This window comes from Haliotis asinina, chromosome 12 (assembly GCF_037392515.1).
Source record: "Haliotis asinina isolate JCU_RB_2024 chromosome 12, JCU_Hal_asi_v2, whole genome shotgun sequence".
Classification (NCBI taxonomy): Eukaryota; Metazoa; Mollusca; class Gastropoda; order Lepetellida; family Haliotidae; genus Haliotis; species Haliotis asinina.
In genome coordinates this window covers 40,029,439-40,092,500 of record NC_090291.1, presented here as the reverse complement: position 1 = coordinate 40,092,500, position 63,062 = coordinate 40,029,439, and the positions used below count along the sequence as shown (strand labels likewise).

Genomic DNA, 63,062 nt, shown 5'->3' with positions numbered 1-63,062 from the left:
AGAATACAGATGATAAGGTACTACTAGACGTCGATTTCTGAGGACATATATCTTTGTTTGTTAGCTTGTTGCTTAATATACGGTAGCGCAGTAAAATATAGCAGTGCCTTATCACCCACTGTTTGATCGGAGCCACCAGGAAACAATAGTTAGGGCCAATTAGGGCCATAATTCGGAAAATACTACAGACTGATTGTTGGTTAACGCCTCACACAGCAGTATTGTTTCTGGAGGCGGTCGGTAAATACTAGAGTCTTGACCAGGAAATCAAGTAATCAACAGCAAGAGCATCGATCGACACAACTTGGATACGATGACACGTGTCAAGCAAGTCAGAGAGCCTGACCACAAGATCCTGTTAGTCGCCTTTTACAACGAGCAAGGGTTTCTGAAGATCAGTTCTAACCCGGATCTTCACTGATAATATAAACGACTATGTAAGGTTTGTAAAGGAATATAGACCTCAGATCATTACTAATTGAGCGGAAGGAGAACCTAAACCGAGCAGCGTGGAAAAATGTTTCATTCCGACGACCTTTTTAACAGAGTGCTTCCTTTTTAGAATTATTGGTCACACAGTACCTGAACAGCCAAACAAACGCGACCTCACATTCGTCAGAAGCTAGCTTTCCGGAAGTGCTCAAACATCTCTGGATCTCAATACGCACGCTCCTTGTGCTTAGATGTTAACACAGTCATTGTCATGTCATACGGTGTTCGTTGTGTATTGTTTTCAACGATGCTACGACAATCTTCCCCACCTGTTGTACCTAAAGCTGTCCTAAATACCGTATTTGTGACATGTTAGGTAGAGAGAAGGAGTCGGATCTGATCATCACCATCACCATCATCGCCACCATCACCACCACCATCATCATCATCATCATCATCATCATCATCATCATCATCATCATCATCATCACCACCACCACCATCATCATCATCATCATCATCATCGTCGTCGTCGTCATCAACAACAATAATTACAACTTCCAACAGAAATTGCCATCACATGACCTCCCTCCTTTGCTACTTCGGTAAAATGTCAATATAATTTTGAAGATTCTTATCACTGCTGATAGCAACACAATATATAGCCATAAACTCCTTACATACTGAATATCTGCCTCTCAGTTTTTGGAGCATGAAACTTCGACAGGCCATCCCCCTGCTTGATACTTCAAGATGATGTCAGTTTTATTTCCAAACTACAGCTGCACATGATCTTAAAAGCGGTTAGTTTCTTGTCACTGTAGAGATTAGTGTTGTTTACCTCACACATACATGTCAAATGCATGTATAAAATGGTTGCTGCAACAAAATTATTACCATGTCTTCCATTAAGAAACAGAATATGTAGCTTTAAACCTCTGTGATCTCTTGTTTAATTGTTAAAACTTATAGGCTAGATAAAACCTCAGAAGTTTTTGAAATGTACATTCCAAGGTCTAGAATTCGAATCCTGGGAACATTGCAAGACATGAAGGATGAATTCACTTGGGGGAAGTTGAATTCACAGCACAGGGCCTCAAAACACGTGCCTTAAAACACGTGCCTTAAAACGGGGAGAATAGAAGATTATCTTTATTCAAAGCGAGCATTCTTAAAGGAGTTCTATAGCCCTGGCAAATTTACAGTCCTTGTATGTGACTTACGATCTGCGCTATTGGGAACCGATGATGTGTCAACCAAGTCAGTGAGCCTGACAAAACGATCTCGTTAGTCGCCTCTTACGAGAAGCATAGTCGCCTTTTATGGCAAGCATGGGTTGCTGAAGGCCCATTCTACCCCGTGACCTTCACGGGTCTAATGGTGTTTGGAGGATGATCTCTGCAGTTGACGTTTTACGCTACTGTTGTACGTGTTTCTATGACCTTTATCAACTCTGCTGTCAAAGAGTGAACTTGCTGAAATATTTAATTCACACTTCAGTGCGTCACAAGTTGGCTCTGCAGTGTGTATTGGGGTCAGACATAGTACCTTGGGGACAGAGACATAAAACGCCGGGGACAGGGACATAGTACCCCAGTTCTAGAGATATAGCACAGCTGGAGCTGAGATGTCAATCACAGAGACATAGCATCCATGGGAAAGGGACATAACACCCCGGGGACAGAGACATAACAGCCCAGTTACAGACATAGCACCCCGTGAACAGAGACATAACATCCCGTGGACAGGGACATAACACCCCGGGGACAGAGACATAACACCACGTGGATAGAGATATAACACCCTGGGGACAGAGACATAACACCCTGGGGACAGACACATAACACCACGTGGACAGAGATATAACACCCTGGGGACAGAGACATAACACCCCGGGGACAGAGACATAACACCACGGGGACCGGGACATAACACCCCTGGGACAGGGACATAACACCACATGGACAGAGACATAACACCCTGGGGACAGGGACATAACACCCCGGGGAAAGGGACATCACACCCCTGGGATAGAGACCTAACACCCCGGGGACAGAGACCTAACACCCCGGGGACAGGGACATAACACCTCGGGGATAGAGACATAACACCACGTGAACAGAGACATAACAGCCCAGTTACAGAGACATAACACCCCTAGGATAGAGACATAACACCCTGGGGACAGAGACATAACACCCCGGAGACAGGGACATAACACCCCAGGGACAGGGACATAACACCACATGGACAGAGACATAACACCCTGGGGACAGGGACATAACACCCCGGGGAAAGGGACATCACACCCCTGGGATAGAGACCTAACACCCCGGGGACAGAGACCTAACACCCCGGGGACAGGGACATAACACCTCGGGGATAGAGACATAACACCACGTGAACAGAGACATAACAGCCCAGTTACAGAGACATAACACCCCTGGGATAGAGACATAACACCACGTGGACAGAGACATAACACCCTGGGGACAGAGACATAACACCCCGGAGACAGGGACATAACACCCCAAGGAAAGGGACATCACACTCCTGGGATAGAGACATAACACCCCAGGGACAAAGACATAACACCTCGGGGATAGAGACATAACACCACATGAACAGAGACATAACAGCCCAGTTACAGAGACATAACACCCCTAGGATAGAGACATAACACCCCGGGGATAAAGACATAATACCAGGCAACAGGCCACAGGCAACTTAGAGTACTTATAACATCACGGAGACAAAGATACAGCACCCCGGGAACAGAGACATATGACCCCGGGGAAAGAGACATAGCACCTCAGGGACAGAAACATAGCACCCCAGGGACGGAGTACCCTTTTAGCACTGGACACTCCAGAGCCCACTTGCACAAAGTAAATCTTAGCGCTATAATTATTGTAACTCCCATTCTGCAACATTTCAAGTTGTGCTATGCCTCTCGTAACTGGGCTGTTATGTCCCTGTCCCAAGGATGCTATGTCTCTGTGATTGGGGTACTATGTCCCTGTCCCCGGGGTGTTATGTCTCTTAAGATAGTTGTAGCACTTAGGTCGCTTTGTGCAAGTGGGCCCAGGTGCGACATGTGCTTGCCCTGCTTCAAAACGCAGACCAGTATATGTTTCTAATGGCTAACCTTGGCCCTCGCATGGTGCTCAAGTCATGTCAGTTTTTGTCATCGAAGTATCCCATTACAGAAGTGAGGGAATGTACAAACAACGCTCAGTCCCCTTCAGTGCAGAAACTCACACTTTGTCCTCTGTGTTGGGGAACCGTGTAAACTGAGGAGGTCGATGTGGGTCAAAGTTGAGGGTTAGGTCACTTAAAACTGATAGTCAGTCTCCTGTTTGTAAGGGAAAGAACGTTGTTATTTGATATGAGACCTAATTCGCGTTTTTTTCCTTTTGTCAAAAGCATACAACTTCGTTACATATGTGCTACTGCACATTTTCATAAACTGTGTATGAGTGAGCGCATATTGTTAGACGTCGCAGTCAGGATTACATGAACTTATCACTGGACCGTGGGTTTCACACGGCTTGTAATACTATACTAAGCATAACCCGACATAGCAGAGGTAGTCTTTAAACGGTATAATTCACTGAGCAAATTTTCCGTCTGCTAGGCACGCCAGATTACCTAAGACCGTGGGTTCGAATCCCAATTCGTTTCTATGTTCCCAGGTTGTTCTGCGCAACAAACAGCCTGTCATTGTGGGTTTCGCCGAAGTGGTGACCGTCCAAAACTTGGATTACTTCAATGAGGTGAGGAGAATGGGATTTAAGGTCGTACTTGAGGACATTTCGCTTATAGGACGACGCGCAGACGTGTGTATGTGTTGCTGCTTGTACAAGCCTAGACTTAGCTGGTTTTGCAGTGATTTGTTTGAGTGACATTGTATGAACTGGTAGTATAGAGATTGCAAGACTTTATGGATGACAAACTTCTTCCTTTTCTCAACAGTTATGTTTAGGTATGGCTTCTTATACCGTTTTAAAGCATCTGGTTTCACAGGGCAAACTAGGTGAGATATCATGGCACATATAAGCATGAATACCCCATTCAGACACATCATACAGTCCATTTTGTACCCGTTACTGAGCACCAGGCAGAAACAAACATTAACGCTAGAACAAACATCTTTCTCAAAACAGATTTATCTTAACATAGAAAGGAAATTAGTCGAGAGAACGATATAAAATATGAATGGGTCTCTGAACATCAGTGATAACTCCAGGTCAACTGAAAACATACATTTAAGCAAATTTTACTTTCAAGTGGATTTTTTAGATAAAAAATGGTATTCTTTTTCCGAATGTCTAAATCATGTTTAAAACAGGACATAAAAGAATATTTTTCAATCTACAGTCTTTAGTTGCAGACAGAGTAATAAGAGTTGGTCTTGAGCCCAGAATTAGAGTTGGTCTTGAGCCCAGAATTAGAGTTGGTCTTGAGCCCAGAATTAGAGTTGGTCTTGAGCCCAGAATTAGAGTTGGTCTTGGTTACGTATCCAGAGGAGAGAACTGTTCTATACTGCTTCTCTCCAGTTTCAGCAGTTAAATATATATCTGATAACGTAAATAATTAAAACATAGATACCTAATAAATGCTATTTAAATCCTCAAACACATACATTTCACCTGCTAATGTGTCCTTGAAGCTCTAGAGTAACTGTTCACCCTGTAATGCAGTTATTTTCGTAATAAATACTAATTTTAAACACTGTTAACCATATCATGTTTCTCTTTAAACCCATGGGTCTCAATACAAACGAAATGAAATGACTGAAAATACGAGGAACATGCGTGGTATTTTCACACTTCGTAAACGGAAAGATCAACACGACATTTCGCGCATAACCTAGATATTACCAGAAACATTGCAGAGCCTATCATCCATTCGTCTGGACCGAGCTCCGTCTAGTCGACCCCATCAGCACATCCGCAAACAGCGGTATCTGTAATGTCCAGCGCGCATGTTTGCCTTTGCATGTTTGGTCGCCGTGTTGGAATTTAACCATTCGTATGACCAGATTAAATGGATTAACACAATTGTGAATGGCCGAGGCGACTTAGAGTTCATGTTTCCAACACAGACTGGGCATACCTGTTTGCTATTTCATATGCTGACGGACAAAAGAAAGTGTACATTATTGTGAGATGGTAGCTAAATCATGTTATTCAACGATGATGTTTTAAATACGTAGTGTTTTGGATCTCATGTAAGTTGCGATTAGGCGACTGTTTTCTGGAATAACGTGTTCATGGACGATCAACTCCTTAATGTATAATAACAACGTGTCGCCATAGATACATATGCCGTTTTCAAGCATGAAAATATAATTTAAAAAATAATCGTTGAAAAAATTATATGTATCGATACCGAAACGTCGCTGACGTTGATCATCCATAATCACTTGTCATTCCTACTGCGTGTTTCTAGAATCATGTCAAACAGTTCGACTGTCTCTCTGCCTGGTAGTGTTTTCATAGCATTTGAAACGTTTTGGTCCTTTTCAGCTGCATTCCTTAACTCTGTTATAACTTCGTTGCATCTCTGTTATAACTCTGTTATATCGACGTATTTTCCTGAGCTTGTCTGGATCTGTACTCTACATGCTATATCATTTAGTTTTAGGATTTACTGCAGTCAACCGGATATCTCTAAGAAACAAACAATATGTTGTTACTATGTTACCTTCAAGCTGAGCACAATCCTTGTTCGGAGGCTGTACTGAACGCTGAGCCCCTCGATGTGCAGTACTTGTATCCTTCCATGAGGCAAGTCTCGATGAGCAGACTGTAAGGAGCCCAATCAACTATTTATTATGTTTTGTTTTATAAATTATCATTTAAACTACTGCCTTTTACCTTACGCAAGTCTACTTGAACGCCAAGTACAAGTAAAAAAGATTACTCATGAAATGGGAAAGTGTTTGTTGCTTGTATTATATTGTCCTCATTTTGAAAGAGCCTTAACATTTTCGTTGATATATTGGAAAGAACTGTATGGAACTGTTCAAACCATATAAGAAACCGTATTATGACAGCTGCATTCAATTCCATGAATAGAGACGCAACAAAGCAGCGTAAAGTCAGTTTCTCTGTCTGAACATTGACGTGTTACTTCGAAAACGAAACCCATGTTTTCGTCCCGAACATCACAGATCAAATTCAACAAGAGTGGTGGTTAAGGTTAGTCGTTATATGTACATAAGTATTGTATGTTGCAGTCACAGCTTGATTAAAAAAACTACTTGGAATTTGAGATGTCGGATTAACCACGAGTTCAGAACGGGCTGAAAAGTACATTACAAGTGCTGCACATATATTACAAGTGCTGCATGTGCATTACACGAGCAGCATGTATATTACAAGTGCTACGTGTACAATACACGTGCTGCATGTATATTACAAGTGCTGCACATATATTACAAGTACTGTATGTATATTACAAGTGCTGCACATATATTACAAGTACTGTATGTATATTACAAGTGCTACACATATAAGTGTTACATGTGCATTACACGTGCTGCACTTAATTACATGTACTACACGTATTTTACAAATGTCGCGTTACCTGTATACTCTACTTGCACAGCGGTACAATAGTATGACAGGCCCTCGAGCTGACCTACATACTAGCTAAGGCAAATCTTCCAACTAATGCAGATCACTTTGCTCAAGTTTAGATTTACAGCATGTATTTTACAAACGCTGCATGTATATTGCACGTGCTTCACGTATATTTCAAATGCTGCGTGTGCGTTACACGTGCTGCACGTATGTTAAAAGTGCTTCAAAAGTACTACACGTACATTACACGTGTCGCGTTGCATGTTCTACGGTCTGCATGGCGGTACAATACTACGGCGGACCCTCCAGTTGACCTACATTCTGCATCCCAACTAATGCTTTGAATGAACGAGCTGTTTTGATACCCAAACCTTCACCTCATGTCATTTCACACGGGAGCAAGCCCTAACGCAAACATGCCCTAGTAAGGAACATAAAAGACACAAATCCACCGTTATGACAAAGATGATATCCATTTCGAAACGTGTCGCTTAAATCAGATCAATCATCCTTTGTCCCACTACTTTATGAGACCCCTGCTGGATAAGTTCAGCTTTGCGGGGTTTGCAGAAGCAACATATTGCACTCGACAGCGTGCGGTGATGCAGTTGACGTAGTTCTGCATATGGCTTTAAAGAAACATTCATTCGCCCACTGTCTATATGGGAGCGGTGGGGTAGCCCAGTGGTTAAAGCGCTCGCCAGTCATGCCGAAGTCCCGGGTTCTATTCACCCCTTGGGTATACTGTGTGATATCTCACCCACTTCTGGTGTCCCCCCGCCGTGATATTAGGGCTAAAAGTGGGGTAAGCAGCAATTCACTCAGCCGTGTCATAGTTACTCGCAGCTAACGATCATACCGAAAAGTATAACTTGTTCAAGTTGTGACTTACCAGTTTCATTGAAATGAATACGTCCATCAAACTCTACATACTGACAGTTGTGAGTATTGTGGGTACAGCGAGAGGTATGGTTGAGAATGTTTACAAATGTTCAGAGGGTCAGTTCGGTAGCCTACTGGATACAGTGTACGCTCAAAAAACACTGATTCCCTACATGGGTACTGTTGAAGCCCATTTCTATTGTCCCCCTGTGTGATATTGCTGGACTATTGCTACAAGCGGCGTAAAATCATCCTCACTCACAAATTCTCAGTGCAATCAGGTCACAATAGCGGTTAACCACTGTCATAGCTTTCAGAATGCACGGACGAAATATACGTGCACGTGCATTACGTGAATTACACAGCCGTGTGGCGAGACATTTTTATGAACAGATTTAGGGGTTACTAATCGGATGGAGAACGATATGCAATCCGACAAATGTGCGGAGGTAAACTACACCAAGGCTGAGGTTCTCAACGGCTTCATCATTAACAGGTCGTCCCTGACGAGATCACGCAATCTGGGTTGAATTTAACATCTTGCTCTGTGGTGTCAAGCCATTTGGTGGCATGTGAATGTTATGCACACGTTTTCACTTTGTTGTTTGTGGTTTGAGGCCACACTTACCTAATGCAGCTGCATGACGGCGGCCAAAAAACCCGGTCTAGTCTGATCCAGAAAACCAGTGATTGACACCATGAGCACCGATCTAAGAAATTTACGATGACACTCAATAACGAGGTCAACGTCGATAGCCGATATGTTAGTAAAAGTAAGCAGAGATCACCGAAGACTAATATTCTCGCCTGAATCTCAAAGTGAGTGATTTTGGTTTAAAGTCTTGTCGTGGCAAATGGCCGTTACATCAAAACCAGACAGATTGCTATGGGAGGAAATGTTCGCAGTCAAAAGGATCCTCGACGATTATCGCTTTAATGAAACTCATGACCACTGACTGGTACTGAAACAAAAATACAATTAGGGCGACTTTGGGATACGAACCTACGATTATCGGTTTCTGGAACGCAAACATCCAACTCTGCCCGTCGCGTTACTCTTTGTTAGTGTTGATAATTCAGTTGATACAGTCATCACCGAAATGTCTCTAAAATCGTGAAGAAATGTACACCGTTCTGTTATGTATATATCAGAAAATACACGGAAACTTATTTTCAGGTCGAAGCCGTATAGACCCGTGAAGGTATCGGGGTAGATTAGGCCTTCTGTTCAGCAACCCATGCTCGCCATAACAGGGATCTGGGGGTCAGGCTCGCTGTCTTGGGTGACACATGTCATCGATGCTCAGTTGCGCAGTTCGATGCTCATGCTGTTGATCACTGGAATGTCTGGTCCAGGCTCGATTATTTACAGACCGCCGCCACATAGCTGGAATATTGCAGAGTGCGGCGTAAAACAAAGCTCCCTCCCTCCCTTGAGGTCGTATACTTGTCGAAAAGTGAGTGAGTTATTCCAACTATATCACGGCGGGGGGCACGAAATATAAACTTCACTCCCTGCACCCAGAATCGAAACCGGGTTTTCCACGTGACGAGCGACCGCGTTAACCATTGCCAAAGTCGCACAAAGGCGACTGGTGGGTTTATACTTGGACATTAATTGCACGTTTCTGTACAGAAAGCAATTAATTTCGTTTGCGTTTGTGTTTATGCATTTTGTAATTTCATTAACTTACCAGACTTACTTTTCTGTTGCAGGAATCGTAGGAACGTCCAAATATGATTTGAGGAAAATTTGGAAATTATTTCAGCATAGAATAAAGACTATCTGCTTCTAGTGAAACAGTTGCATTCACTTTAACGGACACCTGCCACATTTGTGATATTACAATGCGTCACGTATGTGTACTCCTGCTAGTTATGTCCCTTTACCTAGCACGTGACTGCGTTCATGGCGGGAAATACAAATGGATGAAGTATGACAATTTCGACCAACTGGTCGCCCAATTCATCTCTGTGAACGGCCAGAACTGCAAGTCCAAATCCAAAGACGCCTTGTACTTCAGAGAAGACGCCGTATCCCAGCTGCCGATATACAACCAGCTTCTAACCCAGGCGTGGTATGTCAACCGAACTGCCTTAATCCACCTCCACAACATGGCGCTCAATCGCGCCTTCTTCTTCAGCTACATCCTGCAGAAGATGAACGACACGACCAACTTCAGAATCATGCCAAACTGGTTATACATGTACATGTCTGTGACGGCAGATGTCAACGCCAACCCGTTCGGTCTGAACGGAAGCGCTATATACTTCGACACCAACTGTTCCTACCCAAACTGGTACACGACCGTCAGCTTCAACAGCACCTTGCCGAGGTTCGCGCCCAAAGCATGGAGATGGGATGACTATAATGATCAAGACAATTTTCTCCGAGAGGCGACCCGAAGGGTGGTCATGATTTCGGACATCGGTGCTGGTCGAGGGTCGGATTATACTGACCCCGGTTTCAAGATGAATCCCTGGTATGACAAATGGTTACCTGACATTACTGGAGATATGGACTCTCTAACAAAGTTCACCTACAACGTGGGAATCAGGTTAGACATGTTGTGTTGCTTTTCAACACTTTGAGACCATTGACTGTTTGTAAACAAATGAGTGATAGATTTCCCATGGAATTTGATTAAATACCTTCGATATTTTTCCAAGTTACTGGAAAGTTAAAACGCCATTGTATGTATTGTAAACTCATTGGCGACATCATTACATATGGAGATATTTGACAAATTAGCTTTGAGATATAAAACAGCAGCTTGATTAGCATTTTAAAGTTGATGAATAATAAGAAAAGTATATTTGATGGACAACTTCTTTATTTATTATTTTACGACGTTTCGGTATAGCTGCACATACCGTTGTCAAAATCTCACTCTTGCTTGAGAACGGTATTATACTTTTCTTAAAGTCTTAAAGTATTATACTTTTCTTAGATGTAAACAGATGAGTGCTATCAATATCATCACTGGGATTTATTTCATCAGTGTTAATTGCCCCACAGTGTGTTTGCAGTGTGATCATGCAGCTGAATAAAATATAATCAAATTCATAAATTTAGTGGGATTGCCTAGTGATTAAAGCGTTCGCACGTCACGCGTAAGATACGGGTTCGATTGCCGGGGATGGGGACATTGTGTGAACCCCTTTTCTGTTGTCTCCTGCAGTGATATTGCTGGAATATTGCTAAAAGCTGCATAAAAACTATCCCCACTCACTCACTGCAATTAAAACGGACGGTGTTATACTTAGAAGATCCGTTTTCAGCAGCTCACGCTTGTCATAAAATGCGATTAATATGATCGGGTGGTCAGGCTCGCGAACTTAATGGATGCATGTGTCGTTACATGAAGGGCAATGTCTGGGAATATTTCTCTTGTCAAAATTAAATGTCAAAATGACAAAATGGAGTCTCCATTCTTGAAATGTAACGGAGCGTGCAGACAATGGAATTGGCGTCACAAATGTAATTCAAACTGCGTTCATGATGATACGAATCACTGGACTGTTTTGCTTAAACCTTATTATCTACATACCGCCTCCAAAAAGGTGGAATATAGCTGGGTATGGCGTTACATAAAAACAAAACGAAACGAAACAAAACAAAACAAAAACAAAGAAACAAACAAACAAACAAAAAACCCAACAAAAACACAAAACAAATGGAACCCCAACAAATATACTCGCGCTATAACTGCTCCATCCAATCAGGTACTCCAACGGCACAGGCAGCTTCACCCACGAAGAGTTCTTAGCCAGCAATTTCTTCGGCCCGTCCTCCCCCAGCCAGAACGAGAAGGATGAGCGGATGCTGCCGGTCGTGTGGACCAAACCCTACTATGACTGTGGACGATCCAACAAGTGGATTCTCAGTGCAACTTCTCCCGTGGTAGACTACATGCCCAGGTACTCCAACTGGACACATCTCCGGCGGCAGAGGTGAGTTGGCTTTACGGTTTAGAGATATGATGCAGTTTCAATTTTTTTATTCATTATATACATAATATTCAGTCACTCACTTGGTCTGGGGAGGTGGGGATGTTATCAATTTAGGACGTGAAGGTATTACAAATTAGACCTGAACTGAACATTAAGTGGTGACGTGTGTGCGTGTCTGCGTGAGACCTGCATGGCAATCCTGTTAAAACCGACGTTAAACCTAAATCACTCACTCACAAATGCTGGATCCTACAAAACCTGTGTTAAAACAGATCTTCAGTGACCTTTGCCTGTCGGAAGAGGCGATTAAAGGGACTAACCGCTTACTGGGTTAAAGTATGTCTTCGTGTCCCAATTGTGTAGATCGATGCTCATGCTGTTGATCCCTGGATTACCGATTATTTTCGGACCGCCGCCACATAGCTGGAGTATTGCTGAGTGCGGCGTATAAGTACACCCACTCACTCATAAAGACAAACAAGGAACGTTGAACTCCGTACCGAAGTGTCCTTCGCTTCACGGACTATGTGTTTTGGTTGCAGGTTTGTTGGCGTAATATCAATGGATATCGACTTCAACCAGATAGATTTCAACTCATGTCCAGTCAGTATTGGCAATCCTGGTCCAAGCTTTCTCTCTGGAGTGGCGCGCTGCAAGACTAAGACAACTGGCGTAAGTAGCTATTTCGAATAGGTGAAGGAGGCCACGGGATAGTACGGAAGCGTGGTAGGGCCACGGTGAAAATATTTTTGGTGTCAGTATCTCCCATGTAGGGCATACTGTCTTACTATCTTGGAGACACTATCTCCCACGTAGGGCATACTGTCTTACTATCTTGGAGTCACTATCTCCCATGTAGGGCATACTGTCTTACTATCTTGGTGTCACTATCTCCCACGTAGGGCATACTGTCTCACTATCTTGGTGTCACTATCTCCCACGTAGGGGATACTGTCTTACTATCTTGGAGTCACTATCTCTCACGTAGGGCATACTGTCTTACTATCTTGGTGTCACTATCTCCCACGTAGGGCATACTGTCTTACTATTTTGGTGTCACTATCTCCCATGTAGGGCATACTGTCTTACTATGTTGGTGTCACTATCTCCCACGTAGGGCATACTGTCTTACTATCTTGGTGTCACTATCTCCCACGTAGGGCATACTGTCTTACTATCTTGGAGTCACTATCTCCCACGTAGGGCATACTGTCTTACTATGTTGGTGTCACTATCTCCCACGTAGGGCATACTGTCTTACTATCATGGTGTCATTATCTCCCACGTAGGGGATACTGTCTTACTATCTTGGTGTCACTATCTCTCACGTAGGGCATACTGTCTTACTATCTTGTTGTCACTATCTCCCACGTAGGGCATACTGTCTTACTATCTTGGTGTCACTATCTCCCACGTAGGGCATACTGTCTTACTATCTTGGAGTCATTATCTCCCACGTAGGGCATACTGTCTTACTATCTTGGAGGCACTATCTCCCACGTAGGGCATACTGTCTTACTATCTTGGTGTCACTATCTCTCACGTAGGGCTTACTATCTTGGTGTCACTATCTCCGACATAGGGCATACTGTCTTACTATGTTGGTGTCACTATCTCCCACGTAGGGCATACTGTCTTACTATCATGGTGTCATTATCTCCCACGTAGGGGATACTGTCTTACTATCTTGGTGTCACTATCTCTCACGTAGGGCATACTGTCTTACTATCTTGTTGTCACTATCTCCCACGTAGGGCATACTGTCTTACTATCTTGGAGACACTATCTCCCACGTAGGGCATACTGTCTTACTATCTTGGAGTCATTATCTCCCACGTAGGGCATACTGTCTTACTATCTTGGAGGCACTATCTCCCACGTAGGGCATACTGTCTTACTATCTTGGTGTCACTATCTCTCACGTAGGGCTTACTATCTTGGTGTCACTATCTCCGACATAGGGCATACTGTCTTTCTATCTTGGTGTCACTATCTCCTACGTAGGAGATAGTAAGTCCTACGTAGAACATTTTTTTGCGCATACTTAGATACTTAGTGCAAACAAACATGACATGGAACTCCTCCTCTATAGCGCCTGTATAAAAAATAGAACAGATCAAATCATCTCTACATTCAGTCGGGGTCACAAACACATGAACAGAGTTGGGCTCATTATCAAGATAAGATCATAGGACGCAGCATTTATAGGGTGTGTGAGTGAGTTTAGTCTTACGCCGCCTTCAGCAACATTTCATCAACATTACAAGAAATGGGCCCCACACACTGTGCCCATGTGGAGAATTTAACTCAGGTCTTCGGTTTGACGAGTGAACGTTTTCATTGGTGTCTCAGCAGTCATTGATTTTCTAAAACCCTAAATGAAACAATCAAGCTCTCTTCACGGTGAATCTCCCAAATCACTGGGGTCCCTTTTCATATGTCATGGAACATTTTGTTCTTATCATAATTATTTATATTAAGAGACTAAACATTGGTCAGGGTTTGAATCGTTACCCCAAGCATCGACCTCACATTACCCCTCTCGACGTTCTCACTCACTCACAGGCAAATTGTGGGGCAACAAGAAGGTTCTACAGAGCTCACTCAAAACTCTCTATAGCTCTGAGGATGGGGAGTGCTTGAGACTTGATTGTGTGTCATAGTAACATCTTATGACAAAAGTCACCGATGTTTCTACAGACAAACAAACAAACAAATCGAACGAAACAAAACAAAACAAAACAAAACCCAGACCGTTTGAAAATGAAAATCAGCGAACTTCAGGCAAGGCAATCATTTTGGGATCTTCTCATCGTCCTGATTCATTGCTTTACTCCCACAGTCATTTCGTCGTCCTCTATCAAACGAGCAAGTATACTGAACAGCAAAAGAAACATAATTTTCGAAAACAATATAGTCTCATTAAAATAAAGTTAACGTTTATGTCTATTTAAAAAACGTGACAAAAAGTTGCGTTTCTTTTGCCGTTCAGAATATCAATTATTTCTTGTAATTACACTGTATTTGTTGTGAACATGGCTGTTGTTCATTTTATTGCTTACAATATCACCCTACCCACAGTGCAAACACAGACCTGGTTTTAAGTTCAGGCGTGGGGGTTACGTGTGCGTGTGCCGCCCTGGTTACAGCTACCCAAAGTGGATAGACCCCCCGTTCCAGGGCTCGGACATCGAACAGGCGACCGAAGAGGAATACAATAATGGCTTCCAATGCACGCCCACAGACTGTAAGCGAACATTTATTAATCTAGTGATTGCTCGTAGCTCCGAAGGACCAGTTTGTCGCATGGCCTCGAATCCCCGCAAAGAACAACTTGTGATACACGTCTGCACAACTCGTGTTTTTATTTGTTGGAATATTGCCAAATAAAGTAAAACCAGACTTATTAATATTTATGTCCAGAGTTTAAATCATCTAACCACGTTTCTGTTATTGCCATGCTGTTTCAAGAGCCATGGTGCTCATGGAACGTCTGACATTATTCACCTATGCGTTCCTTTCCTTCCAGTCCGACAGGTACTTCCGGTTGTTGATACGCTAGAGGGCGTGACCATCGAAGGAGGGTCCAACACACTGACCAGTGGCGGCGTTGACCTTGGCACCAGCAGTTTGACTTCACGGTTCAAGTAAATCACCATAAGTTTTCTTACATATATGGCCAATAGGATACATACCGTGGGCTGGGTTCAATACCACTTTGAACAGTTCTACAGCTATTTCTAGGCGTTTATGTAATTATAGGCAATGTTTAAATGACTTGGAGTGTGATAGTAGACATTGACTGTGTGTGTTTAGTTTTAAGACGCACGTCAGCGCTGAACACCTTGGTTCGATTCCCCACATGGGCACAATGTGAGGTTACACTTTTGGTGTCACCCGCCGCGATGTTGCTCGTCTATTGCCAAAATAAAGGCGTAAAGCTAAACTCACTCACTATTCATATCTTGAAATAATATCTCCAGTTTACATTTGAAAATATTTGTCTTCGTCAGTATCCGAACCTACTTGACAATTATGTGGATTCACTTTTTTTGTTTCAGATCACGCCGCCTACGATCAATTAATGAATCTTACGAGGAGGAAGTGTTTGTGAAGTCAGAGCAAGAGGAGACCAACAGCAACATCAACAGCAACAGCAACATAGATTACGGCTATTACAACATCCCCAACATCTACCCTCAACCCGAGCACCTGACTGTCAGGAAACTGACCCCAAAACACGTTTTCAAGATCCGAAAAGGACTGCAAAACGGGCGTCGGAAGTACATCAGTAAACATACAATGAGAGAACTGAGGGAATACTGGCAAGACAATTTCAACATAACAAAAAAGAGAAGAAAAAGATCGACAACATATGATCCCAAAGCTTTCGACAGGATGATGAGGATCTTCCGCCACAAGGAAAGCGTAACACGGGAAAACTGTCACACAAAAGAATCATCCTTGCTTTCAATGGCGGGAGATGTCGGGTATGGCGTTGACACACAGTTTGAGATGGAGGCGAGGACTGCATTAAGACTAGCTCATTTTCTCAGCAATTACCTCCAAAACACCGACCCTAATGAAAACTTTGGCAATCTACAAGGTGGTGGACGGCTCCATATTGAACACCTCTTCGGTGAAGTCATCGCCAACGTGATGGGCAATTTCAAAATCCGTTCCAGTGGGGTGTTCTTTGACAGGAACCAGTTTGTGAATCAGGACGAGACAGTCAGAGAGTTCTTCGGACCTTTAGCATATAAGAAGGAAGGGAGCTTCTATTCAGTGGATACAGCGGGTCTGAAGAAACAATACGTGGATGAAGACTGGTTCAGGAAACAGAAATCGAGATGGGGGACGAACACCAATGGGTTGAAGACCTACAAGATGCGATCCTTTATCAGGTCAGATCCCGCGGGAACTAGTACAGTCAGACATGAATACTTTCCGCTGCGATACAAGGCTCCGGCCTATACTGACGGGACATGGAGCACGCCTAGGTTCAAGTGTGATGGCAGGGTGGACGAATGGGTGATGACGTATACGGTTCCGTTCTTTGGACTTGACCAGCTGAAGAAGAAGTTGAAGTTTAAGTGAGTGTTGTGTGTGTTTTGTTTCTCGGAATTCAGACTAAGGCAGGATTAAAAAAAACCGCCAATAAATAAGGACGTTTCAGAAACATGTTTTACTGCACGTCAACACTTCCATGCGAGAGATGATTGAATGGATGGATGATGAATGAATGGGTGGATGGATGATGGATGGATGAATGGATGAATCTTTTAACTCTTTGAACGTTTCAGCTACAAGATGAATCAGTTCTGTTGTGGAGGAAGGCCTTTATTGAGTCAGGTCTAAAATGACATCGTCTTTGATGATCACCCAAAAACAAACTAAGGCGACCCTGGGATTGGAACCCGTTGATCCTATCTTTCGGGCACATTCAAGGCACGATACTCCTGTCATCGAATTCGACGACTGGGCCACCCGAACCTACTCAGAGTTCGATGTAATTTATTAGCGTGCTTGTAGAAAATACCTTACTCTTAGTAAATCAACAGTACTGTGACATACTCTAAGTGCAATGTGTCGAGGAGTACCAGACGCGTCTAGACAATGTTTACACTCCCACAAGTTAACCGTAAATATACAGCAGGGTTGCAGTGAAAACGCGGAAACAACCTTTTTTAGAGTAAATACGTCGAGTGATCAATAATTCTCACTACTGGCTACACTAGTGCCTGCCCACCTTCTGATCGGTGAAGGTCGGTGCCCCGTTATCAGGACAAAATGGCAACAATGAACAACTATGTAGATATTCCAGATTGATTATTTCCATATCCAGTCTGTGATTGTGATTGTGTGAGTGATGAACAATGTGCCGGTCCGGTACATGAAAATCTGTACAAACCATGTTTAAATATTTTGGTGGTGGTGGTGGTGGTGGTGGTGGTGGAGGTGGAGTAGTGACATAACACGAGAGGGTGTGTATTGATTCTGCACATAACATGAGAAGGTGTGGGTGCTGGGATGGGAGGTCTTGTGTGTGTGTTTGTGTGAGTGAGTGAGTGAGTGAGTGAGTGTGTGTCTGTGTGTGTTTAATCATTGAGTCTGCACGACACGAGAGAGTGTGGGTACAGTGAGGGGGAGGGGTGTTGCGGGAGGGGGAGGTGGTGGCGGCTGTGTGTCATGCTAACGCAGCAGTGTCGCCATATCGGCGTTGTCTTCTCCTAGCACTATTGTGTACATATTCCTCATTCCAGGGGTGTTGTAACCGTGGATGTTCCCCTCAACCTTCTGGAAATCAACCAGTGCCCACAGAACTTCTATATCGCCAACGCATTCAAGAACACAGCTAGGTGCGACCAACTGTCAACTAAGGTAATGCCAGGTTAATTCATATTCTTGCTACTACTATTTCTTCTTTTACTACTACTACTACTACTACTACTACTACTACTACTACTACTACTACTACTACTACTACTACTACTACTACTACTACTACTACTGCTGCTGCTGCTGCTGTTGCTGCTGCTGCTACTATTACTACTACTACTACTACTACTACTACCACTACTAGATGCGTGAAGGTCACGGGGTAGAATAGGCCTTCAGCAACCCATACTTGCCATAAAACGCGACAATGCTTGTCGCAAGAGGCGACTAACGGGATCGGGTGGTCAGGCTCGCTGACTTGGTTGACACATGTCATCGGTTCCCAATAGCGCAGAGCGATGCTGTTGTTGTCGATCACTGGACTGTATGGTACAGACTCGCTTATTTACAGACCGCCGCCATATAGCTGGAATATTGCTGAGTGCGGCGTGAAACTAAACTTTGCATTTGTCTGGGATCTCTGGTCCAGACGTGATTACTAACATACCATCGCCACATAGCTGAGATATAGCTGAGTGTGGCGTAAAGCTAAATTCACTCACTACTACTATCACTATTGCTACTACAAAGTCAGCTTATTAGTAAGGTAGGGGTGGTTTGAATGTGTATTCACAGTCAGAGTTGTCTCCTATAGTGCGGCCGACTGGCGGGTTTCAAGTTCCTCCGTGGCTCCTATCGATGCACGTGCAGAGAGGGATATGAGTACGGCCACATGGATGGGAAGTTCTGGATAGAGGGGTCACTTCTTGAACTCGAGTGGGAAAAGAAGATCAGAGGTATTTTCAGCAGGTGAGACTTTGTGTATCACTCCTCAAGCACTGAATGTACGACAGACACTTTATGTATGACTGACCCTTTATGCATGACAGACACTTCATGTATGATAGACGCTTCATGTATGACAAACACTTCTTGTATCATAGATACTTCGTGCATGAGAAATATTTCATGTATGACAGACACTTCATGCATGACAGACACTTCATGCATGACAGACACTCCATGTATGACAGACACTTCATGTATGACAGACATTTATGCATGACATACACTTCATGTATGACGGACACTTCATGCATGGCAGACACTTCATGCATGACAGACACTTCATGTATGACAGACACTTCATGCATGACATACACTTCATGTATGACGGACACTTCATGCATGGCAGACACTTCATGCATGACAGACACTTTATGTATGACGTACACTCCATGTATGACACACACTTCATGTATGACAGACACTTCATGCATGACACACACTTCATGTATGACAAACACCTCATGCGTGAGAAACATTTCATGTATGACAGACACTTCATGTATGACAGACACTTCATGTATGACAGACACTTTTTGCATGAGACACTGCACGTATGACAGACACTTCATGTATGACAGACACTTCATGCATAACAAAGATTTCATGTATGACACACACTTCATGTATGACAGACACTTCATATATGACGTACACTCCATGTAAGACACACACTTCATGTATGACACACACTTCATGTATGACAGACACTTCATGTATGACGTACACTCCATGTATGACGTACACTCCATGTAAGACAAGCACGATATGCTAGACAAAGACTTTATGTAGGCCATACAGTTTATGTACGTCAAACATGTTATCACGATATTTCAAGCATTCTTTGTAGTATGCATGTCAACTACTTAATGTATGTAAGCACTTAAGTGACAAACGCCTGTACTTTCATAAAGGTGTACTGCAGTACTTAAAGGACTTATTTATTGCATCTCTGATGCGTTCAAAACCTTACTCGGTGACTCTAAAAGCCATTCTGAGTATAGTAACAACAGTTAATATAAAGGAATATCTGTACTGATAATTACTCCTCCATAAAATGATAAGATCAGGGTAAGAGTATATGTCCCGCATCATGTATGTTGTAGGAGTAAAACAGTGTGGATTGGATGGTTATGCTTGCTGATTGAGTTGCTTGTAATCGCATCAAAATTATCAGTGTCAATGCTCATGCTGTCAGTCACTCGATTATTTACAGAACCAGTGATACGGAGTCTTTGTGATTTTTGCGAAGGAAACTTTATGATTTGTAAAAGCGTCAAATGCAGAGAAAGGTGCAGTACATTTCCGGTAGACGTTCAAAATCAATTTTATAAGGAACTTATTGTCGCGTTTACCTCATTTCTACGTTCCATCAGGAACGAATATAGTTATATTATCATTGATAATCATGTAAAGTCATATGTTGTTAAGGCTTTAATACTTTTTTTAAAAAAATGATTGAATAAATTATTATAGCATGCCAAGTCAGCATTCTCATTGGATTTATCACCGCATATAAATAATGATGTGCTGTTTTATCAGCGAGAAGAAGACACATATCTGAAACACTCAATTGCTCAATTTTGGCAGAAAATTTATGAGTATAAAATTGATGTAATGGAAAATCCATGGTCACGGATAAATCACAATCACAAAAATAGAACTGATAATTACTTAACTCTTGTTCATGAATCGGAATTGAACGTTTCTGTTAATGTATCTGTTGTGTCTAAAGATCATATGAATATTTGAAGGTATAATTCGAGGTGATTTATACTCCTTGCATTATTTACATATTTGTAAATATCTCAGCTGTCAGCTAATTTTTTTTAAAAAAATGACTGATTTGACATGTTCACTGTAACACACACAACAGAACAACTTACTGCCTCATCGTAACTGAACACAAAGGAAGTTATTTTTCCCTTTCCATCATGTTCTAACGACATATTCTAGTGTTAAAGACTCTGACACTTCTAGACTATTATTTTTGTGAAATTGATGTGGAATATAGACATATATCACATAATTTCATATTAGACGATTGTTAATCTTGATGCTTTCCTCATAAATATCCATAACATGATTTTCATTGAAAATTATGATACAGGTGATATCTATAATGTAAGTAAATTATAAAGTTGCAAGATAATATTATGTGTTGATTAGAAAAATCGTAGTCATTAATACCACAAACTAAAGCTATAATTACCATTTCATCTTATAACACTTATCATTGCAAAGAGACCCGTGAAGGTCCCGGGGTAGAATACGCCTTCGTCAACCCATGCTTGCCATAAGAGGCGACTAACGGCTCGCTGACTTGGTTGACAAATTTCATCGGTTCCTAATTGCGCAGATCGGTGCTCTTGTTGCTGGTCACTGGATTGTCTGGTCCAGTCTCGATTATCTACAGCCCGTCGCCATATAGCTAGAATATTGCTGAGTGCGTCGTAAAACTAAACTCACTCAATCATTGCAAAGACTCTGTGACAAATCACAAAGACTGTCAAAAATCATGAAGTTTCTGTCTCAAAAATCACAAAGACTCCACTGTCACTGTAAGCAAGTTCATACCAGTGAGAACGACGTTATGTAGCGGGAATATTGCTGAGTGCGGCGTAAAACTAAACTCACTCACTCTCTACCAGTTAGAATGCCGCTATACATCCGAAGTGCGGAAGTGGGGAAGTGCGGAAGTGGGGAAGTGCGGAAGTGGGGAAGTGGGGAAGTGCGGAAGTGGGGAAGTGCGGAAGTGGGGAAGTGGGGAAGTGCGGAAGTGCGGAAGTGCAGAAGTGCGGAAGTGGGGAAGTGGGGAAGTGCGGAAGTGGGGAAGTGCGGAAGTGGGGAAGTGGGGAAGTGCGGAAGTGCGGAAGTGGGGAAGTGCGGCTTTAAACAAACAAAATATAAAAGTGAAGTGCTCCTAGACGTTAAAGCGTCCTAAAAATCATCCCCCACTTCAGTGGCACATAAGGGCGCGAACGGTAATGTTTGGATTATTTCTGTCGACATTGTAGATTAAGATGATGTTACAGGTAAATCTGACTGACAGATCGTATTGACGTTTGATGTTATCAGTTTGTTATGGCAAATGTTTACTCTTCAGATTTGACGCCTTGAAATGTCGGATATCCGCGTCACCAGCGTCCTCGTTTAACGGAATTCTTCTGGGGCTCAGTGCACTTATCTCTCTTGTGTTGACAAGATCCGACGAATGCCTTTTCTAGACGTTTGGCGTCGATCAGCTGGAGTGAGGAAGAAAAGAACACTTTTGAGATAATATTAATCGTTTTCCCAAACGTAAAACTATTCTGAAATCATATCCTCAAAGGATACATGTTCAGAACAATTTAATAAGGTGTTAATTGCTACGCACCAGCGTAAAGCACAGGGCAAGTTACACCTCCTTTGAAGGGACCAAATTGTGGAGATTGTAAAAATGTTAAGTCATAACCTCCGCCTAAATGACCGAAAACTTGTTATTGCATATATGTTTAGAACTAAATTGTCATGGTGCTCTGCACGTGTTGTATATGCTCGATGTTGTGTTTCGCGTCTTGTATTGTTTTGTTAAACGGAAAGGTGAAATGTGGCACTTGTTTAAGAATGAAAGGGCGAGATATCCACGCATCAAAGTAATTACTCACAAACGCTTTGCAGTTTCGCCATTATGCACCCGTTTCATTCCATATTGTCAATACTGTGCCATTTCAATGACCGACCATGATGTTTTAGTGCTTTGTTCATTGGCATGCTCTTCCTATTTAAATCTAGCATTCAATGAAACCTCGGTTACACATGTGACTTGTGTTGAAACTTCATGCCTGGTGGGCCGTGGGTGGCCAAGCTGCTAAAGATTTCGCTCGTCACGCCGCACACAGGTTCGATTCCTCATAGGAGTGTGTGAATCCCATTTCTGGTGTCCCACGCTGTTATATTGCTGGGATATTGCTAAAAGCCGCCTCAGAACATATCAAACATGTAATTAACGCTCGTTGTCCTGCAAGTGACTTAGCACAGTACAGAATGGTACTTGGAATGGCATCTAGTTTGTTGTTTATAGTGAGTATTACCGTGTTCACAATCATAAATGGTACTTGTGCTTGCATTTGTTATTAATTTATCTTCAGTACACTGATATTAGATACCTTTGGCGTTACCAGTTGTGTTTCTTTGTTATAGAGTTTGTACATTATTAATTAACATGTGGCTTCTCATTTACAACAGATGATGCGCTATCATATTCAGAATATCTTTATAACGCTTTCAGTTGTGTTTATACCCATAACATATTGCCATGATAGTCGACGATGCTTGTCGTAAGAGGCGACTAACGGGGTCGGGTGGTCAGGCTCGCTGACTTGGTTGACACATGTCATCGGTTCCCAATTGCTCATGTTGTTGATCACTGAATTGTCTGGTCCAGACTCGATTATTTACAGACCGCCGCCATATAGCTGGAATATTGCTGAGTGCGGCGTAAAACTAATCTTACCTACTCACTCACTCATAACATACATGTGTAAAATAACTAAAGCAGAGTGTACATTAGAGATGGGGCGGGTATCCCACCCCCTATTACCCTACCCGGATATCAATTCCTGAATTGCAACAGAGGGCAATATATTCTGCAGCTCAGTGGCTAACATTTCGAGTTTTTCAATATTACCACGTGTTATATCCAAAGGAGTGACTGTACATTATGTCGAAATCTACAAAGACAATATAACATTTCAATCATGAAAGAATAACATATTACATTGTTTAATGTATTAGTCACATGATCATAACGGGTCTGGGTACTGAGACGGGTACCCGGGTCCAACTTACTTTCCACCCGGTGTCCGGGTTACCCCCCTTATAGTACTGTCGGAAATAGAAAAAGAACTGTTTTTCCACGTTTATCTCAACAATTTATGTTGTTGATATTTGCAAGTGTGAAATACCTGTTAAAGTAAGTTCGGTCTAATTACAGTCCCAGTGGTAGGGAGATAGGAAACGTGAAAAAAGGACTTTACTGAGGAGAGATTAGTGCAGAAACGAGCAATGCGGATTATTTCAGTCCAAAGCAACTTATTTGGAACAGAACATGGCTTTATGCAAATTAGTGTGCGGTGATGGTGCATTATATAGGGCACTTGTTAAATGCCATTTGATGGCTTAGCTTCATAATAAACGATAGCTGTCGTAAAACGTTCATATTGAAAGTATTAAGGATGAAGCTACCGTGGGGACTCACTATTACTATGAAAAGAAACAGGTAGGAGGGATCGTCTAAAAAGCAAAACCAGGACGGTTGTTGCAGACGATGGTTAGGGTTGGGCTGAGGGATTGAGATATCAGCTAAGATGTGGTAATCCTTTAGGGGAATTAACCTGGGGAAATACACGGCGTTTCATAACAATTTACAAATATTGTCGATCACGGGTGGTCATGCCACCTATATATACTGGGACATTTAATACGATACTTTTTCTATGGGCATCAGGTACCATACGACCCATAAGGCCCCGGTGTAGAATAGGCCTTCAGCAACCCATGCTTGCTATAAAAGGCGACTATGCTAAGAGGGAACTAACGGGATCGGGTTGTCAGGCTTGGTTGACACATGTCACCGGTTCCAATTGCTCAGATCGATGCTCATGCTGTTGATCATTGGATTGACTGGCCCAGACTCGATTATTAACAGACCGCCGTCATATAGCAGGAATATTGGTGAGTGCGGCGTAAACCTAAACTCACTCAATCACAAAGGTATCATACTCTTTTAACATAAACTTCATGAAAGAAATAACGTAAATTGTTCGTCAATAGATGAGACATATTTAGCACACATGGAAAAGCACAAAATATATTTGGAGATGATCCATTACACCAGTCGGCAGCGCATGCATTTCATGCCAGGTGAGTCCACTTTCTACGTCATACCTGGCTGAGCGACCTGATTGCCATCTATAGTCTGATCTATTGTTTTCAGCAGCTAGTACTTTTGCCCGATTTTACGAGTAAATATGCTTTTCTGGATACTCTCTTACGCATCCCACTGAATGCCCAGTTATTTCGACATATCCTATTCGTAGTTGTGTAAATTTGAGGGATACAGAGTAACAGCCTAAAAACACCTTTTTTTCTATTTCCGCCATTACTTTCACCCGAGTATACATCCCTGCAGAGGCTCCCAGCAAAGGATTGAACAAAATGCAAAATAAATATTTATGTCATTTTATTACTGAACCATGATTTGAAGTGATAGCTGGTGGTACGGTTATCAGTCTCACAAATATTTACAATCATTTGACGGGTGGCGAAATGTCCATATGAAATAGGTCAATATAAACAATTTGGACTGATAAAATAATAGCGGGAGTGAAAGCTGGGAATGTTTGTAAGATTGACTCGTCAGACTCGGGGTAATATTTAGCTTTCAACAGTAGAATAAAGATATTTCTGAAACAATGTGACTTTGATTCTTTACAAACCAAAACTTGAGTCTCAGTAACCAGTTCAGACAAAGATCTGCTTTTCAGCCGATCCGAATTTCTCGCGTTAAAGTAAAAAGAAACACTACAAACAACTATGGTTGCACAAAATTCCATTTCCTTGTTCATAAGAAAATAGTCATCACAAATGAGAAAAAACCCCATTGTATTACCTTATTTTATGACGAGGTTTAGTCAGCACCTCGTTAACCAAGGCACCACAGTTTGTCCATGCATAAAACGGTCGTGCAATGCTTCACAATTCATCTGGTTTACTGATTTCACCCGCCCTGTGTTTTTTACGATTAATAAGCGTGTATCTGTAACGTACAATGAGATTGATATAATATAAATTCCGCTTAACATTTCTAGAGGCCGCACCTCATTTTGAGATTTCCACGACTTCCGTTTGTCAGATCGGTTCAGAGAACGCTGCTCGACGTGTTTGCTAGGATTAGAAGGAGCGTAGTGTTGCAATATACAAGTGATTAGATGCATCAAATAATACTGACTAATATCTATACATGTCTATATATCCAGTTGAATGAGTTGGTCTAAAAATTCTAGACTGGTTATTTTACTAAGCTCGGCAATAGGACGGAACCCAGTCAGCAGGAAACAAAACAGTGTAATCAATATCTTAACTTGCGATGATAACTCATCCGAAAAACTTTGTTCGATTCTACTCAACGATCCTACCACGCAAAAGTCTCCTTAATGTCCCCGACAGTGACAATGACAGTGAGCATTATGTCTTTTTTTAAACACAAAAACCCAAACAAAACAAACAAACCCAAAAACCCCTGAACAAACAAACCTTCCCCAACCTACTCCCCACCCCGAAAATTACAAGATACAAGAGACACTTCGACGATTTCAAATTTTATTTCCAAATTAACACCAAAATCAAATGTTATTACCTAATTTGCAAAGATATCATTTTTACATACGAGTAGTACTGGTCAAAAACCACTCTGGAGTGATACAAATCACTCTTCAATTAAACATCACTTCTGGGTTAGTACATACAAAAACATCCGTATCTGTAAATTCAAACAAACCAAGACATGTATAACATAAATAGTAACGTATTACTAAACTACTGATGTTTACAGACATGAAAAGTCTTATGCGCAGATATACAAAACAGTAGATTTCAGTAAATGTTAATCACATGTCCTAAGTTTTATTACGAAATATATTTTTTTTGAAAACCAGAGGTTAATTTGATTTGAACTAGCCCGAGTATGTCATGTATTCAGTATGCAATACCGCCATGTAGCTGTAATACTGTTGTTGGTGGCGTTTAACAAACACAAAGAAAGAAAGAAACAAACACAAAGAAAGCAAGAAACACAAAGAAAGAAAGAAACAAACACAAAGAAAGCAAGAAACAAACACAAAGAAAGCAAGAAACACAAAGAAAGAAAGAAACAAACACAAAGAAAGCAAGAAACAAACACAAAGAAAGCAAGAAACACAAAGAAAGCAAGAAACAAACACAAAGAAAGCAAGAAACAAACAGTGGGCGTGTGGTTTTAGGGTACATGATGTTTTTAGCCTTTACGTCATGAGTCCAACGTACCATTGTCGATACGTATTTAGAGCTGTAGTACCGTGTAACACACCCAGTGCCTCATCTACGTACAAATACAGTGTACATGTACTTTGAAACGTGTACCATGTGTACCACGAAGGCAACGCCAACACGTGCCGTGCCGTTTGTCAACAGCGTTCCGAATACGTCATGAGTAGTGTACACGTAATTCCTTATATATGTACTATATACAATGTACGTCATGTTCACAGAGTGCACGTTAGTGCAGTGTGTGTCACGTCCACATGTATTCGACATATCCACAGGTTTCCACGAACGCCATGTTTAAAGTCCTACGTCATAGCCATAGAGTACGTCATGACTACAATGTACTACATGACCTATTATCATACATCACATATAAATGTCGTTTTCTGGCTAACGGTCTTCAGTTAATTTCAGTGTACCCCACTTACAAGCTAGGTACATTTTAATGTACCCCGCTGAAAATGGCAACTCATTCGGTACTCATTAATTCTTCTTTATCGCGAGTAACATTGAATCACCCATGATGCACGGAAATTACCGATGTTTTGCGAATGTAAATCGATGGAAGGGAGATAACCTTAAATCTGGTTTTCTTGTGTTGTCTGCAAAATCTAGGGATAGCTACGAAGGGATTTGCCTCGCATTCAAATAAATAGCTTTTGGCAAAACGTTCGAATGTAATTAGTCCCTGTGAATATCAACAAGGAAATGTACGCCGCGGCGACAATACCTGCGGGAAAAAAAACAAGATGCAAGAATCGAATGGTTTGATTCACACGGATTAGCTGAGGTGTACGATCCGGTACCCATGCTTCAGACAGTTCAAAATTAACATTGAGGTGTTCGGTAAGGTAGATACGCTGTTGACTGGTCCCTCGGGGCCCTTGGGTTGATAATATCTTCTTGCTCAGGGAACATAAAAATCATCGATTGTACGTCAACCCTTGGGGCTGAGGGAATATAAACAAACATGGAGGGCACATCAACCCATGTTCCCCACGTGCTCAGTGAACAACTTATAGTGCAGCACTAGATTAACAAGTACAGTGTATGCCTGATTTACAGAATACTTCATCTCCACCTTGTAGCCGGTACAATTATACTTAATCATCATATTGAATAAACAAGCGCATGAACACTTGAACCAGTCTTAACATGTCACAAAGAAGAGATTTTAATGAAGCTAGGAAAGTTTAAAAATAAAATAAACTTTGATATCATTGAAATACAACTTTTGGGGTATATGTTTGGGATAGTCTTACCCTCGTTAATATACACTGAATACAACAACAATGGTAGTGATTAATGGCTCATTTTGAAACCACATGAGCTTCAGTGTGATGATGGTATGATACAAATTTTGATCTTTGCAATACATAATATACATATGGAAATTAATTAAGCAACACCAAATTCAAAGACACATAAAAACTTAACAAAGTTTAACGAAGTAATTTTGATGATTGATTATTCAATTTTGATGTATTGACATACAGCATGAGCTTTTCATGGGTTGATATGACGCGCGTGAAGCTTGCACAGCGCACGTGCATTGCTTTAACCTCAACTTTCGAAAAATGCACTTTTTCCCTGGGGTGTTTACAAGCGCAGGTTGTCGATTGCATTCGGTTTTTCATTCATTTCAATGTCATGGCACGTAGGAAATTATCAGAGGCCACTCGTTGGCAAATAATCGGCATGAGGAATGCTGGTATGTCTCTAAGACAAATCGGGACTCAAATCGGACGACATCATTCCATAATTTCAAAACTTTTGAAAAAATACCGGGCCACTAATGAAGTTAAAGACCTGCCTAGACCAGGAAGACCCAGGAAGACCACAGTCCGGGAGGACAGAGCTTTACTGAGACTTGTACGGCGCAGGTCCTTCGACTCGAGCTCTCGGTTGAGACAGGAGTGGCTTCCAGGGAGACCCATCTCGAACAGGACTGTTCGGAATCGTCTGAAAGCTGCAGGATACCGGGCAAGGAGGCCAATCAAGCGACCCAGACTGTCTCCAGCCCATAAGGCAGCCCGACTGGCCTGGTGTAATGACCGTTTGCACTGGAACATTGCCTCTTGGAGGAAGGTCCATTTCTCAGATGAGAGCCGGTTCTTGCTGCACATGGTGGACGGTCGTACTCGGGTCTGGAGGCAGAGGAACACAGCAATGGCTCCACGGAACATCCAGGAGACTGTGGCCTTTGGGGGAGGTTCCGTTATGGTATGGGGGTGCATTTCCATGAACTGCAAGTTGGATATCATTACCATCCGTGGCAACCTTAACGGTGTTCGTTACCAACAGGAGGTTCTTGACAGGGCTGTGGTACCTCATTTTGAGAACCATCCTCTGGCAACGAGACCCATATTTATGGACGACAATGCTAGACCTCACAGGGCGCATGCTGTAAATGATTTTTGCGGCAAAATGCAATTGACAGAATTCCATGGCCTGCCATGAGCCCTGACCTCAACCCCATTGAACATTTGTGGGACTTTATTGGCCGTCGTGTGAGGCAGAGAGACCCACCAGTCCATAATCTCAACGAATTGACGGCTGCCCTGCATGAGGAGTGGAACAGGATCCCCCAGAATCAGATCCGGAGACTCATCCAAGGAATGAGGAGGCGTCTGGAATCGGTGGTGCGTGCGCAGGGAGGACACACTAGATATTGATGAAAGTCGGTGTGCAGACTCTCAGATGACTGTTCTTTCTTTCCATGTGACATTTGTGTTAATACACCTGACAACAACGTCTGTGGATGAATAGTAAATTGTGTCCATTTTTTCATGAATTTAAGACAGTTTTAAGAATTTGGATTTCGTTGCAATAAAGCAAAGTCTTGATACTTTTTCCCTTTAAGTTGTTTGTCAGAGATCGTCTGTTGAATAAAAAAGTGTCAAACTATATCAACCCGGCATATTTTGATTGTCAGAACACTTCAAAGTTGCTCCAATAGAAAAAATTGGGGTGTTGCTTGATTAATTTCCAGGTGTATACATCTTAGATAGATTATCATTTTTACGAGATCGTTCCTAAACAAAGCAAAGCCTGAACAGACATGCTACATAAATAAGAGATTGATAATGAAATGTAGAATAAACCAAAACATTACATACAGCATGCACATCCAAATACTTCCTTCGTATTCATTCTCTTGGGTCCACACTAAAGAATGTCATTTCTCTAAGGTTAGCAATTAGGTAAATATGTTTCACCCCTTTTCTTCATCGGGACTGATGCTGCTCCTTTTCATTTTGGAAATCCAAAATTATATAAGGTAGTCCATAATTATCCATTTGCTTTGCATATTCTTTTGTAGTTTCATAACCTTTTTAATGACAGAAGGTACTGCTGAGTTAGAGATTTAATGTATCGAAAAAAACCCAGGAAAGAGTTAATTTGAGTTTTGAAATGGTTTGAATACAACTTGTGATGATTATATACAACCAGCATTCTGCAAAGCTTTGCACTATGTCATCCTACACAATACTGTCACTACAAAAACTAACATCAAGTTCAGTGCCGAATGATTTTGAAAGCATACGAGTATCAGTCTATCGGAACAATTTATACCTGGCATTACACTGTAAATGGATTATGAGAATAAAAAGGAATACAAGGACAATCCTGTGTTTGTGACACATAGAAAAAAGACTGAAAATGTACAGTAAGCTACAATGTGCAGCTTCATATCATCAATGTTTCATGAGCAAAACGTCTCATTAATATTTCGATCCACCATTAAAACCACAGACAGATATTCAGTTGCTAAATATAAACTGCACAGTAAAGATTAGTCCACATAAAGGTCAAAGAAAATAGTGTACATTATTTTAGTAAATACACATATAAGTAAATGTTTTCTTATACTAAGGGAAATCAAGTAAAAACAAATATACTTCAATTTCAATTATGACTGAAAGTGCATCATTCTCTACAGAAAATCAACGCTCAGTCAACAGTTATGAGTGACTTGTTACCTAATCTGTTAAAATCCTTCAACCGAAAAATGTCTTTATTCTTTTGAGTTGGCCAGATAAACAAGCACGTGCGAAAATGACTACCATAAACAACAAACACTGACAATATAGAAAGACACAGTCAAAGATAAACACAAGTATCGTGAAATAATTCTCTTACCAAGAATAAATTCTCCTTAGCACAACGTGCTGTCTTTCATGTATACTGGCATTTATCTGCAGGCACAGGCTAATTTTAACGCCGATATCCTCTTTGACTGCACGGACTACAACACACTGGACATCCATTCTATTGTGACCGATCGGTGAAGGGACACGCAAGAACGCACACTTGTGTGTGTCACCATTGTCTTGTAATAGAAAATGGGTTTTAACTGTCACCTAAAACACCTGTTTCTTGGGTAAAGTTCTTCACTTAATTACATCATGATGAATCACAGGCATTGTCAGGACTGTGAGGAAGCCTAGTGACTAATAAGCTCGCTCGTCACACCGAAGAGTTCACTCACTCTCTCAGTGACATTGTCCATAATAGACACTAAACCGATGTACCCTGATCAACTGGTGTATTCCGAGTAGGAGCCATTGAACGAATCAGTAGTATCTTGCTCGAAAGTCTCTTGATCTCAGCCCTATATTCTTTGATCATCTGAGGGCTCATGAAATCTTTCTTCTGAAGAAGATGTTTCAGAAGGGCATCAACATCCTTTGCTTCTTGGGATTCTTTAAGGTGGGAGCTGGACAGGTCCTGCTGAACCTCATACAGATCGACGGACATTGAGAACAGCACTGACGGTGTTAATGTTACTGTGTTGGTTTGTGAGGAAACCCTCTAGAGTCCTGATCACATCCATTGGTAAAGGGGACTTGGCAATAGAAGCTTTAAGGCTAGTGAGTTTGCTTGCTGGTGAAGATGCGATCACAAGCTCTCTCTTCACATCTTGTATTTCTGAGAAACATTTCTTGATGATATTGGCATATCTGGTACTTCCCTTCACAGTTTTCTGACATTTTGGGCAAACTGGCAATTTTGCAGAAATGGATGAAGCAGCTTTCATCCAGACATCCATATACGTCTTGGTGAACACGTGATCACAAGATCTGAATCTGATGAACGTTTCTGACTCCTCAGACGAGGTTGGAAGTTTCCTCTTGTAACATTCTCTGCATAGGCACATTTCTCCACAAAGCCCAATACACTTATGTCCACACGGCAAGATCTTGTCACATGGTATCTCGCACGGCTCGTTGTTACATTCAGCAAAACATAGCTTTGTGCAAGGAGAATGTTTGCACCCGCCATGGCAGACCTCCATGCATCGGACACAGGCTTGACCGCAGGGTTTGCTGCATACACTATGGGAACAAGCGGTAGTACAAACTTCACTGCAGGGAGTACAGGTGGCTCCACACGGTTGTTGACAATTATGGGAACACGGGAGCTTTTTTCGACACTTCTCTTTGCAAGACATGTGAATACGCCCAGAGAAGCACTCTCCACAGGTTCCCTTACACCTGTGTCCACAGTCAAGAAAAGTGTGACAAGGATGGTTGCATTGCATTGCAAGGTTGGCTTCATGACAGTTTGTCTGGAGGATGTGTTTACACGGCCAGATTTTCTTCACCAACTCTGTACAGAAAACTTTATGTCCTCCTTTCCGACAGGTTCCACACTTTCCCTTGCATTGGTGACCACATGGTAGTTTGTCTTTACATGGCTTGGTGCAGGTCCAGGAATGCGGATCTTTGAAACAGGGAACTGTGTCTTCATGACCGCACATTGGAATTGTCTTTTTGACGGGACTAAAGCAGTTGTCACATTTCTCAAAACACATCTTCGGACAATCATGACTGCATTGAGGAAATCCTTTGGTACAAGGTTTTCTGCATCTGAAATCTTTGTGTTCTCGGTCAACGTTGTGACAAATTCGTTCACACACATGACCACATGGTAGTCTGATATCACATGGTTTAGTACATCCTCCCTCTGGTGCTTTTTCAAAGTCGCTAGCTTCAGATGCATCTATTGTTACCTCAGGGTGATTCTGGCACTTCAACCGAAGGGAAGGACCAAGGAATTTCTTTTCCTTCAATGTCTCTGTGATCAGATTCCACAGGGAACACCTTTTCGCGAGTAGTTGGAAATTACCTATAGCATAGAGTCCTTCTTTTGCTCGAGACAAGGCGACACACACTCTGTTCTCAATCCCAAGGAACCCTACTGATCCTTCATAATTACTGCGGACAAAGGACAGCAAGATGATTTTACACTCTTCACCTTGGTAGTTGTCAACAGATGTGACCCGAACACCTTTAAACATATCTGTCATTTTGGACATGCGTTTCTTTATAAGCAGGATTTGGCCTGTGTAGGCTGCAAGAATCGTGACGTCAGACGCTTTGTACCCTTGAAGAAGAAAGTATCGAGCAAGAGCAACAATGAATGATGCTTCATGTTGATTGGTTTTGCTCATGGTTTCATTTTGGTGCTCTTCGTGATGTTCATGGTGAACAAAGAAGACGTTCTTTTCAACTCCCAGGACATCTGGAAATGCCGTCACAGATTCATGATCCTGGAGATCTGGATAGATGTGTTTGATGAGGATGGAAATGTCAGGTCTCATTCTGTGCTGGTGCCCAAGCGTGACATGGTGCATATCATTCTTTACCAGTCTCTCAAAGAGGGATATGTCCAAATTGTATTTTTTTGCTAGTTCATAGACAGTTGGATTTGGTCTGAGCTGTTGATGATCTCCAATAAGGATGAGATGCTGACACTTTGGATTGAGTGTTGTGATGATATGAGACTCAAGGACCTCAGCAGCTTCTTCGACAATGATGATTCTCGGAGCAATAGCTTGCAACAGAGCTGCATGTTTTGCGGCTCCTGTTGTTGTCATTCCAATCACCTTTGCTTCAGCTAGAATATCTCTATCCTCTTCCTGTAGAACTTCTTTTAAACGGGCTGCTGTTTGACGATATTCCTGCTCTTTCCCTTTGATGGAATTCTTTAGATGATTCTGATATTTCAGCAACCAGTATATGTAGAGAGAGGGTCGTTGGTCCGTGGGCACCTCCCAAACATTGTTTATACATGCAACTAGTTTTTCTTCCATGGAGTCTTTACATTTCAGTATATTTTCAAGCTGCTTTTTGAGTTTCTTCTTCTGTTGAGGCTGAATCTCCCACTCCCCATCCTTCCCTTTGTTCTTTTCCCTGTCTTTCATTTCCAAACTCTGCATACTCAATGCAACAGATTCCATAGCTTTCTGAATGAGAAACGCTGATTTCGCCGGTTTCGTTTCAAATATGTTTTCTTGGTCATCAACCAACCTCTGAGCTGTAATGATATCGGCCTCTTCATCTGCATTAAGCCCATCATCGTCATATTCCTCATCCTCAGTTTCACATTCAAGTTGCTGTACTGCTGAAGGAAGATCTTCTTCCAGCAGGTAAGGGGATGCTCCAAGCCATGCCCGAATGGCACATCCATCTTGAAAACGAGAATACTTCCCCGCTGTGATAGCTCTAAAGATGTCCTTTGGTACAAATGGACGGAGAGGAGCATCCATGAGAACCTGCTTTTTTGAAGACTCAAGTTGCAACCTGAGTCCGTGTAGCTCTGTCTTTTCATCATTTTCATCCCTCTCCTCCCTCTCCCCACTCCACTCCTCTTCATACTCATCTTCACTGTCATCATAACGTTCTCCATTGAGTTCATCTATTTTTTCATTGATATGGGATCTGAACTGTGCTATCCAGCCGTGATATAGGTTTACACGTTCAACCAATCCTAGAGACATGACCTTGTCATCATCCATGGGTTTCTGTTTCTTATCTTTTTTAATGTAACCAGAACAAACCTTCATTATAAGGTGTACCCAATGTTCTATCAAAGCCATTTTGGCCTGATTCCCTTCGCTCTCACATGTCAGATCAAGTCCTAACCAGATTTGAACAGCTGCAACGCCTGAGTCTCTTGAACATTCCTCAGTTAATGTCTTGTAATGGTCTTCATGCATAAACGGCTTCAGTACCTTCTCATGGAGAATCCCGACTGAACTTGCTTCAATCCTTCCGCCCACCTCCTCTATATCCCGCCTTAAAGCAGCCATTGCACTCCTGCAACCATAAGAATTAGTTATGACACTTCTTCTGACACTCTTCTCCTTTCGTTTCTCCATTCTCAGCTCTTTCAAGTTGAATCTCTTCAGTTCTTCACTGCTACTTCTCCCTCCAACTCGAACTATACCCTTTTCAAGAAAACGAGCAATCCCTTCCAGAAATTGGTCAAGAGCATGATTTGTGTAGCAAACTACCAACACTGCATTACTTGTTGGATCCTTTGACCAAGCAGTTCTGTTCGCGAAAAGCACCTCGGCAATCTTTAGCCCCACGTATGTTTTTCCAGTTCCAGGAGGGCCTTGAATAATAGCTACTTCTTTCGTCAGTGCTGTCTTCACAGCTTCCAGTTGTGTGTTGTCTAAGTTAAAAGATAATAGAGGTGGCCATCTTAAAATGTTCAAGACAGGCACTGACGTTAGGTCCGGCGATCCATCACCAAGCACTGTCAATGTGTAGTTTGTGATACCCTCTCCTAAAATATATTTTGGAGGACCAACTAGTGTCTTGCATTCAACAATATACCTCTGGAAAGGCATATTGTCTGTGATCTGTTGCAATCGGCAAAGTACATGCTTATATGCCTCAAAGTAGGCAGTTGTTTCAGCCATGATGAAGGAATCATTTGATGAGGCATTTAGGATGATATCGTGGCCACTTTCAAATCTAACCTGAATGACACCCTTTTCAAGATCCTGAACACTTCTGTTTGTCACAGTAGCAAAGATGATCGTTTCAAAATCATCTTGAGACAAACAGACTAATGATCCATAGATCAGTCGCTTTGATGACTGCCATCTGATTTTGCTGGTATTGGATGTATCAAACTTGATTCTGGTTTCAACATCCTCATTACAGACCGATCCAATAATGCGGACGTCGTTATACAGACGCAGATCGGAGGTTTTCTTAAGTGATTCTCCTTTTTTCTTTGAATTCTTGTAGTCTTGTATACCCCTTCTTAGGGGTTGGATGTAGTCTTCTCTTAGCAGTCGAAACTGTACATCCAAGTATGTATTGAGATCTGGATATCTTCCCTTGTCTTTGTTCCTCCGAAGGAAAACTTCCTGATTAAGTTGAAGATCCTCTGGATTGGGATACATCTCCAAATTTCTGAAATCATCGGGAGGAGTATCATCATCAGCTGTCATCATTGGCCTTCTTTTCTTGCCTCGTGACTGTTTTACGCTTTCTTCTTCTTTTTCAACGAGAGCAGCTCTCTGGCACATTTCATACAATTCCATTCTATTCTGCTCGAGGTCTGTATGACTATCCGTCAGCTGCTGCAGATCAAACACTGTCTTCATTACCACCAAACTCCCAACACATTTTTCTGCTGACGAAGGAAGCCTGTGATAGATGGTGTCAAAGATAAATAGTAATCGTTTGGCATTGTCAACAAAGTTGCTTGAATACGGAGGCCGTAGCGCATCTGTTAAAAACTGCATTATATGCTTTTCAATAAATGTTGAAGAGCAAAGCTGAGTTAAGATCAGCAAAATACTTTCTCTATGTGTAGATTTACATGCTTTTTCTAAAATCTGTAGCAACAGATTCATCCAGTCAGGTTTAATTGCATCCATCTTTAACAACAGTTGGAAACCACTTCTTGGCATGGTCAGTTCCAGTGTCACATCTTCATAATTGTCCCTTGACGCCAAGTCACTCAATCTCCTGAAGCCCATTGGTCTCTCAACATATTCCCTTCTGGGTCCACGCCCTCTGGCGCCTTGCGATCCATCTTCAGGTGATGCTGAACCACTGATAACATCAGTACTCTGGCAACGTCTCATACCACTTTGCCCTCCTCCACCCCTGCTATTTCTACCTCGAGGTCTGGCACGACTACCGTGACCACTGCCAGAACTCTGGTCGTCACTGTACCCTTCGGACTGACCGCGGCCTCTGTTTCGTACCCTCCATCCTCTACCTCGTCCTCGACCTCGACCTCGACCTCTGTGGTCAGATGATTCCTCATCAACGTGTGACAGGTCGCTGGTTCGCCTTTCCCCATAAGTCTGTTCCAGACCCCTTCCAGGAAGTCTCACTATTGGGACAGGGAATGTTTCTTCGTCCATGTCGTAGCTGGAAATAGAGATGCCACTGTAGCACGCCTGTAAATATAATTAACAGCTCAAAAACATGATCAAAGACATCACAGTTGCGTAAATTGTTACACATTTTACACATTTGCGTTTGTCGTTTAATGTCGTACTCAGCAATATTCCAGCTATATGGGACCCGTGAAGGGGTAGAACAGGCCTTCAGCAACACATGCTTGCCATAAAAGGCGACTATGCTTGACTAAGAGGCGGATGGTCAGGCTTGCTGACTTGGTTGACACATGTCATCGGTTCCCAGTTGCGCAGATCGATGCTCATGCTGATGATCACTCGATTGTCTGGTCCAGACTCGATTATTTACAGACTGCCGCCATATAGCTGGAACATTGCTGAGTGCGGCGTAAAACTAAACTCACTCACTCCACCTATATGGTGGGAAGTCCTAAGCCAGTTGGGTTGACATATATGGATCAGATTATCGTATTTGTCGCTGCTTTGAATCACGTACTACGTTCCTGTTATTTGGATTAGACTAACGATTTCTTGGACTGAAGGAGGTAGACATAGGCGTTCAAAAATAGTGTATATAGAGGATACACATGGTGCACGTAGGATTATGCGCACAACGAACAACAATCCATTTTGTAAACGGACAAGGAGCACCAGATGGAAGCATACATACCAAATACCATATGATGGTAGGAAAAGACATGCGCATGTGTACTTTTCAAAGAAAGTAGGGGATAATGAACTTTAAATTTGGATAGCAAGTGTTAACAAATGTTTCAAGGAGAGACATCTTATGAACGCACCACCATTTCCAACTGTTACCACCCCTAAACACAACGCATGATATGCACGTGCACAACGCAGAAGCCCCATACACGTGCATCATTCTTGCACGTGCATCATCACCCATTCTTGAGTTTGACGTTTTTTCAAGTAGCTCGAGGAATCACATAGAACATTAATTTTGACACTCGATCTTGCATCACATATTTGCTAGAGTTTGTTTCCAGTCGTTTGTTTTAAAATCAAAATCGTATACATGCAAATTACATGCCACACACCAATCATCTTTCAAAAAAAGCTACATAATAGTACATTCTAAATAACTATGGTTGTAAGGACATGCAAATGGTGATGCACTCTCAAAACATTCAATAATATCATATCAACATTGATTGACTCCGATAAATCTCCTGAACAATTTTAATCGTAAATAAAAGAAAAAAAAGAAGATCCCCTACTTTTTAAAGAGTGTACATCAAGCTACTCCATGGAACAACTGATGCTATAAATTTACGCGGATGGAAGCATGGATACCAATTAATCATAGGAGAAGACACATGCATACGTCACACAACCCACGGACAAATGGAAAAGAATCTGCATGGCGTCGATATGGAGATTTAACCTTTAGCCTGTTGAATTAGTTTCAGCAGAATGCCTTGTAAACATGGCGGTGATTTCGAACACTTGGGTAACCATTACATAAGGAACAAAGCGCCAAACATTTGCACTTTATTACTAGATAGAAAAATGAACATCAGTATCCCAGAATACCCTGATATTTTTTAGCATACGGAGCTTAAGGCCAAAGCAAATATAAATAGTTTAACTTTCCCTGAATTAGCCTTCATCACATGACTGACAGTGGAATCCGTTTCATAACAGGAGACCCGTGATGGTCCGGGGTAGAATAGGCCCAGGGATTGGGAAAGAGAACTTTGACGATGGGCCATTTTCAGGATTATTAGCCATTTTCTGAATTTAGAATGGCCCACCGCCCTTCTGTCAATAGTAAACTTCAAAGTTTTAATGGGACATCAGTCTAATGTGTAAAATGGCCCATGGCCCCTGCTTTTCCCAATCCCTGTAGGCCTTCAGCAACCCATGCTTGAAACCCATGCTTGACATGAAAGGCGACTATGCTTGTCGTAAGAGGCGACTAACGGGATCGGGTGGTCAGGCTCGCTGACTTGGTTGACACATGTCATCGGTTCCCAATTGCGTAGATCGATGCTCATGTTGTTGATCACTGGATTGTCTGGTCCAGACTCGATTTATTTGAGAGCGGTGTAAAACTAAATTCACTCACTCATAAAAGGAGTCTGAATATATCGTTAAATTAGCGCAAACCGATTTCAATATTTCTACCTCCGATACAATCTCTAAGTTAAAATTCGTATAGTTTGTCCCTGTAAATATCAGCGCCGTGGCAAATAAATCGTATTTTCGATGTTAGCCTATATTTTGTTCAAATGACAATATCAGGTTTATTTAAAAGAGTCATGCTGTTATTTTGGTTAACCGACGAAAGACAAACACTGCATAAAATATTCCTCTTATGTAAGAATAAAGTTTACACCGATAGTAGACGTGCTATTCTTCTGAGGAGTATTTCATTTATCATTTTCAGTTGAATACGACAAGAGAGAAACGAAAATTTAGATAGCGAAATTTAACTACAGTTCTCTTGTCATTCGTCACCACTCGGCCCTTTCCGTAATCTCCCAGAAAACTCGTCGCCGTCTCTACACTATGAACGAAAATACGATAAACCAATCAGAACGCGAGGAACAATTGCGGTGCTTTGATAAAAATATCACGTTTATGGCAATATGTTGATGCTAAACATCATGAAAAATATCACTGAAAATGTAATGAACATAGCTGCCAGGATTGTGTTGCCTAGTGTGAAATCTTTTTAATAAGAATAGTGCCATGAACGGTGAGAAATTTAAATACACACACGTACATTTGTCTACATAATGGCTCACATGGATTTACTTCAGTGTGTTTCAGACGACCTTGCGGACTTGTTTAGGAGATTGTAGGTGGGCTTTCCAACATTTCTAGGACGCGTAATTGTAAACAGCTGTGAGTTTCAAAACAATATATTAAAATGTAACTTATCTACTTTGATCTTTAATATTGCTCTTACACTGCACATCTGTGAGGATTTTTAGTCTGAGTGAGTGAGTTAAGTTTTACGCCGCTCTAAGCAATATTCCAACTATATGGCGACGGTCTGTAAGTAATCGAGTCTGGACCAGACAATCCAGTGATCAACAACATGAGCATCGATCTACGCAATTGGGAACCGATGACATGTGTCAACCAAGTCAGCGAGCCTGACCACCCGATCCCGTTAGTCGCCTCTTACGACAAGCATAGTCGCCTTTTGTGGCAAGAATGGGTTGCTATTGAATATTAACCGTAAACTTGGAAATATTTCCTGTTTCGAACCCAAATTCAATAGAAATGAATATTAAGTATAACTAAATGATAGTTCACAGGAAAACATTGTGTTTTTGACGATATAATTGGGACATCACAGAATATGTTTGACCTAGTATGCTCCCGTGACCCGTAAGGTCACGGAACGGTAGTCGATCCAAACTCTACATCCAACTTCCTCAGGATCTTTCATCTGAACGTTTGTGGATGTTCCGTTACAAAGTAACTGGTGTATTTTCTAGCGGTATGCAGATTATACTCCCGTGGGCGAGAGTTAGCGTTATGTTCGATGTAGAAGCGCAATCGCGCGCCACTGGGTTTTCACCCAACTCAGTCTTGTTAAATCTAGCAAACTGCAGGCTACCATAGTGTAAATACTCAAAACACTGTTCGTAAACTCATAATGAAGTTTTGTCACATGGCACGTAATATGTGCGAATTTGTTTGCTTTTCTAGAAGTAAGATTTCCTGTCACGGCCTGATTCTATTTTTAGATTACAGCGATGGCATATGGTTAGGTAAACACTGATGCAGCTGTTGAACGGAATATATATCTGTCTGTTGTTTACTTGCAACCATTTACCGAGTACAGTCACCCTTCCAGTAATAAACGAGCCCGGGTGCACTAATAATGCTGAAGGTATTTTTCATCGGGAGGGCTCGGGGTAAACTAGACCGCTAGATCCCCCGTTCGGCTGAACCTCGGGGGTGAGACGGAATATAGTTGATATTAAGACCATTACTTTTTCTACATTGAATGTGTATATTATTAGAAACGACAAAACTCTTATCACATTCATTAGAAATCTCTGCTAAATGTCAATTTTTACAATTGTGACTACATCATGGGCATATATGTGTTTCAGTCTGGACCAGACAATGCAGTGATTGTCACGATGCGTATCGCATAACAGAACATGTGTTTATGAATCACTATGAAAAGTCATGATACAAGGTGTCCGGGAAAAGCTCCCGTAATATAAACATTATTGACAGGTATCCTGACGATAGTATTGTTCACATTGTCTGACGAAATAACGTTTGCAGACATCGGCATATACCTGCCTCAACAACAGGTGCCCGAAATTGGCGTGACAAATTATTTGTTTCCAAAGAACGTTCATGCCTGTAAGATTGTGATAACATATTGACATATGCATCAGGCATATTTCATATCATGTACTTAAGCATAGTATCAATATAGTTGGGAGTTTAAATTTAAAAAATAAATGTCACTGAGTCAGAGCTGAAATTATATACTCTTCAAGAAAAGAAGGGGAACTGTACTTTCAACGTACGATTATCGAAATTGGGAGATATATGGGATTGAATAAATGTTGATACAATAATAACCGTTTTTTTGAGAATGCATCACTCAAAGCAAAGGTGTTCGTTCAATTTCTTTCTACCAGACTTCAAAGTTCAGGTTTCTCCACTTTTTAAAAAAGTATATATACATTTATGTAGTAATTAAAACTCTTTGTTGATTGTTGATGCCATGCTTAGTTTTCAACAGTTGCTTTCAGTATTCAACATTTTCAAGTATTTTCATAATTTTTAGAGATAAAATGCAGCAGAGGGGGTTCGGGTGATCCTGTCATATGTTAATTGTTATTATTATGTTTTACAGATTAAGATTGATATGCAGCAGAGAGGGTTCAGAGGATCCTGGCACAGTCAGGCCTGTAAGGCTCATCATCAGCTCAGGGCCCTCACCCCCTCTACACGCAGCCCAGACAGCGAATGGGACTTCTCCCAGGAAACACTGCCTAGTCGAACCCACCAAGAACTTTCCGGAGAATATGGAGGCTCCCAAACACTGCATTACCCAGTTTGTCAGAAGGGCTGTGCTCCCGGTGGAGAACCCGGCCACTCTCCTCATCTGAGCCAAGAGATCAGGAGGTACCAAACCAAGGGCACCAAGAACAATGGGGAGCCTGACGACAGTGTACTTTGGATGCAAGCGAGACATTTCAAAGGCGAGGTCCACATATTTATCATGCTTTTCCTGAATCTTGCCAATTACATTGCAGTCAAAAGGGACAGAAAATTCAATGATATAAATAATTTCATTGGCTTTATCAAAAAGGACAAGATCAGGTTTGTTGGCTGGAATTCGTCTCAGGTTGTATATTGGCCTATTCCAGAGAAGTTAATAGCTGTCATTTTCCAGGGTCCATACCATGGAGGACCTCGGGGTCAAAGTCACAGGCATGGCGGAGACGATAGTAAAAGCAGCCAGCCACGCCATGATGTCTTTAGGATATGCTGTTTGTGCCAAGGAAGGGCATCCACTGACAAGGTGTTGGACAGTCTCTGTAAAGTCATTGCAAAGACGACATTTCATGTTCACATTTTGGTTAAGAATCACATTCTGGCGATTGCGAGTGGGAAGTGACTGGTCCTGAGCAGCAAAAAGGAAGCCCTCAGTTTCACATTTGAGACCAACAGACTTCATATAGGCGAAGGAGTCGGTTGGATTGCTGTTCTGTTCCACACACTGCATAATTATTATTATTATCATTAGTTATTGCTTTCCCAAATGATGCAATGGGTACTTGCATCTACCAATGTATTAGCGAAGTGGAAATAACCAATCTTCAATGACTACCTTTCATTTGATTATCAGCGATGTGGAAGATTATGGTTTGAACATAATTGTTTAATATAACATGAAATAAATGGATACGTTTTATATTACATTTGTAGATTTTGTTTCCATACAATATCTCGCTAAAATCTGCATAAAATATAGATGAGCTGAGAACTATAATTTTCTCATCAGTAGCTCATTAAATTATGTAACATTCTTCATTATGAAGAAAAGATTCGACTAACTTCTCGTCATGAAGCACCTTAAGTCAATAATGACATTTGTTTGTGTCTGTGTGCCGACAACGTACAAAAACTACCTCAAATGTTTATATTAAAAAGGCTGAGCATTATTGCATAATTTAAATACCACGTAAATTGTATCTGGCAAATTGTTATTGCAATTGCAACTGTCATCATGGGTGGACCCAGGAATTTTGAAAGGAAGTGGGTCGGGGGGTTCAAACCCCTCCTCTGGATCCGCCAGTTATCATTATGCTACTCTCCTGTCGAATGAGTTCCACAGCAGCAATGAGGGTACTAATAAACATTGAAAGGCACACTCACAGGTGATATATAGGCGTACAAGCCTTGCACCTTGTCTCAGAGGTTCCTTGAGTAAAATATACATCATATTGAACAAAGAAGCGACCTTGACCTTGATATCTGCAATATCACGAGGAGTACGATATTTCTCAGTGATGCACGTTCATAATTGAAAGATTATATCGATAAGGGGCTCTGATATTTTCTTCATTTTCAGACCTAGACTTGCATGGGCTTTTTTGGATATGTTTGTTTCGGGGTCTGATTGACAATGGCGAATACTAGCTAAGGCACATAGCGTTCATGTAGTGAACGCTATGTATCTTAGCTAGGCGAATACATGATTATCCCTGTTACGACCGACACTAATACTTGACCTACAACTACAGCCACTACATCTACTGCCACTCGCGGAGGAAAGAAAATTTCAGTTCCTGTCATTTGTGTCACGTGCATACACTAAAAACAACTTATCGGGAAAACAATGCTACCTACAGCTAGTGGGGTGTTCACACAGGCGGTCTACGCCGACACCTTGCACTCGCAATACGTGTACTGCAGAAAAATCAAGCAGACTGAATCAAGCCGCACAAACATGGTGGCAACAAATACCTGACAAAGATTGCGTAACAGCGAAACTCTACCTCACTGAACGGCGCTTAATGAAATAAGAAACCATTATCATGTTCTTGATCAATGGGATATCGATATTTCACGAATTTCAAAAACTAAAACGTAGCCAATGTATTGAAAGGTATCAATGACGGAATCATACTATACATACCTGAATGTGTGTGAACGCCGCGTGGCGCGTATGCACGTATGCACGTAATGATTTTCCTGGAAATCACTGGATTACTTGGAAATGAAGACTTCAGCCTCACTATCTCCTTTCTAAGAAGGTAATCTGTCAAAATGAAAGCAGTGGCCGCCACATGAATGCAGTATAAAGGTCATCCACAACAGGCCTTTTGTATTTTGCAAGTACCTAAACGAGCCGGGCCGGGCCGGGCCGGGCTGGGTAAAACAAATACTGCCTAATTATTCCATTATTAACCGCTGTGCTTATAATTTTTAATGCGACGTACACAGATACCATTAATGAACAATCACAAACTACAAACGTGCAGCATAATAAAACTGCAGAGACGAAATCACATAAAATTCAGGAAGGCCGACGGCTGTCAGCAAGGTTGTGTGTAAAACATAAATTGTTAAACGAAACAGGATTCTGGTCTATAAGATCTTGCAATTGACGGGTTGAGTGGGAGTGAACCAAAGAAGGCCAACATTCTTCATAGAAGCGACATAGGAAGATACAGGTTAGAAATGACCTTCAGTAACGATTAACGGGACCGAGTGGCCAGGCTCGCTGACTTGGTTCATGCATATGATTGTATGCCAGTTGTGTCGATCGATATTTATGCTGTTGATTACTGAAATTTTATTGTCCAGGTTTGTTTATTTACAGACCACCACCATGTTGCTGAAATAGTGCTGAGTGTAGCGTTAAACAAACAAGTGAAAACACAATTCTTACAAAGCACATTGCACGTCAGAGAGCAACGAGATACCTTCTCACATAGCTGTAGCAAAGAAAGCATCTAGCAGCAAAGCACGGGCCCTGAAACAAAGGTATAGTCATCACTTTAGTACAAAATTTATACATTCTCGTTCGGACAAAAATAACCTTTTGTGAAGCCTGGATGCGTACGTACCCAGTTGCGAACGTTTCGTTTTAATAGTCTGCAATCCACTTTTTTTTATTACCCTTCTACCCGGCTATTCGCGGTCCGGATATTAGGCAATCCCAGCCCTGCGCAATACGAGATCATGTCACACATTGATGTCAGTGCTACTTTCGGTTTGAACAATGATCAATACGAAACAGTGTTGTGTGTATGGACTGCAGTCATGGAGTACACGATGTTGTCGAACACTGACGGGCGTGGCGATGTACATAGGTGGATAATAAGTCTGTCATTCTGAATAGTCACTTGATAAATGAAGTATAATAAGTATAAGACAGCAGTCAGCATTTATTAACACATCTGCATTTGAGTTAAAACACTGAACGAAGTGGTAAAACAATTTTGACCTCCATTTGTCAGTAGGTTATGACAAATTCTTATTGAAAAGCCAAAGAATCTGAAAAAGGAAACAAAGCACCTTCACCAATATGATAAACCCACCATCTAGACTCCAACAAAGACTACTTTAGAATCTCCTGTACTTTACAGAAGCTGTAAGTTTGTTTGGATTGGATTGAAATGCCAATTCAGCCGAAAAAGTTGAAAAAAGGCGATGAAAAAAAGCCCGCGCCCATAACGATACCACATGCACAGTAACTAGGTTCGCGGAGCTTGAAACAGTATGCATGCCCGAAGTATGAGGTCGTGAGCAGTAGTCTAATTTTGGTTGCGTACACTAACAAGTTAATAATCTACACGTTACTTGTAAATAATCAAAACTTTTTGATTGAGAAAGCTCAATGTCTGGTTTATCGACACCAATATGTCTGCCTGCCTGTCTTCAAAAGACAATATGCAATAGATAGCTTCAATCATTGACCACATGCAATTTGAAATTAACACCTATTAGGCTGTACGCCATAAACCCAAAATGATTTATGACTAGTGCACCCGAGTCCTGTCTCTGCCACATTATGTAATTAAGCAGGTGTGATACTTGTACACATGGCATGTTTTTATGTCTGTGGGTTGCAAACAAAATACATCCATTTTGCTCGGATGACTGAATCTGACGGAAACTGGTGCAAACTCTTGTCCGTTTCAACTCCTGCTTTGTACTTGGATGAATGACAGTTTCTAGCCACGCAGTAGTTCACCATCTCTACTGAGATGAATTTGATTGGATCGAACGCAAATTCAGAAGACATGTATTTACAAAACCCACCATCTCTATAATTATACATTCTTTTTGGATAACAACTTCTTCTAGTGTATATGATTTTGTTTGACAACGGTATGTGAATCCATACTGAAACGACGCATCAAGTACAATAAAAGACGTTGTTATCCGTAAAGAATCTTACTTTCTTGAGACTCGCCATACTTCTAAAATGCTCATCAAACAGATCAGTGTAGCAGCAAATGAACCAGCCAATCGGAAGCCGGCGTTACACTTGAGTGCACATCCACTCGCTATAACTGGGTTCGGTCTCCCGAGGGCTTCGTTTCGGGGGAAGTAAGCCCAAGTACAAAATATTACACTTTTGAATAGCGATTGTACGCTTATAATTTTGTTTGTATGTTTTTTCAAGCCTGAATGTATATTATATGTCATGAATAACTGATAATTGTGTTTTAATTATGTTTGATGTTTTGGCAGCATGTGACATTTAACGACGCACTCAGCAATATTCCACCTATATTGCGGCGGTCTGTAAATAATGGACCGGATAATACAGTGCATAAGCATCGATCTACACGTATATAGCAACCAAGTCAGCAAGCCTGACCACCAAATCTTGTTAGGCGTCTCTTATGACAAGTGTGGCTTGCTGAAGATCAATTCTAACCCTGATCTTCACGGATAGTGAGCACACGGTATGAGATCAAGATGCAATTTGACAAGTGGCTCCAAAACTCTGAAAACAAACAATCAATAAATCCAGTTTTACCATATATTTGACAAGTACATAGAACATACCCAGGGCCAAGGAATAAACTACGATTAAAACAGCATGTGTTCAATTAACAGCAGCAACTACTATCGCCACTAGGTGGCGTGGCCAGTATCCTTTGATTCTTGTGAAACGGAGCTTAACAAACTTTCTATGTGGGATTACACTTTCTCAGTAACGTTTACGTGCCAGTTCTATCCACCCAGGATTCAAACCTCACAGCAAATTGTCACTGTCCCTAGTCTGTCCACATGGCCTACTTTGATGGGTGAGTGAGCGTGTTTGTAAGTAATATTCCAGCCAAATGATGATGCGGAAATGTCCTTCACACATTGTACTCATGTGGAGAATCTAACGCAGGTCCATGGTATGACATATATAAACTATAATTACTAGGCATCTTCACGGTCCCTTTTGATGACGATAACACGGTCCGATACAGCATTTTCCAGCATTCTCGTGAAATTTTTCGAACATATCCCGGGACATGTTACAGCCAGGACAAGTGAACACAACGTAAGGTTATTTCCAGACACGTAATTTCCTAGTAAAGCTAATTCTAGAAATGACGTATGATCGATGTGGCAGTATACATGTACCGTGCGTCACAGAAGCGGCTCATTCAGTGCGCGTCAGTGGAGGATGTGTCGCACTGAACGAGATGATAGACTCTATGGATTCATCCAACTGATCACCCAGAATTTGTCACCAAAGAGGACATATACTCTATGGACCCAACCCATTGATCATCCAGAATTTCCCGATGTTGTAAGTATGAGGTTGATCTTTCATGGAGTGAAATATATTCATGGACAAACATGTCTTGAAGGTTGCTATGTTACACTAAGATTATCCACAGAAAAATACAACACGAATGTACGAGTACAGCTTCATCTGTATATATATTATATTATATCGCACGTACTGCAACACTTATTTCCATATTTATATGTGTTTTATGTGTCCATAAAGTATACGTCGTCTTTGGAACCAAATTCAGGGTGTCCAGTGGGCTGAGTCATCTCGCTCAAAGAAACACTTGCTCTGCTGACTGAACTACAGTAAAGTTCACTTATAACGTACACGCTTGCAACGAATATGCCGGTTACAACGAACAAATTCAGAAGTCCCGACTGCTTTCCCTTATATTGTACTTCTGTGACTTATGGCACACTTATACTGCCTTCTAATAAACTTAACTCATCAAACTTCTTTATACAGACTTATCACTGATAACTCGAGGAACTACAACTGATACATTCAGTTAAAGTGAGTGAGTGAGTATGGTTTTACACCGCTTTTAGCAATATTCATGCGAATATCAGCGGGGTACAGCAATGGGCTTCACACAATGTGCGTTCCCTTGAAGGAAATAGCTTCTTCGGCGTAACGGGCGAACACGGGATACCTGGAAAAGCTTACCATTTCCACGAAACGTATTGATGGCTGATAGCATGATATCTGGTACCATCAGATTTGACGTTGTATCACCACCTGCCTGTATGATCAGGTCAAATAAGTCTCAGGTGTTCTATAGGGTAGTACAGTTTTATGTTGTAGTCACTTTGAGCAATGAATAAAAGCTTGTTTTTTATGTAACGAAAGAAAGCATACTTGAATGAAAAGACCCTGGAAACGGCATCGTCTATTGTCCATTACAACCACATCAGAAATGTCATTGACACAGATTAGGCTTTGAGTTTTATTATCTGATTTCCTTTTGTGCCTAACGTATTCAACAATATTTCAGCCGTGTGACGTCGGTCTATAGATATGGGAATCTTTAGAGTGCAAAGAGTTAAGAAAGACTGTTTAAAAGCGCCTGTCACGCAGCATAAAATGCATGTCTTGTTGACAGCCACCCAATCTAGACTGACAGTTACTGAGGTCTTTTAAAGCCTTGAATGGCTTGATCTGTTGGACCAGGTGTCAATGACGACATTAGAAAAGCCCTGAAAGGTTGGACCAGGTGTTAGTAAAGACCACATTAAAAACACCTGAATGGCTTGTCTGTTGCCCCAGGTATCAATGACAAACGAAACGAAATTCATCACTCACTTTTTGAGGTCCAAGTGGTTTCGATGAAATAATAAACAATATAAATGCCCCAAATCCTAAAATAAAGCAAAATGCACAGCTTAATGGTCTGACTGATATATCAGTTTTAGTTTTCCTGAAAGATATTAAACAGCTTTCCAAATCGTTAGATTGTATTTCTATCATAGAATCATTGCAATGTAAATATATGGAAATTATTGCTATAGTTTTAAACAGTTCTATAGAGACAGGTTTTTGTTGTTTATATGACACAGTGATGTGATAGCGTAATTCTATAGTGTATTAACAGAAATACAAATATTACATACCCGACATAACAATGAAGTCTCTTAAATGTGGTTGGTTTTACTATTACAGACCTCAAGGAAGACGTCATGGGCATTGGGGACAAAGAAGAAGAAGAGCAGGAGGAGGAGGACAAAGAAGACACATGGGCGTTGAAAGATTAAGAGATCTCATAGATGAAGACAATTTCGAAAATATAACTCTAGAACTGGCAAGTGATAGGAGTGGTTTTGCATCAATGTTACATAGTCATTCAATATCATTTGAGGAAATCGGTCTTGTACTTGCCGTTGTTGATAAAACATGCAGAACGAATTACAAGGAGGGGCTGAAAAAAGTCCTGGAGACACTATGCACATCAAACTTTCTGAATATCCAACTTGTGGACTTTTTTGAACAGCTAAACTTCTATGATGAAATTGAAGACAATAGTATTCATGTGTTTGTTATATGTGAGGAAATACTGAACAAATGTCCAAGGTATGCAGGGAAGTGTATTGGTGTCTTGCAAAGTATTGGATGTGCTTTCAGGAATTGCGACATTACCCATGATAACCCTGAACTCGAAGCAGATAGAGCCGATTTGGAGAGGAAATGCTTTCTGCAAGTAGTATCTGAAGCAGAACCACCTGACAATTATAGGGATCTTGAGATGTTTCCCAGTTCGCAGGACCTGTTGTCAAATGAGCAACCCTTCCTGAGACAGAACAAAGACAAGGGAGCCTACCCTAACTTAGACACCTACCTTGACGTCCAGTTCAGATTATTAAGGGAGGATTACATCCAGCCATTGAGGAAAGGCATACTGGAGTACAAACAATGCATGTCTGACAAAGCTCCGAACAAAGTTGCAGATACATGGTTGTATCATGATGTCCACATAATGCGCTCAGTTTGTACTGATGACATTGACACAATACTGACTTTTGATGTTTCGCGTGTTGGGAGAATCAGATGGCAGTCAACTAAACGGTTGATCTATGGTTCATTAGTTTGTCTCTCAAGAGACAATTTTGAGACCATGCTCTTTGCCACAGTTACAAACAGAACTGTCCACGATTTGTTACAGGGGAAGATACAAGTAAGATTTGAGCAAAATTTGGACATTGTTCTCAACACATCGCCAACTGACACATTTGTCATGGCTGAAACCCCAGCATATTTTGAAGCTTATAGGCACGTCCTTTCAAGTCTCCAACAAATTGAAGATTCACTTCCATTCCAGCGCTATCTTGTTCATTGTGAAACAAACATCCAGCCACCAGGATATTTAGATAGTGGTGTGCGATATAATATGACTGCTCTTGGAGAATACAATCTTACATCAGTACCAGTACTAAATACACACAATTGGCCACCACAAAGATTTTATGATCTGAATGAAGTTCAGCTACAGGCAGTGAAGACAGCTCTCACTAAGGAACTAGCCATTATTCAGGGCCCACCAGGCACAGGCAAGACATATGTGGGGTTGAAGATCATGCAAGTTCTCTTGAAAAACAAGGATCTTTTAGGGCCCAACAATAGGATCCTCGTTGTCTGTTACACCAATCATGCCCTGGACCAGTTCCTTGAAGGAATACACAAGTTCCATCCACGTGGCATCATTCGAGTTGGAGGGCGAAGCAGTAGCAAAATTCTTGAGCCTTACAACCTGAAAGAACTTCGCATGGAAAGAAGGAGAAAGAAAAGAATGAGGCAAATTGTTCATGATAATATTTTGGAATGTAAAGACAAAATGGCAGCTATCAAAAACACTATTGAAGAGGTTGGTTGTAGAATCGACGCAAGTATGCTCGGTGTTCTTCATGAGAATACATTGACGTCTTATATGGAACGTCATCACATGAGGAGTCTGTTAAACAGGTTCAGAATGGGCAGTCAGTCTGCAATTTTATCATGGCTTGAGTTTAAACAACCTCCAGTAAGTACTGGTGCTCGCACAGACTTCCAGCGACTCATAGATGCGTGGACAAGAGCAATTCTGGATTATGTCAGACGTAAAGGATCCGCCATAGACGATCCTTCTTGTGAGGGTGATATTTTGTCAATGTCATTTGTTGACAGAGCTCTTGTGTACAAAATGTGGCTCGAACAGTTCAGACAAAATGTCACTCGGGAAAAGGGAAAAATTGAGAAAGAGTGTCAAGCTAAAACGGCCATCAATAGAGGAAAAGACTTCATATTGCGAAAGTTGACTTTTCAGCTCAAACAGGCAGAGATGGCTATACTTCCAGATGCCTGCTTACAACAGTTTGTTCCAAGAAGTGCGTACGACCTTATCAAGGAAACATACTCTGAGTATCATGATGAGTACTCAATAAAGGTTTGGCTTGGAGCTACACCTCATGTAGCTGTAGATGAAGCTGAACTGATTGATGCCATTCGGGAACTGGATGACCTCAGTTCCGGGCTCTCAAATGCAGATGAAGCAGCAGCTATCATTACAAGACAAAGAATTATTGATGATGAGGTGGATCTTTTGACAAACCGTTCAAGTAGACCATCAGCTAAGCTGTCAAAGGCCATTAATTCCTTGGCTCTTAGTTTTCAGTCTCTACTTTTCACTACAGGACATGAAGGAAAGCAGAGCGCCAAAGAACAGGATGAAGCTGCACACAAACGACAGCAGAAGAAACGACTAGATAGGATTTTAATGGACGCACCACCCATAAATGCACAAATACTGCATTGCAGAGACGTGTGGGATTTAGATATGAGTGATCGGGAATCTTTGTACAAGAAATGGGTAACAGCATATCAGCATGCCTGCAAAATATCTATTAAAGATAAGGAACAGGAATACAGGCAATTAGCACAGAGAAGGAAGGAAGTCTTAAGAGAAGAGGATAAAGATATTCTTTCTCAAGCAGACATCATTGGAATGACAACTACAGGAGCTGCAAAACATGCAAGTCTTCTTGAAGCTGTAGCACCTCGTATTGTCATAGTAGAGGAGGCGGCTGAAGTTTTGGAGTCCCACATAATCACAGCCCTCAACCCTGAATGCCAACATCTGATTCTGATAGGAGACCACCAACAGCTTAGACCAAACCCAACAGTTTACGAACTGGCCAGGAAATACAATCTTGACATATCCCTGTTTGAAAGACTGGTAAAGAATGGACTACATCATGTGACTTTAGAATTGCAACACAGAATGAGACCAGAGATATCTGTTCTTATGAAACACATTTACCCGAAATTAAAAGATGACATCTCAGTTTCAAAATGTAACTCTATCCGTGGTGTTGACAAGAACGTGTTCTTCCTTTCGCACCAACACAGGGAACACCATGTAAATGGGACTATGAGCAAGTCAAATGAACATGAAGCATGTTTTATCGTAGCCTTGTGTCGGTACTTTCTGCTCCAGGGCTACAAAGCATCAGACATAACAATTCTTGCGGCTTATACTGGACAGATCTCGCTAATCAAGGGGCATATGGGAAAGGAGAGCGGCCTTTTCCAGGATATCCGCTTGACTTCTGTTGATAATTTTCAAGGAGAAGAATGCAAGATTATCCTTTTGTCATTTGTCCGCAGCAATGAGGAAGGATCTGTTGGCTTCTTGAGTATTGACAATAGGATTTGTGTTGCGCTCTCACGAGCAAAGGAAGGGATGTTTGCTGTCGGGAATTTCCATCTGTTTGCAGAGAAGAGCCCACTGTGGGCTAGTATAGTAGAGACTCTACAATCAACAAACTCTGTTGGTCCACACCTGCTATTACGGTGTAGGAATCATCCAGAAATGACAGTTCCAGTCTCAAATGCAGGGGACTTTGACAAGGCTCCTAAAGGTGGATGTACAAAGAGCTGTGGTGTCAGACTAAAGTGTGGTCACACGTGTGATGAAATTTGTCATGTCAATGACTTGGAACATACTAAGCATCAATGTACCAAATCATGCCTGGAGCGTCTGTCATGCGGGCACATATGCTCCGGTATTTGTGGTGAATGTGTTGAAAACTCACTGCATGCTGGGATGAATGTGCTTCAATGCATGTTGTTTGGCCACAATGAATCAAGATCTTCCATATTGTCGAAGTGCGTCCAACCCTGTGCGCGGTCTCTTCCCTGTGGTCATTCATGCAAAGGGATTTGTGGAGACTGCTCACGAAATGGTTGCACGGAAAAGTGTCAAGAGATAGTCAATGTAACACTGAAATGTGGACACACTTGTCGGATGCATTGTCAAGCCTCAAAGAAAAGGTACCAATGCTCTGGAAAATGTGAGCAGACACTCGCCTGTGGACATAAATGCACGCAGAACTGTAATCAGTGCGGAATGTTTGGCCATGTGAAGAAGTGCGTTGTCGCAACGAAAAAGACATTTCCGTGTGGCCATGTTACTGAAAGTGAATGTTACAGTTCAGCTGTACAGAAGACATGCCCACTACCTTGTACAAAGCCTCTTCAATGTGGCCATTCATGCAAAGGAATTTGTGGAGACTGCTCACGAAATGGTTGCACGGAAAAGTGTCAAGAGATAGTCAATGTAACACTGAAATGTGGACACACTTGTCGGATGCATTGTCAAGCCTCAAAGAAAAGGTACCAATGCTCTGGAAAATGTGAGCAGACACCCGCCTGTGGACATAAATGCACGCAGAACTGTAATCAGTGCGGAATGTTTGGCCATGTTAAGAAGTGCGTTGTCGCAACGAAAAAGACATTTCCGTGTGGCCATGTTATTGAGAGTGAATGTTACAGTTCAGCTGTACAGAAGACATGCCCACTACCTTGTACAAAGCCTCTTCAATGTGGCCATTCATGCAAAGGGATTTGTGGAGACTGCTCACGAAATGGTTGCACGGAAAAGTGTCAAGAGATAGTCAATGTAACACTGAAATGTGGACACACTTGTCGGATGCATTGTCAAGCCTCAAAGAAAAGGTACCAATGCTCTGGAAAATGTGAGCAGACACTCGCCTGTGGACATAAATGCACGCAGAACTGTAATCAGTGCGGAATGTTTGGCCATGTTAAGAAGTGCGTTGTCGCAACGAAAAAGACATTTCCGTGTGGCCATGTTACTGAAAGTGAATGTTACAGTTCAGCTGTACAGAAGACATGCCCACTACCTTGTACAAAGCCTCTTCAATGTGGCCATTCATGCAAAGGGACTTGTGGAGACTGCTCACGAAATGGTTGCACGGAAAAGTGTCAAGAGATAGTCAATGTAACACTGAAATGTGGACACACTTGTCGGATGCATTGTCAAGCCTCAAAGAAAAGGTACCAATGCTCTGGAAAATGTGAGCAGACACTCGCCTGTGGACATAAATGCACGCAGAACTGTAATCAGTGCGGAATGTTTGGCCATGTTAAGAAGTGCGTTGTCGCAACGAAAAAGACATTTCCGTGTGGCCATGTTATTGAGAGTGAATGTTACAGTTCAGCTGTACAGAAGACATGCCCACTACCTTGTACAAAGCCTCTTCAATGTGGCCATTCATGCAAAGGGACTTGTGGAGACTGCTCACGAAATGGTTGCACGGAAAAGTGTCAAGAGATAGTCAATGTAACACTGAAATGTGGACACACTTGTCGGATGCATTGTCAAGCCTCAAAGAAAAGGTACCAATGCTCTGGAAAATGTGAGCAGACACTCGCCTGTGGACATAAATGCACGCAGAACTGTAATCAGTGCGGAATGTTTGGCCATGTTAAGAAGTGCGTTGTCGCAACGAAAAAGACATTTCCGTGTGGCCATGTTACTGAAAGTGAATGTTACAGTTCAGCTGTACAGAAGACATGCCCACTACCTTGTACAAAGCCTCTTCAATGTGGCCATTCATGCAAAGGGACTTGTGGAGACTGCTCACGAAATGGTTGCACGGAAAAGTGTCAAGAGATAGTCAATGTAACACTGAAATGTGGACACACTTGTCGGATGCATTGTCAAGCCTCAAAGAAAAGGTACCAATGCTCTGGAAAATGTGAGCAGACACTCGCCTGTGGACATAAATGCACGCAGAACTGTAATCAGTGCGGAATGTTTGGCCATGTTAAGAAGTGCGTTGTCGCAACGAAAAAGACATTTCCGTGTGGCCATGTTATTGAGAGTGAATGTTACAGTTCAGCTGTACAGAAGACATGCCCACTACCTTGTACAAAGCCTCTTCAATGTGGCCATTCATGCAAAGGGACTTGTGGAGACTGCTCACGAAATGGTTGCACGGAAAAGTGTCAAGAGATAGTCAATGTAACACTGAAATGTGGACACACTTGTCGGATGCATTGTCAAGCCTCAAAGAAAAGGTACCAATGCTCTGGAAAATGTGAGCAGACACTCGCCTGTGGACATAAATGCACGCAGAACTGTAATCAGTGCGGAATGTTTGGCCATGTTAAGAAGTGCGTTGTCGCAACGAAAAAGACATTTCCGTGTGGCCATGTTACTGAAAGTGAATGTTACAGTTCAGCTGTACAGAAGACATGCCCACTACCTTGTACAAAGCCTCTTCAATGTGGCCATTCATGCAAAGGAATTTGTGGAGACTGCTCACGAAATGGTTGCACGGAAAAGTGTCAAGAGATAGTCAATGTAACACTGAAATGTGGACACACTTGTCGGATGCATTGTCAAGCCTCAAAGAAAAGGTACCAATGCTCTGGAAAATGTGAGCAGACACTCGCCTGTGGACATAAATGCACGCAGAACTGTAATCAGTGCGGAATGTTTGGCCATGTTAAGAAGTGCGTTGTCGCAACGAAAAAGACATTTCCGTGTGGCCATGTTATTGAGAGTGAATGTTACAGTTCAGCTGTACAGAAGACATGCCCACTACCTTGTACAAAGCCTCTTCAATGTGGCCATTCATGCAAAGGGATTTGTGGAGACTGCTCACGAAATGTCTCCGTGGAAAACTGTGAAGAACGGGTCAATGTGAATTTTAAAAGTGGACACATTGATCCTATGTATTGCCATATTTCCAAGCAAAGCTACACGTGCTTTGCCAAATGTGAGCAGACACTCGCCTGTGGACATAAATGCACGCAGAACTATAACCAGTGTAAAATGTTTGGTCATATTAAGAAATGTCATAAATGTGAGCAATAACCGGATTGTGGACTGAACTAATATGTAGACTGCAGCTAATGCCATCTTTACTGGTCCTGTTAAGTGGATTGTTGACACAGGTACCTCGAGAACTGTAGCTGATGCTATGTTTTCTGGTCCTGTTAAATATACCCCAAGACTTGTAGCTGATGCTCTGTTTTCTGGTCTTGTTAAGTGGATTGTTGACGCAGGTACCTCGAGATCTGTAGCTGATGCTATGTTTTCTGGTCTTGTTAAGTGGGTTGATGACACAAATACCTCGAGAACTGTAGCTGATGCTATGTTTTCTGGTCTTGTTAAGTGGATTGTTGACACAGGTACCTCGAGAACTGAGAACCTCGAGAAACACTAAACAAAGCTCTGCAATCATTATGATGGCGTGATAATGAGGCACAAAAAGTAACAGTAGTCAATAATCACAGCAGAATATCATTATATATACCTTTCGAAAGTATTTACAAAACAGGATGTCCTACCATTGCCTAATTCCTACAAGTGTTTGTGTATTACCTCAGACTAAAGAACAGATGAAACAGTATTTTCGATTGCCATTTAAGACAGTTTTGAAAGCAAACGAGTTCGTTTGGCTGGAAACAACCTGTTTCACTGACTGTGAAATATCACGGGAAAGTTGTGGTGGAAACTGTTACCCATGAAATATTTCATGTCATCATCACAAAATTCGCCAACAAAGTCAAGCTGTGTTGCCTTTAATCGCCGCTATTTTGACAGTGGAAATTGACAGTCGAGACTGGTTATTATCTGGCATTTACGTTTGATATTGAGTTTTGTAGAGGAAGTCAACTTCGTGGGAAAAGCACCATCGCATATACATGTAGTCCGTTTGGCTCAAAAGGGGACCGATGTATTGCAGTCTAACTCGAATATTTATAAAGATAAAATACTCAATGAAATGCTGATCATAAAATATAATACCGACTCTGAGAGGCTTTTGTAGAATCTGGTCCTAAAAATAATAAAACAAATTATTTAACAAACTATCATTAACATACTGACACAGTTAACTGTTTATTACGAGGGGGGAGTTCAGAGAAAAGAACAGCCAAGTGTTCGAGAAGCGCGTGCACAAGTGCCTACAAAGTTATTTATTCGTTGACTTGTGATGTCTACGCCATTTCTCGCACTATAGCTACTTGTTGGCAATAGTTTAATGATAAATTATTCAACATTTGTAAGAGAAAAAAAATCAGGGAGTTGGTATTATGTTTTGATTACGATCAGCATTTAATTTAGTATTTTATGTTTATTAGTTTTCGAGTTAAGTTGCAATTCATGGGGCTGCTTTCGGGCCAAACATACTACGGTCTTTTGTAAATACGAATGTGTACTAGTAACCAATGTGCGTGCACAATAGTAGCTTTGAATATTTTGTTTATACATGACCCGGGACAAACTGCTTTCTTTCATTTTAATTATATTTTTAAATGGAAATGTACCTGTTAGTATAGATGTATGTGGGGTGAATATGAATAGTAGTTGTTGGTGAATATGAATACTCACCGTTAGTATGTAGCAGTAACTGCTCAACATGAATGGTAGTTGTTATTAAATATGAATAGGAGCAGTTGATGAATATAAATGGTAGTTGTTGGTAAATATGAATTGTAGCAGTTGATGAATATAAATGGTAGTTGTTGGTGAATATGAATTGTAGCAGTTGATGAATATAAATGGTAGTTGTTGGTGAATATGAATGGTAACAGTTGATGAATATAAATGGTAGTTGTTGGTGAATATGAATGGTAACAGTTGATGAATATAAATGGTAGTTGTTGGTGAATATGAATTGTAGCAGTTGATGAATATAAATGGTAGTTGTTGGTGAATATGAATGGTAACAGTTGATGAATATAAATGGTAGATGTTGGTGAATATGAATTGTAGCAGGTGATGAATATAAATGGTAGTTGTTAAATGTGAATAGTAGCAGTTATTGAATATAAATTGTAATTGTTGGTGAATATGAACAGTAGCAGGTGATGAATATAAATGGTACTTGTTGGTGAATATGAATGGTAGCAGTTGATGAATATACATTGTAGTTGCTGTTAAACATGAATAGTAGCAGTTGATTAATATAAATTGTAGTTGTTAAATATGAACAGTAGCAGTTTATATATTCTGAAATATAATATAGCTTGTTTTGGTGTAAGCAAAGTATGAAGTGAGTGGAAGTTACCAGTTTGAAATGTTACAGGTTTTGTGCGTACTAGTTAGATGAAAACAAATAATTAGCTATGAGTGTGTTCTGTTTCTTCAAGACACAACATAAGTAGAGGCTGGTTGCCATAGGAACCTTCGTATTTGCCGAGAAGTGCATTTCAGTACCTGAGAAACAAGTATCAAATATTACTATTCTAACTAGGAATGCGAGTGATACATGATTTATTGAATGATGAATGACAGGTACACACAAAACGGAAATTGAAGGTTTGATTCATATTCGCACTATGTATTTCTGATTAATTGTTATTGATGCTATTACATGTCTCTTGCTGTATATGTATGATAATCATGATTTTTATCAACTAAATTCTGTAGATTAGTCGTGAATTACCAGCACTTAGTGTCATAGGTAATTATATCAGAAAGGAAGGGGGACTTTCTGCATGTAGATAATCAGATCTTAAACCCAGATCCACGAAGCCTTTAAAGTAAAGCATGAAGTGGGTATGTATATTGGAAACAGTTCTTTCCTGTAATCAGATAAAAATTTAATTAATTTGAAGGGTGTAAATGGCATTGGTGTCACGTTCATTACCTGTCCATTTGTCCAGAGGTTATAATGTGTATGTCTGTGTTACTTTTCGTGTCTGTGTTGCTCTCTCTCTCTCTCTCTCTCTCTCTCTCTCTCTCTCTCTCTCTCTCTCTGTGTGTGTGTGTGTATTCGGTATCTGAAGAGTGGAGTAGTATATTTTACACACCTTGAAATTGTTTATTCTCAGACTCACAGCACCTTCTTTTCTGACCAATTACTTTCTAAGATGATTTTTTAACACCCTAAAGCCATAAAGTTGTGACTCTAATGTTAGGGAGTTCGACAGAAGGACGATACAATTGCAATCAGGAAAGTAGTCCACCCATATCTGACCTTGGGTCGTCGATATGGCGAACCATTGACGCACTCATGCATAGGTTTGATGCCAGGTATCTCACATGGATTTCTCGCTTAAGAGCATAAGTGTTTGGTCATTATGCAAAGAGACTCACAGACATGCGTTGATGACTCAGAGTTATACGCCTTAACAAAAAAATAATACTATAGGTCAGGATGTGAATAAACTTGATTGAATGGTTGTGCCAAGTACTGATGTTCTGATTTCTTGCTAATATTTGAGATTGAACCAAAAACTTTGTTGGGAAAGGGTTGCGGGTCCATTGAAGCCTTTACGAATTGATATAAAAAAGAAGGAGCATATATCTTCAGAGGAACAAAAGCGAAATGACCAAAATTTGTAGAAATGCCTCCCATATCCCGATACATTGATTTTGGGCAGATCATATGCATTTATCCCGAGACATGGCTTGGATTCAGCATTATATGGACAAAAGGAACAAATATAGTGTCGTCAATTTTTATATAATGCAATCAGTTCAAACTATCTTTTTGTAAAATATTACAATTTCCACAGTTATTTTGTATCTGTGATATGCTACTATGTAGAGCCATGTTTCCGCCATCGAATGTTTGTGTATGTGTTCAAGTACACGTTAATCTCAATGTACTGTATATAGATGTGTATATATGTGTGTGTCGTGTCATAAACTTTTTTATTATGCAATCAGTTCAGATTTCTTTTTGTAAACAACTACAATTTCCACAGTTATTTGAATCTGTGATATGCTACTATGTAGAGTCATGTTTCCGCCATGAAATGTCTGTGTATATGCCCAAGTATACGTTAATCTCAGTGTACCTTATATGGATGTGTGTGACGTGTATACTAATGCTGAAAACAGCTGATACTGCGATGTAAATGTGTTATGTTATTTTATTAATAGTTTACTCTAATAATTGTAGGGAGAAGTGTAGAAATAGCCCCCGCCTGTTTACCATTCCTCGTTCTTTTGGGACATAGTATGTTTGCGAACCTGGATCTGTATTATACAAGCCGTTTAGGCTTCTTTGCCAATCATTTTCGTTTCTATACTAAATAGTATTGTTTAATTCTAACAAAGCATCTTGGTAATTGGTGAATAAGACTGACGTGGGGACACAGGTGATTGAACAGTAGATGGCAGATATACCGCCCTTGTCCTACTACGTATTATACAAGCCGTTCAGGCTTGTTTGCCAATCCTTTTCGTTTCCGAATAAATATGTGTATACTAAATAATATTGTTTAATTCAAACAAATGATCCTGGTAATGATTGAACAGTAGATGGCAGATATACCACCCTTGTCTTACTACACAATCACTGTTCGTTCTATAGATATGGTACAGAAGAATGGCTCAGAAGAATATTAGACTATTAAGTACACTTTGAATTCGTCTGTGATGGGAGAAATTGTTTCAATTGTATCGATGCTGATTCTGCATTGCTGATAATGATTTGATGATTTGTTGATGTGCTAACCATTGAAACATTTAGAGGGAGGGTTGATTTCATTTCATTGATCTAAATATTTCTAAATCACATGGCTATATCCCTCTCTATTTTTGTTAATCCCCTTCGTGCGTACCTTCATGTTTCCGATTATCCAGATTAGACGTATATAAGTTTATTCTGTGTTGTAGTACTTTACTCTTGTTTGACGACAATAAGGGCCTGTACCGAACCCTCGCATTATAATATAATAAAGAATGTATCATCCTTAAAGTACCTTGACTTATATTCAATGCCTCCACGCGGATGACGACACAGGCAAGAATAAATAGTGGGTGAATGAGTGAGTTTGGTTTTACACAGCTTTTAGCAACATGACTACTAAATCACGGCGGAAGAAAACAAGAAATGGGCTTCATACACTGTGCACATATTGGGACTCGAATCTGAGTCTTCTGCGGGCTATAATCGCATTCTGTGATACATCATCGTGCCAAGGATAACGAGTCGGTGGTATATTTTCTTTTAGTAATTAAAACTGAAGAGGACTTTCTATCTCGGTGATATTTTTCAGATAGCTTCTAAATGCAGTGTGTTCCATCGCCTTTCTTCAACTTTCAGAACGGATTTCATGCAATAATGTTCACTAAAATGTTTGTGTTCGTTTCTTGTTTAACGCTCTAAGTGATCTTTGGGTGCTTACATCAGGTCACTTATTCTTGAAACATTACCTCTTAAAATATAGGCCAAACAACGGAGCATCGTGTAGCATAGCGGTTAAAGCGTTCGTTAGACACCCTGAAGGTCGGATTCGATACCCCACATGGGTTAAATAAGGGAGGCACATTTCTGGTGTCCCTAGTTGTAATACAGCTGGAATACTGCTAAAAGCGGCGTAAAACTAAACCCACTTCCTCATTGTTTTTTTTTTTTCTTCTTCTTCTTCTTCTTCTTCTTCTTCTTCTTCACGCAGCCCAGAGTTCTCAACTGTTGTCCTTCAAGGAAATGATCGTCGACAGAGCATCGCGACATGTTAAAGGGGGATAACTCCAGCTTCCTTGTTGGCCAAGCTCTCGCCATGTCTCAGAGTTAGTTGAGTGGTGCAAAGGAGACGATTTGTGAAATCTGAACACGATAACGAGTAACTTCAACAATTGTTGGCTTTATTGCTTGAGATTGAAGACATATGAACTCAGGTGAACCTTTGGGCCCATTGTTCACCATTTCTGTAGAGGTTGTGTGTTGATTTGAATCTTATAGTTATGTAATCACAGACGTACGTATATTTCAAGAGTCACAGTTTATACACAACGCCTGTTAGAAATGATCTCTTGTAACATACATTACATACATTACATCAGTAAGGTAAAAAAAACTGGAACTAAATCCCCGGGGTACTAGAGTCTGTATTTTACTGAAAAATTGTAATCCCAAGTATTTCGTACGTTATATCGGTTCCTTTATGATCTCATTTAATATCATCGTATATGCATTTCAAGAAAAGTATTTCTTGTTGTCAAAATTAATTCAGTATAGTGAACATATATTGCAAGAGTCATATTTTGTCCTTCCAAAACAAATTCAATATAGGTGAACATATATGCAAGAGTCATATTTATTCCTTAATAATATATTTTAACATATGTGAACGTACAGTGCAAAAGTCATATTTTGTCCTTTATACTTTATTTCAACTTAGGTGAATATGTATTTCAAGAGTCATATCTTGCCCTTTATGATTC

At 41.2% G+C, this 63,062-nt stretch overlaps 3 protein-coding genes and 1 pseudogene across 3 annotated transcripts; 3 read left to right on the top strand and 1 right to left on the bottom strand.

The window, feature by feature from the left end:
* Positions 1-9,720: 9,720 nt before the first annotated feature.
* LOC137258814 (uncharacterized) lies at positions 9,721-23,241 on the top strand. The gene is made up of 9 exons (XM_067796511.1): positions 9,721-10,462; positions 11,631-11,858; positions 12,401-12,530; positions 14,940-15,105; positions 15,388-15,505; positions 15,920-16,951; positions 18,122-18,239; positions 18,892-19,046; positions 22,189-23,241. The coding sequence occupies exons 1-9, from the start codon at positions 9,753-9,755 to the stop codon at positions 22,307-22,309; spliced, it is 2,778 nt and encodes a 925-aa protein (XP_067652612.1). The 5' UTR covers positions 9,721-9,752; the 3' UTR covers positions 22,310-23,241.
* Positions 23,242-31,163: 7,922 nt separating this feature from the next.
* Positions 31,164-44,694, bottom strand: LOC137258609 (NFX1-type zinc finger-containing protein 1-like; annotated as a pseudogene).
* On the top strand, positions 42,741-54,519 carry LOC137257501 (NFX1-type zinc finger-containing protein 1-like). The gene is made up of 3 exons (XM_067794829.1): positions 42,741-42,859; positions 49,757-53,745; positions 54,398-54,519. Exons 1-3 carry the CDS (start codon positions 42,741-42,743, stop codon positions 54,517-54,519), a joined length of 4,230 nt encoding a protein of 1,409 aa, XP_067650930.1.
* Positions 54,520-54,656: 137 nt separating this feature from the next.
* Positions 54,657-56,229, top strand: LOC137257500 (NFX1-type zinc finger-containing protein 1-like). The gene is made up of 2 exons (XM_067794828.1): positions 54,657-55,455; positions 56,108-56,229. Exons 1-2 carry the CDS (start codon positions 54,657-54,659, stop codon positions 56,227-56,229), a joined length of 921 nt encoding a protein of 306 aa, XP_067650929.1.
* The last annotated feature ends 6,833 nt before the right edge of the window (positions 56,230-63,062 follow it).

Coding starts and splice junctions, on each gene's coding strand:
- LOC137258814 (XM_067796511.1), top strand. CDS start 9,753: ATGCGTCACGTATGTGTACTCCTGCTAGTTATGTCCCTTTACCTAGCA. Junction 12,531..14,939: donor GCAAGACTAAGACAACTGGC/GTAAGTAGCTAT, acceptor CCCTACCCACAG/TGCAAACACAGACCTGGTTT. Junction 16,952..18,121: donor AAGAAGAAGTTGAAGTTTAA/GTGAGTGTTGTG, acceptor TCCTCATTCCAG/GGGTGTTGTAACCGTGGATG.
- LOC137257501 (XM_067794829.1), top strand. CDS start 42,741: ATGGAGGACCTCGGGGTCAAAGTCACAGGCATGGCGGAGACGATAGTA. Junction 42,860..49,756: donor GAAGGGCATCCACTGACAAG/GTGTTGGACAGT, acceptor TTACTATTACAG/ACCTCAAGGAAGACGTCATG. Junction 53,746..54,397: donor GTCGAAGTGCGTCCAACCCT/GTGCGCGGTCTC, acceptor TGAATGTTACAG/TTCAGCTGTACAGAAGACAT.
- LOC137257500 (XM_067794828.1), top strand. CDS start 54,657: ATGTTTGGCCATGTTAAGAAGTGCGTTGTCGCAACGAAAAAGACATTT. Junction 55,456..56,107: donor GAAGACATGCCCACTACCTT/GTACAAAGCCTC, acceptor TGAATGTTACAG/TTCAGCTGTACAGAAGACAT.